The sequence below is a fragment of the Danio aesculapii genome, unplaced genomic scaffold (genome assembly GCF_903798145.1).
Source record: "Danio aesculapii unplaced genomic scaffold, fDanAes4.1, whole genome shotgun sequence".
Lineage (NCBI taxonomy): Eukaryota > Metazoa > Chordata > Actinopteri > Cypriniformes > Danionidae > Danio > Danio aesculapii.
Window position 1 is genome coordinate 1 of NW_026613711.1, and position 51,873 is coordinate 51,873.

General features: G+C 40.4%; 1 protein-coding gene across 1 annotated transcript; it reads left to right on the forward strand.

The window, feature by feature from the left end:
• Positions 1-6,471: 6,471 nt before the first annotated feature.
• LOC130220230 (cholecystokinin receptor-like) lies at positions 6,472-37,409 on the forward strand. Its single transcript, XM_056452605.1, has 4 exons — positions 6,472-6,892; positions 17,760-18,027; positions 34,761-34,888; positions 36,093-37,409. The coding sequence occupies exons 1-4, from the start codon at positions 6,472-6,474 to the stop codon at positions 36,626-36,628; spliced, it is 1,353 nt and encodes a 450-aa protein (XP_056308580.1). The 3' UTR covers positions 36,629-37,409.
• Positions 37,410-51,873: the final 14,464 nt, after the last annotated feature.

Sequence of the window (51,873 nt, forward strand, 5' to 3'; positions counted from 1 at the left end):
TTGTTGCTAAGAAACGCGCGTGCGCACACACGCACACCCACAAACACACACTATCTATATTTCACAAGGATTATGACACAACAACGCGAAGCATACGCTTTACAAAAGTTCAGTTTAAGGAGGAAACACGTCAAACTTAATGTAACATTGGAGGAAGGGCGCTAGTGCGCATGTGTAAGGAATAGACGTGTTTGATTAGGGCTCCTCTTCAAGGTTCTAAAAACGCTAAACGGTTACTAAAGTAACCCTTCGTTCCCCGAGGGGGGGAACGGAAAATGCTATGTGGAAACTTCCACTATGGGGATTTCGTCAGAATCTAATCATCTGAAAGAGTTTAAAAAACGGGCCAATGAAATGCCAATGAGTTGGCAGCGTCAGCGTGCACAGCTGGCGTCAATGACAATCAGTCATACTATAAAGACGCAGCCAGTGCCATGCTCGACATCCTTTTCTAGCTGAAGAGACTTTCACGCTCAACAGCTAGGGACAATCGTTGTGCAAAGGAACATAGCATTTCCGTTCCCCCCCTCGGGGAACGAAGGGTTACTTTAGTAACCGTAGCGTTCCCCTTCGGATGGGGAACTCCAATGCTATGTGGAAACTTCCACTATGGGGAAATCTATGGAAAACGCCACAACGAAAGAACCTTACTGCGTCCCTGGCGAAGGGTGTGCCACGCAGTAGAGCGAGCGCACCTACAACGCCCCGAGACACAGTTCTTCCAACGTGTCCCCTGGCCCTCACTTACCTGTTCAGAACAGTTATGTTTTTCGGGGAGTCGCAATAACCAGTAAAATAAGTTTTGATACGACAGTACGTTGGGAAAGCGTTCAGTCCCGATAGGGAGGACGCTGCGGAGCTCACCTGTTACCCAGAGGGGAGACCTGGTGACAACCTATGGACTAGCCCAGAGATGGGGAGTCCTTGCATAAGTATGGTTAGCGGGGAGGGAAGACACGAGCCTGCCCTAGAAGGGGGGACTATACCGTGGCTGAGTGAACGTATGGGATCGCCAGCGGGGATCACACATAGCAGGCACCTATACCCAGAACGCGGGCTGACCAGCGGGCATGCCGACAACGTAACGGGCCAACACCTGACTCCTCCGCTGAGTCAGGTGCTGGGGGCCTCGGAGGAACTCTGCAGGGTTCGCCAAAGAAATGGGGAACTAAACTGACAAAGCTGAAAAAGCGCACGTATCTCCGGGTTAGGGAGAGTGGCGCAGCAAGCGTGTTTCGACACCTCAACCGAATCGTTTCCTCAATCACCAAGGGTTGCCTAATACCCTTGAGGAAACCGGCTCCACTCGCAGATTGTAAAATTGCAAATGTATTGGGTGTCACCCAACCCGTAGCTCTACAAATGTCTGTCAGAGACGTCTGCCGCGTGCTAACGCACAGGAGGATGCGATGCTCCGTAGTGGAGTGCGCTCTCACCCCCGGGGGACACGGCTCACCCTGGCCCAAAGGCGAGGGAGATGGCATCCACTATCCAGTGGGCCAACCTCTGTTTAGATACGGCACTTCCCATCTGCCGACCACTGTAATGGACAAAGAGCTGGTCAGAGGATCTAAGGCTCTGAGTGTGGTCCCCATATATTCGCAAGCGCGAATCAGGACACAACAATGAAAGGGCTGGGTCTGCCTCCTCCGCGTGCAGCGCTTGCAGGCTCACTACCTGATTGTTAAACGGCGTGGTAGGAACCTTGGGCACATAGCCGGGCCGGGGTCTCAGGACAACGTGAGAGTAGGCCGGCCCGAATTCTAGGCACGAGTCACTGACCGAAAATGCCTCCAGGTACCTAACCCTCTTAACCGATGCCAACACGACCAGCAGAGCTGTCTTCAAGGACAGAAATCTCAAGGATACTGAGTCGAGTGGTTCGAAGGGATCCCCACGTAGGCTCGTAGCACTACCGCGAGATCTCAAGAGGGTATGAGAGGGGGGCGGGGTGGAAACATCCGCCTAGCACCTCTGAGGAACTGGATGATGAGGTTATGCCTCCCCACGGTGCCGCCATCCACGCATCATGATGAGCGGAGATGGCGGCCACGTAAACCCTCAGTGTGGAGCGCGACAGCCTTCGCTCCACCTGTCCTGAAGGAAAGAAAGCACAACACTGATCTGGCAAGATCGGGGGTCTTCTCGGCGAGAAGCGCACCACTCAGTGAATAGACTCCACTCCAGGGCGTAGGCATGCCTCGTAGAGGGTGCACTAGCCTGAGTGATGGTATTAACCACCGCCACCGGTAGGTTACCTAAGTCTTCCTCGTTGCGTCTTATGGACCCCACGTGGAGGTTCCACAGAACTAAGCGAGGGTGCCAGATGGTGCCCTGTCCCTGAGAGAGTAGGTCCTCTCTCAAAGGGACTCGCCAGGGGGGGCGTCGCGAGGAGGGAGAGTTCTGATATCCAGGTCCAGTTGGGCCAGGGGCGCAACTAGCAAGACCTGCCCCTCGTCCTCCCTGACCTTGCACAGAAACTGCGCGAGTAGGCTCACTGGGGGGAGTGCATACTTACGCATGACTCGGGGTGGAGTCGCCATTCTCCCGGGGAAGGAGCTGCCGTGAGAGCCTGTTGGCCGCACGGTTGAGCCCATCCGGGGTGTGAATAGCAAGCAGCGACTTCAGCCGCGTATGACTCCAGAGGAGCAGACGGCGAGCGAGCTGAGACATGCAGCGGGAGCGTATACCCCCATCCAGATGGAACACGCTACCGCGGCCGTGCTGTCCATCCTGACCAGCACGTGTTGCTCCCTCAGCACCGGTAAAAAGCGGCGCAGAGCGAGAAACACTGCCAACAGCTCTAGGCAGTTGATATGCCAATGCAGCTGGGTTCCCCTCCACAGGTCCGCAGCAGCATGCCCGCTACACACGGCCCCCCACCCCATACTGGAGGCATCTGCCGAAACGACAGCCTGCCTGGACGCCTGACCTAGGGGCACACTGGCCCGTAGGAAGAAGGGGTCCTTTCCAGGGGGTGCGGGTGCGGTGACACAGCGCAGTGACAGTCACTCGGTGTGTGCCCGCGTGCCATGCGCGTCTGGGGACCCGATCGTGAAGCCAATGCTGTAGTGGTCTCATATGGAGCAATCCGAGCGGCGTGGCCGCGGCTACGGATGCCATATGCCCCAGGAGCCTCTGAAATAATTTCAGGGGGACCACTTTTTTTTTTTTTCCTGTCAAACTCTCTCAGACAGTTCAGCATTACCTCGGCCGCGCTCTCGTGAGAGGCGCGCCTCCATAGTGATCGAGTCCAGCTCCAACCAGAGAAAGGAGATGCTCTGCACGGAGGCGAGCTTGCTCTTTTCTCGGTTGACCTGAAACCCCAACGGGCGGAGGTGCCGGAGCACCTTGTCTCTGTGCATAATCAATTGCTCCCGAGAGTGGGCTAAAAATCAACCAGTCATCGAAATAATTGAGCGTGCGGATGCTGGCGAGCCGAAGGGGCGCGAGGGCACCCTCTGCGAGCTTGGTGAAAACTCGCGGAGACAGAGAGAGCCCGAAGGGGAGGACCTTGTATTGCCACGCTCGACCTTCAAACGCAAACCACAGAAACTGCCGGTGGCGTGGAAGTGTGGAGATATGAAAATACGCGTCCTTCAGATCTATTGCTGCAAACCAATCCTGAGGACGAACGCATCGCGTGATGCGCATCTGCGTAAGCATTTCGGAGCGCAGCCAGTGAAGGCAGCGGTTCAAAATGTGCAGATATAGGATTGGCCATAGCCCACCGCTTTTTTTTTTTTTTTTTTTTGGGGGGGCACGATGAAGTGCGGGCTGTAAAACCCGCGCTCCATCTCGGCTGGAGGGCCGGCTCGATTGCATCCTTCGCCAGGAGGACAGCAATCTCCTCTCGCAAGACAGGGGCGGACGCAGGACTGACCCTGGTCGCCCGTGAACCTGGGAGGCCGTTTAGCGAACTGAATCGCATAGCCGAGTCTGGTCGTATGGATGAGCCATTGCGATGGGCTGGCCCGCGCTAACCAGGCAGGCAGAGCCCCCGCAAATGGTCCCACCCGCACGATCGCTGACGTGCCAGCGGCGGGGCAGCGTGGAGTGAGTGGGCTCATCCGGGGAGCGCTGGGGTCCCACAGGAGAGCAGGAGAGGAGATGTTCTCGTCTCGCACTCAAACTCCAGGAGAGGGGCTGGGAGTGGAGAGAAAGGAGACCGTTCTCTCGTGCTCCATGAGCCATTGGCGAAATGCACCGATCCTGCGAGCTGGAAGGCATAGCGTCCCAGACTGGCAGTGTTCGGGCTGTCACATCCGGAGGAGGGGAAAGTGCTCTTTCACTGAGGATTTTGATGGCGTTTTTTTTTTTTTTTTACGCCTTTAAATAACGTGCCCCGCCCTCCAGCGGGGAAAGAGCAAATTCCCTCCTCCCCAGATGGCCCGCCTCAGGGACGCTTCGCGGTCCGTTTTACCGAACTTAGCGGCGCCCTGGGCGGGGGACGCTGGTTGCCTGCGCGATGCTCGGCGCAGCCGCGTGGCCGGAGGCGCAGGCGGGGCGGCGAAGCAAAGCTGCGGGCGGGCGTCCTCGGCGAAAAAGCAGCGGATGTGGATGGCTCGGCGGGGGGGAGCGGTCATACAATCCCGCCGATAGAGACCTCGCCCATCGCCTCCGACTGCTCTTTCACCGGCGTGAATTCCTGGGCGAATTCACTGCCAGTGTCGCCGAACAGGCCAGCCTGGGAAATGGGTGAGTTAAGAAAGCGAACTTTGTCAACGTCACGCACATCACCAGGTTTAGCCTGAGGTGGCATTCCTGGATCACGGATGTGATCATCGTCCTTCCCAGGGCACACACAGCCGACTTTTTTTTTTTTTTTTTTTGTAAGAGCATAGTCGGTTGCGGTGCGGAGCGCATGCTCAGTCCTGGGTCAGAACCATCCTCGCGCAGCCGGGCCAGCGCCTGCGCTTGGTAGCGCTGGTAGGTGGCCATAGCGTGCATGGTGAGGGGGAAGGCGCACGCAGCACACTGCGTGAGCCTACTGTGCCCAACCAGGAAGAAGGGGATGGGGAGGCTTAGAAGGTCTCGCCTTCATCCTCCACATCACACCCCTCTAATCGGTCCGGCCGCGGAGCTGGGGGATAAACCATCTCCAGAGCCACGGCCGAAGCAGCCTGGGGAAGCACAGCCGCAAAGTCTGCTTCTGGATTCGACGCCGCGCTCAAAGTCCCGGAGGGAGCGAGCGGGTTCGAATCCTCGTCAGACCTTGACAGCCCAACCTCCAAGGATGGTGAGGATGGAAGCGCACGCAGATCGGGCAGAAAAAAGTGCCCTCAGGACAGCGTGAGTTTACTGTGCACTTCCGGGAAGAAGGGGACGGGAGGCTTTGAAGGTCTTGCCTCCTTATATCCTCCACATACACCCATCTAGTCGGTCCGGCCGCGGGGCTGGGGGATAAACCATCACCAGACCCACGGCCGAAGCAGCCCGAGAAAGCACGGCCATCATGTCTGCTTTTTAGATGCTAACGCCGCGCTCTCCACCCCGGAGGGAGGGAGCGAGCGGGCTCGCATCCTCATCAGACAATGACAGCCCATCCTCCGATGCAGCGATGGACATCTGACCCCCGGTGTCATCAGGTGAGAGAGCGACCATCCAAGGACGGAGCGCTTCTCTTCACCTGAAGCTTGGATGGAGCGCGTGGAGGAGCGAGAGGTCCACGGCCCGGGGGCGGCGGATTTACTCTCACTGAAACCCTCAGATCTGCCTGAGTGCCAACCGCAGTGCGGGGGACAACTGGGGTGGGTGGCTCTTTTGCAAGAGCGAGCCGCGATCTTAACTGCGCAACAGACATGACATCAGTGATGGCATGCACTGCCCGCGAGCACCGCATTAACATGCTGGACCCCCAGACATGAAACGCTGTGCTCGTGCCCATCATCCGGGGATAGGAAACCACCGCATTCAGAAACGCACGGTCGGAGTGACGTCTTGAAAAAGACACGCTGCACGACCGTGTTGCTCTTTTAGGAAAGCTTTTTTCCTATATACAAACCGCTCTTGGAGGACCGGATCCAAAGGACGCCAGGCAAGGGAGAAATACCCAGCTCGACCATCTGCCACTGCGTATACGCGCTCTGGACCGGGAGAAGCTGCTTCTCGATCTCTCTCTGTAGACACAGGTTGGAGATACCCTCAAAGACTCTCTCAGAAGCTTCGTGAAAGGCTCTGAAAGCGAAAGGATGTCGAGCATGGCACTGGCTGCGTCTTTATAGCATGACTGATTGTCATTGACGCCAGCTGTGCACGCTGACGCTGCCAACTCATTGGCATTTCATTGGCCCGTTTTTATACTCTTTCAGATGATTGGATTCTGACGAAATCCCCATAGTGGAAGTTTCCACATAGCATTGGAGTTCCCCATCCGAAGGGGAACTAAGTTTATACCATGTTTTATTTATATTTTATGTTTAAATAGTGTCTATACATTTTGTTCATCACGAACTGCATCTATTAATGACAATGCCAAAGCCTAGTGCCTTCAACAAAGGAAAGAGCGCAGACGACCAGACTTCCAGAGCTAGTGCTAAAGCTAGCAGCTCATCCGACATGGCAGAAACAATTCCTGATGCCGCTCTTTCCATGTGCCGTGAGATGTGTAAAGAAATGTCTGAATCCATTCTGCAAGGTGTAAATGCACGCTTTGATGCCTTCAAATTTAATTTTCAAAAGCTTATGGCAACCCAGGCCAAGCTACAAACCCGGATGGCCAACCAAGAGCTGGCGACCAACGACTTCGAGGTGAGGCTTAAAGAGCTGGAATCTAGGTACTCGGAGCTGTCTAAACAAAACAGCCAGCTCCAGGCTAAAGTCATGGATCTAGAAGCTCGGTCCAGACGTTACAACATCAAGATTGTGGGTGTACGGGAAGGAAAAGAAGAAGGCAAACCTACCGAATTCGTCTCAAAACTATTTCCCAAACTATTCGGGGAAGCGCTTTCCCCTCATACAATCAAAGTGGACCGAGCGCATCGTTCTCTCCAGCCTAGACCAACCGAAAGTGAAAAGCCACGCACAATATTGGCAAGTATTCACCACTTTCAAGAAAAGGAACGGATCTTGAGCCTTGGGAGATCTCTATCATTGGAATACAAAGGAAAAAGGGTCCTGATCTTACCCGACTATACTAACGAGGTCATCTCTCAGCGGAACGCTTTCCGTAAGCCTACGACAAAAAGGACTCAAGTGCTCGCTACGATACCCAGCTAGGCTGCAAATTCATAGTCAAACAGCAGGACCACCTACAGTATTTGTGGATCCGATGAAAGCGGTACGATTCTTTGAGAGTTATAACGAAAACTCTGAAAATTCGCCTCAAACTTGAGCTATGCTCTCCCACTCCGCAGTTCTATTTACAATCTAATTATTACTATTTATTTAGCTTATATCTTTTATATTTCATTAAATTTTTTTCACTTGTAACTTTATTTGTCAATTACATCACTCAGGTTTTAGTATTACCACGTGATTTAAATTGTTCATTTATTTATTTTATTTTTAACCACTATTATTATTGTTTAACATATATTTAATTTTTTAATATAAAAAAATTTACATTATACATTTTTTATAATTACTGTTACAACCGCCCATTTATTTAGAGTAATTTTTTTTTTATTTTAATTTTTACATTTTATTATTATTATTACTATTTGTTAATCGGTCTGTTCTTCATGGTATCAAAACTCTGAGGTGCATACATTTGAGGCCTCGAAGAGGGTTCCTTTTTCTTTCATAGAAAAACGGACTTTTGTGGACTGCCCGGCAGCTCCTTTCTGGATCGATTTGGGAAGAAAGTGTCTAGTTTGGGGAGACATGATAGAGGGTGAGGAAAGTTATGGGTTTATGTCGTTCACGTTGTCTCAGATGTGTTCTATTCTTTATTTTTTTAATTTGACTTTTCCTATATTACACTTGATGGTTCAGATTTTCCTACATATTGTCTTGATCCAAATCATCTGCCAAAGGTATGTGTCCAATTTCACGATTACCACATTTTACAATGATGCATAGGTCTACTGGAAGTGGAATGACTGGGGGGAAGATGCTGACTTTAGCATCTTGGAATGTTAAGGGGGTCAGAAATACTGTAAAAAGGTAAAAAGGTAAAAACTATCGAGCAACGAAAATTGAGATGCAGCTGGATATCACAAGTGTACCAGTCAACCTTTACTTCTCATCCGCCTCATCTTAGTTGACTCCCAGTTAATTTCTCGTGTTTCAGAAACTAAATATCACAGCATACTGATTTCTGATCACAGTCCTACTACAATAGCTGTTGATCTTTCACTTCCAAAGCAGTCCTATTCTTGGCGTTTCAACTCTGCTTTGCTTACAGACAACAAATCCATAGACTATATGACAACAAAATTAAAAGAATTCTTAGAGTTTAATGATAATGGTTTAAGGATAAATGACTCTAAAAAGAATAATATCCTACCCAACACATTATATGAAGCTAACATATCTCTTATTCTAAAGAAAAATAAGGATGAAACTGCTACAGGCCAATTGCCCTACAAAATTTCGATAGAAAAGTTCTTACTGAAACATTAGCCAATCGGCTCAATAAACATATATCTTCCATAATTCATTCTTTATTCCGGGCAGATTTTCTTTTTTCAATGTACGTCGTCTTCTTAATGTATTATACGCTAATTACTCTAAAGTTACTGAACCGGTGATTCTGTCTCTGGATGCACAAAAGGCCTTTGATCAGGTCGAGTGGCCCTATATGTTTGGATTGTTACAGAAGTTTGGCTTTGGCGAGACTTTCATTTACATTTACATTTAGTCATTTAGCAGACGCTTTTATCCAAAGCGACTTACAAATGAGGATAAGGAAGCAATTTACACAACTATAAGAGCAACAGTGAATAAGTGCTATAGGCAAGTTTCAGGTGTGTAAAGTCTAAGAAGCAAAGCATTAGTAATGTTATTTTTTTGAGAGAGAGAGAGAGAGTACAGTTAGTGGTATAGCAAGAGAGGCAGTTAAGATTAGGAAGGAAAGTGGAGACTAAATAGTTGAGTTTTTAGTAGTTTCTTGAAGACGGCAAGTGACTCTGCCGTTCTGATGCAGTTAGGGAGTTCATTCCACCAACTGGGCAGATTGAATGCGAGAGCTCGGGAAAGTGATTTCTTCCCTCTCAGGGATGGAACCATGAGGCGACGTTCATTCACAGAACGCAAGTTTCTGGAGGGCACATAAATCTGCAGAAGTGAGAGCAGATAAGAAGGATCAAAGCCAGAGGTCGCTTTGTAAGCAAACATCAGAGCTTTGAATTTGATGCGAGCAGCAACTGGCAGCCAGTGCAAACGGTTGAGTAGCGGAGTGAGATGTGCTCTTTTGGGTTCATCAAAGACCACTCATGCTGCTGCGTTCTGAAGCAGCTGAAGAGGTTTGATAGAGTTAGTTGGAAGCCCGGCTAGTAGAGAGTTGCAATAATCCAGTTTGGAGAGAACAAGGGCTTGAACAATGAGTTGAGCTGCATGTTCAGATAGGAAGGGTCGGACCTTTCTGATGTTATAGAGTGCGAATCTGCAAGATCGAGCAGTTCTAGAAATGTGGTCAGAGATGTTTAGTTGGTCATCAATCGTTACTCCAAGGCTTTTTACCATTTTGAATGCAGTAATGGTTGCCCCATCCATCTGGATTGAAAAGTTATGGTGTAGAGTCGGGTTGGCAGAAACTTCAAGCATTTTCGTTTTCACAAGGTTGAGCTGAAGATGATGATCTTTCATCCAGTGTGAAATGTCTGACAGGCAGGCTGAGATGCGAGCTGGAACCAAGGGATCATCAGGGTGAAAAGAGAGGTATAGCTGGGTATCATCAGCATAGCAGTGGTAGGTCTGCTTTAGCCAGTCTGAGATCCTCCACGAAAGAGAGCAGGGCAGTCTCAGTTGAGTGGCCTTTCTTAAAGCCAGATTGCTTGTTGTCCATGAGGTTGTTTTGAGTAAGAAAGTCCAGGACTTGATTGAACACTACTTTCTCCAGAATCTTGGCCATGAATGGAAGCAGAAGTAACCTCAGCCGAGATAGAGGACATAAGAGTTTGGTTTGTTATGAGCTGTTCAGGATTTTTAGTTATTCGCCAAATTCTCTCTGCTGCCCGAAGTTTTGAGCGATGCTCACGGAGAACATCAGAGAGCTAGGCTGCAGGAGGACTGGCATGGGCTGGCCTGGATGTAAGAGGACATAGTCTGTCAAGACATGATGCTAGTGTGGAGCAGAGTGTGTCAGTGGCACTGTTCGTATCAAGTGCAGAGAGTTTGCAAGATGGAAGAAGAGAGTCTGAAACAATGGTGGATAGTCTATTGGTTGAGAGAGAGTGTAGGTTTCTGCAAAAGGTAACTAGAGTTGGAGTGTGTGGCGGCTCAGGAGTAATGTGGATGTTGAGAGACAGAAGGAAATGATCTGATGTTTGTAGTGGAGTTACTAGTGTTTGATCAGCGAAGCAATGTCGAGAGTAAATAAGGTCTAGCTGATTACCTGATTTGTGAGTAGCAGAAGTAGGTGCTCTTTTGAGGTCAAAAGAGGTAAGCAGAGTGTGGAAGTCAGCAACTTGAGGTCTTTCAATGTGAATGTTGAAGTCACCAAGCACCAACAAGGGAGTGTCATAATCAGAACAAGATGAGAGAAGAACATCCAGTTCATCTAAGAAGCGACCTAATGTACCCGGTGGGCGGTAGATGACAACCACATTCATGTAGAAGGGGTGGATAATGGTGACTGCAAGGAATTCAAAGGAGCTGATTTTTGGCAGGGACTGTCTCTGACTTTTATATCATGAGTCAAGTTAATTTATGCCAGACCAATATGCTCAATTTGAACAAATACTGACAGATCATCCAAGTTTCTTTTACATCGTTCAGTGCAGCAGGGCTGCCCTCTTTCGGCTGCTCTTTTTGCTATCGCCATAGAGCCCCTTGCTATATCTATAAGACATCATAATGACATCACAGGTCTTGAAGTAGGGGGGAGTGAAGCTCTTATCAGCTTATATGCAGACGATATTTTATTTGAGGAACACTGGAAGATCTGTTTCCGCCCTATTAGATTTAATCACTTCTTTTGGGAAGCTGTCTGGATATACAATCAACCTCTCAAAGAGCATTTTTGTTCCACTTTCCACCAACTTTAGAGCCGGCTTTCTGGAAAACATTCCATTTAAAGTAACTAGGGACCACTTCACAAATTTAGGTCTGACAATTCCTATAGATCAAAAACACTTATTTAAGCTGAATTTTGCAGAGTTTCTTACAAAACTTAAAAAAAGCATAGAGAATTGGAAAATCCTGCCTTTATCGACGATTGGACGTATAAATTCTATAAAAATGGTCACTCTCCCTAGGTTCCTATATATCTATCAAAATCTCCCAATTTTTCTCACTTCTGCATTCTTTAAGGAGTTGGACTCAATAATCTTACCATATGTTTGAAATTACAAAGCACATTGGATATCTAAAGTTCTACAGAATCTACAGATCTACAGAAGCCCAAGTCCATGGGCGGTCTGGGTTTACCAATATTTAGACATTATTATTGGGCTGTTCTGTTGTACTTAAAAAAACCTTAAAATAAAAGTATAAAAAAAACATTGGAGGGAGCATGCAGGCAGAGGAATGCACTGTCTTTGACAGCTCGCAACTTCATGTGGCACTTTCTGAGTACATTTACATGGACACCAATACTCCGATTTTAAAATGATTAAGATAATACTCTTATTAAGAGTCTACCATGTAAGCAGCGATTTTTGATTACCTTAAAGGACCACTGAGTCACAAAATGCGGAGGTTTTTCTTTCCGTTCGCCATGCTGTATCAAATTCCATTAAAACAGAAGTCGAAAGTTAAAAATGAAATACCCGAAATTGCATGAAACTCTGGAGGAAACGCTGGATAGCCTGGTAATGCGACATTTATTGTTTTATACTGAAACTTGCCTTCAAAAAGTAAATCCTTGGTCTTATCCATATTTCTTTGCATGTTGAACACACCGCCACAACAGGAAAAAAAAAAACTGCAACTGCGTTAATTGCGGAATTTTTTTTGACACGTTTAATATTTCAAATTAGTCGCATGCGTTAACGCACTAATTTTGACAGCAATAATATATATATAAATAAATAAATATATATATATATATATATATATATATATATATATATATATATATATATATATATATATATATATATATATATATATATATATATATATGTATATACAGTTAAAGTAAGAATTATTAGTCCCTCTGTTTATTTTTTTTTACCCAATTTCTGTTAAACGAAGAGCAGGTTATAAACATAATAGTTTTAATAACTCATTCTAATAACTGATTTATTTTATCTTTGCCATGATGACAGTACATAATATTTTACTAGATATTTTTCAATACACTTCTATACAGCCTAAAGTGACAATTAAAGGCTTAACTAGGTTAATTAGGTTAACTAGGCAGGTTAGGGTAATTAGGCAAGTCATTGTATAACAGTGCTTTGTTTTATAGACTATCGAAAAAATAAATAGCTTAAAGGGGCTAATAATTTTGACCTTAAAATTGTTTTTAAAAAACTGCTTTTATTCTAGCCGAAATAAGACAAATAAGAATAGTATATATATATATATATATATATATATATATATATATATATATATATATATATATTACAAAGCTCTTTGGAATGCTAGATTTCGATTGGACTTGGGTTTAAACCACTAAAATGTTGTACTGTTGCCCCTGGCAACCATCTCACTCCTACACTAGTTTCTCACTCCAGTCTTTTTCTTCTCACATAATACAAAAAATTCCAATAATAAAATGATAAAATATATCTTAATTTATTTACTCATTTAGCCAGAATCTGTATACAATAATAATACAGTAATATAAAGTACATATTTAAAAAAAAAACTTCTTTTCAGGATTCTTCCTAATAAGTGACTACGACTAGTTAATTGAACACATTCCCCAACATAGTGTTATATATTATATATATTTAAGTGTTTCATAATATAGCCTAAAAAGGCCTTAGAATATTAGTAGAACAGACTGGTCCTAAATCACTTTTTCATCTCTGAATTTACTTGGCACTGAGTTGGACAGCAATAAGTCATTCTCACACTGCAAAAGAGTTGGCCTTGAGTCAGAAGAAGAGCACACAGCTCCACCACTGGCATTCTGTGGCAGTATTACCTTGCTCACTTTATTGCATTAATCTAAAAGTGCTTTGGGCACCTAGTTTTAGTCAGCCAGTGGCAATCAATGCACAAATCCATTATGAGCCATTGATTTCCTACCCTCAGTGGTCATATTTGCTAACGTCTTCCCAAAAGGAAGGAAAATACCTCAGAGGACAAATCTCTCTGTGCAACTGGTAAATATTACAATGTTTAACATTCGTGTACTCCATTTTAGGCCAGATTTAAAAGGCATCATTCTCAGGAGCACAGAACACAGCAAATATAGATAGCCAAATATAAAATATTGGTTCTTAAAAAACTGAAAAGAGCCAAACTTTTGACCATTTAACTGTAAAGAGCTTACGAGACTTGTCTTTTAGAAAAGTTCTTAAAAATGCTATGCTGCACTGAATGGGGGGGAGTAAGGCTCAAACGAGGCAAAGAGGATTTATGAACCACTATGTGAAGTGAATCTAAAGGGGTAGAGCACAGACAATAAACAAGAGGCCAAGAACCCGATGGAGACTCTATGTGTATTTTTCATGTGCCATTAAAAGAAGCACATAGGCACCTAGAATTTTGTGTTTGAACTTGGTTTGGCTGTAGATCTGGATATATCTATAATATCACTGTTAAATATTAATTAGCTGACGAGGTGGATTTATTTAACATACAGTTAAAGGAGGTGTTGGGAAGGATGGGAACGGATATGACATTTATTAAAATTTATTATGTAAATACATTGCATGCAAGATCATTACTGTATTTTTTTTATTCCACACACATATATATATATATATATATATATATATATATATATATATATATATATATATATATATATATATATATATATATATATATATATATATATATATGATATTTAATGAATTTTTATAAAAATGCCAAGTTCTCTTAGTACTCTTGCATTTCATCTCGTCACAACATTGAGGGAGAGTTCAAGAAAATCACTTGGGTAATCTCACTTGGTTAGAAATCCATCTGCCCAAGTGTTTCTGTAAAGTCACTGGATAATCAAAGGCTCTGCAGTATAGCAGCCCTGGTTTCTCATTAGCATTAAACCGCACCATGGCGAAATAATAAATAAATATACTTGTTCAGTGAAAAGCACTTCATCAAAGGAATTATTTATATATATTTTTTGGGGGGAGTAAAACTGAAATATGTTTTTTTTTACTTGGGGAATACATTAAAACGATTTGTAAAAAACGGCAGAACAGAATGTAGCAAACACTGCATAATATACATATTCATGTATGCAAACCCCATTAGCTGCAGCTCGCAATCCAGTAGCTTCCACAGGCCTTGGTGTTTAAATCTGATGAAATTAGAAACGGTAAGGTGCCTGAAGTAAAAATTCTTGGAAAAAAGAGTCTTTGTGTACAGCAAAATTATAAAAACTCAAAAGTCTATAAAATTCATGGTAAATGCATAATAGATGGAAAACGGATTGAGAACTGATGAAGTTTAATATTGTATATGGTACACCGTCCATTGGTGCATTTTTGACGATTGAACAGTGTGTGAGGAAGACTGCAAATGTAATATTTTATTTAGCTTTAAGATTACTATACAGCGTATTTTTATATTATAACTAGTGCTGTCAATTGATAAAAAAAAACAACTAATTAATTACACATTTTTGCAATCGTGATTAATTGTGATTAATCGCAATTAAAAGACTGAAATGAATGTAAACTCAAGACAAAGGAACCATTTAAATTCTAAATATTATTGTTTATCAGAATTTTGTTCAATTTGTAACACAGATTTCTTCCTGTAAACAATATACTCACAATAAACCATCAAGATCCTCAAACTGTTGGCTTGAAAGGTATATTTATTACAGAAATAAAAACACAGGCATGTTAGTGCTATTTGAATTTCAAAACAATCAATGCCAATAACAAACAAAAATGATTTCCTTGTTGGATTCTAAGTGGACTGCAAAAAATTCCAAAATGCAGGCATTGCAAATATGGAAATTGGAAAATAATAATAATTAAGTATTGAATACAAACAATTGTACTCATTGAAAAGCGGTGAGCGACTCCCTTCAGATTCATCAACATGTACGATCGTGTTCATAAAATTTGCTTAAACTAAGTATGGCTATATTTCACAAGGATTATCACACAGCAACGTGCAGCAGATGCTTTACAAAAGTTGCGTGCAAGGGTGGAAACACGTCAAATTTAATGAAACATTTGAGGGCTCATGGAATCAACTTAAAGGCAGAGGAATGCGCTGTGTCTGACAGCTTGCGACATCATCTGGCATTTTCACTGAGTACTTTTACTTGGACACCAACACTCTGATTTTAATATGATTAATATGATAAGATAATACTCTGATTAAAAAAGTATCATGATTAAGAGATAATACTCTGATGTAAACAGTGAATTTAGATTACCTTAAAGGACCACCTGAGTCACGAAATGCAGAGTTTTTTCTTTCCATTTGGTATGTGGTATCAAATTTCATTAAAACAACATTCTTCCATCAGTCTTTACTTCATGTTCTCATCCAATAATTGTCATGGGGGCATGATCAATATGTTGCTGACTAAATGTGAAACTGCCGAACTGCAGTTAAAGTCGAAAAATTAAAAATGAAACACCATGAAAATACATGAAATTCTGGAGGAAACGCTGGATAGCCTGGTGTTGAGTTTTGACGTTAATTGTTTTATGCTGAAACTTTCCTTCTAAAAGTGCTTCCTTGGTCTTATCCATATTTCTTTTTACTTTGAACACACGTCAGTCACAACAGGAAATAAAAAAAACTGCAATTGCGTTAACTGCGGTAAATTTTTTTTACGTGTTAAATATTTCAAATTAATCGCATGCGTTAACGTGCTAATTTTGACAGCACTAATTACAACTAATACTCAGTGTTTTCAGTATATTTGCACATTTGGATTGCACTATAAGATGTAGTTGATATCTGCTATGAGCATTTTTTTTATTTTAAATATCCAATTCTAGAGTTTATTAACGAGGCTATTAATGACATTTTAAATAGTTTGAAACAATATATTGTATAATAAATGTCAATTACACTTTATAATGATGGCCAGTGCTGAAAAGAGTGGCAAAAAATCATACTCAAGTAAAAGTGCCATTAATCCAAAAATGTAGTGCGAGTATCTGTTGTAAATATTACTCAAAGTATGAGTAAAAAGTCGTGAGTAGTGAGTATTACACTGTGGAAGGCTGATGCATTTCCATGCAATTTGTGTGCGTGCGTGTGTGTCTGCGTGTGTGTGTGTGTGTAAAAACATGTTATGCATTTAGTAGCTTAAGGCTATTTGTCGATTTCAGTCATCATACAATTGGCATCCATCATCTTCTCATCAGTGACATGTGGTCTAAACAATATCTCCGTCATTACTTGTAATGATTTAGTGTGTTCTGTAGTTGTTCTGTATGATGCAATTTTTTTTTGTGCGATTTCATTGAACGGGTATCACAGGACTGATTATTCTACTTTAGCCAATCACCAAATAAAGTAGTGACTGCAGGTTGATGGCAAATAGTCATACGGCACTAAATATATATCTTCAAGTTAAAGTAAAGGTACACATTTTTAAAACGACTTACTAAAATACAATTCCTAAAAAAAATCACAGTAATCCAAGTGTTTGTAATTTGTTACTTCACACTACTGATGATGGCACACTGTAGATAATTTATTAAGCATTACCAATTAGTTCATTTCATCATTTGTTAAACAATAACTCTCCATTAATATACACCAGTAAGCATTTTACAAAAACAGCTACAAATGCTGTATTATTGACTTAGAATCACATCTATAATGTGCTTAATGATTGTACTTTCAAACTTTGTTTATGATTATTTTTTTCACTACTAAATCAAGTATTGCATTATTCACGAACCAGTACAGTAAGATTACTTGGCGGTTTTAAAAATCATTCAGAATGAGTAAATCAATTATTAACAAACTGTTCAAATTAACATGCATCTTACACATCAATAGTTACTCTGTATGTTAATAAATGTTTATAAATACTATACAAATACTATAACAATGCTTAGGACAATAACAGAACAAGCTGTTGATTATCCTTTTTGTACTGTAATTTACACAACCAACCAGGAAATATACATATATCTCCATCTATTAAAATGAGAGCATCACTCTTTTAAGCTTTACAATTTCAAAACTTGTCAGAGCAGAAATCAAGGGCAATAATGTAATTCAAAAGTGCAAATAAACATGCACACACAAATCACGAAGTACAGAAACTGTTAATCAACTGACTTGCAGTGTAAAAAAAAATCCCCGTCACCTGCCTAAACTCTATATATTGAATTTAACTGCTACAGTTAAACTACAGTTTTGAGTGTCTCTTTAATGTTAAATAAAGATCTGGTTGTTTAAATAAGTAGAGCATGCAATACTCACTGATGTCTTGTGGATTCTAGAAGCATAGATGAGTGTATAAGTTTAGCCTGTTTGATTTTATGTGTTATTTATATTTATGTAGTAATATACTTGTTCTGCTCTTGTCTACAATATCTTTACAGGTATATCTGTCAGCATCTCCACCTTCAGTCTGGTGGCCATTGCTATTGAAAGATACAGTGCTATTTGCAACCCACTGAAGTCAAGAGCATGGCAGACCCGTTCTCATGCCTATAAGGTCATCGCTGCCACATGGGTCCTCTCTGTAGCTATTATGGTGCCCTATCCTGTGTTCAGTATACTGGTGCCATTCAACAAGATGAACAACATCACAGCTCACATGTGCAGACTTGAATGGCCCATCAGCCAAGTGGAACAGACATGGTGAGTCCTTTGCGAGTTCAATCACTAGTCTCTTGGTAAATGATGCAATAACATGAAGACTTGAAGCTTGGAGTTTTTATTTCAACTTTTGATTTTATGTACATTTGGACTCTGGGAGTATGTGAATATCTGTTTGAGTATATATGTGGAGAAGCTACAAGGCTTCTGTTAATTGGTTGCTTATATATATATATATATATATATATATATATATATATATATATATATATATATATATATATATATATATATATATATATATATACAGCGCTCAGCATATATAAGTACACCCCTCACAAATCTATCTTTTAAATTTATATTTTAATAGGAAGCTATACAATATTATATTTGTGCATATACATTAGATTAGTCAGTACTGAAGCCAAATCTGGAGCTTATCTAACAAATGAACTTACGATAACGGTCCAAAAACTAGTACAGCAAAATTTATGTCATAGAAAATGTCTTCACCTTTGTGGATTACTCCAACAAGCAAACAGTGGACACTCTACAGCAGCGGTTCCCAACAGGGGGTCTCAGCCCCCAAGGGGGACTCAGCGAGCTCTGTACACTTTTTTAGCATTTTATCCCCTGGCTGACCAAAAAATGTTGTAGAATCCAGACAAATTTGAAATTTGAGTGTCACTGATTCGCCTACAGCAGCTAATAGTAATGACCCAAGCATACAGGACCCAGGTGAGGAAGCTCCAAACATTTCAGGTCGCAGCACTAGCAATACTGGAAACATGAAATGCAGGAAATACCAAGATAGTTACCTGAACTATGATTTTATTCCTTTTTCTCAAAGCAAAGAGTCCCTTATTTGTCATCCTTACTGCAAACGTATATGTGGAGGGGGGCCTTACAATATTTTCTTGGGGAAAAGGGGGTCTCAGGCAAAAAAAGGTTGGAAACCACTGCTGTACAGTTTGACAAATATTGCTGCTGTGGAACAACATAATGTTGAACAATGTAATATTGGGGTTATTGTACAGCAAGGATGTATAATCCTGCTCCTAAAGGGCCCTTTTCATAAATAAAACCTGATACATTATATCTGCTAGAATATAACTCTGGTAGGTAGGTATGTTGTGTTTAAGTCCTGGTTAAAATGCACTTATACAGTTAATAGTAATAAAACTGCAAAACAAACAAGACAAGGAAACTGCAGAAAATACAGCAATATATTGTAACAAAAGCATGAATATTCCTAAATATATATAGAAAGGAATTTTTTCCCTAGTGCTTTTTTTTTTTTTTTTTACAATAGTAGCTGGCAGTAATAACATTGCCCCCAACTTATAAATCTGGGGCTCAAAGAAAATTTGGAGCTTTACACTCTTAATTATGTTACTGTAATAAAATGTTGTTTCAGACATGACTTTAGTACACCAATAGCCCTCCAAACGCAGCATTGGACATTTGTTCCCCCTCATTGGGGCTAAACATTTTAGATTATATGATGACTATTTCTCAGAATATAACATTTCAATTACTACCACGACAACAGCTTTTATTGATATTACTTTTAATAAAAATACATTGTATTAATACCTTCATTAATTTTCTTTTTGGCTTAGTCCCTTTATTAATCAGGGGTCGCCACAGTGGAATGAACCGCCAACTTATCCAGCATATATCCATATATCCAGCCGCAACCCAGTAAAATAATTTTCTTTGCTTAAGGTTCTTCAAAACACAAATAGTGCAAAAAAATGGCAAATAAAATGATACAACAGCAAAGAGAACAAAGGACACAACCTAATAACATATACAAGAGTAAAAAATAATGTTGCAGTGTAAAGTGATGGCATGGATTAGCCTGATATTGTAAACAAAATGGGGTATGAGTGAAAAGAAAGTGTCCAAAAAGCTGTTCAAAAGAACCACATCCATGCAATATAGCACAAGAAATCACAGGGTCTAATTATCACTAATCAGCATGAACCAGGGCCTTGAAAAGCATATGCTGGTCTTTAAGCAGGGGACCTGATGTCAGGAATAATTTCTTAATGAGATGAAAATACATCACAATTGCAATTAAATATTGCTCATTAATTGTGGAGCAAAGGTCCAAGCCAAGCTTGGTATTCATCATTTCTCTCTGATAGTCTGTTTGGACATCCAGATGCATTGTTCCATTGGCCAAGAGTTTCACACAGATCGCAGCCTGCTGGTTCAACTCCTGGTCAGAGACTGTTAAGCTCCAGGGGGTTCTGACTTGTGATCTCTCTCTCTCTCTCTCTCTCTCTCTCTCTCTCTCTCTCTCTCTCTCTCTCTCTCTCTCTCTCTCTCTCTCTCTCTCTCTCTCTCTCTCTCTCTCTCTCTCTCTCTCTCTCTCTCTCTCTCTGTTAATATGACTGTGTTAAAAAGCAAAGTATTAATGACCAAGGTAATCTAAAGATGATAATTTGAGTATTTAATAAAAATATTATTTTTTTTACATGCCGCTAAAGAAATGCTTTATTGAAGCTTTACTTTGATGTCCTGCTGAAGAATTTTTTAAAAGCAGTTCACATATTTACTTTGTAAATAACGGCCAATGGGCTTTTAACACTTTATTGACTGGAGAAAGCTAAATGTTCTCTCACTGCTGATCAAAGTTATTCATTTATCACTTTCAGAGGCATGTTGACACTTGAATTAATCAATAATGGGTAGAGTACTTTTAACCTTATTGAATCATTTTTCTTTGAGAAAAAAAATATAGGGTTTCATCCACCCTGTCTTTCATGCCAGCTTATTTGAAAACCTTTGATTCATGTTCACTGAAAAAAAAAGCCTAGAATGTCAAATTATACACTCGTTAGATAAAAAAAAAAATAATAATAATAATAATTATGGCAGCGTGGTGGCACAGTGGGTAATGTTGTCGCCTCACAGCAAGAAGGTTGCTGGTTCGAGCCTTGGCTGGGTCAATTGGCATTTCTGCGTGGAGTTTGCATGTTCTCCCCGTTTTGGCGTGGGTTTCCTCTGGATGCTCAGGTTTTCCCCACAAGCCCAAAGACATGCTCTATAGGTGAATTGGGTAAGCTAAATTGTCCATAGTGTATGTGTGTGAATGAGAGTGTATGGGTGCTTCCCAGTGATGGATTGCAGCTGGAATAAAACATATGCTGAATAAGTTGGCGGTTCATTCCACTATGGTGACCCCTGATTAATAAAGGCAGAAAAGAAATAGAATGAATGAATGAATGAATGAATGAATGAATGAATGAATAATGATTACATGCAGAGTGGATTGTGTTTCTCAAGATTATGTTTTTGCTGGATGATTCACCTGTTCCAGTCTGGTTTCTTGCTTCTATAGGGACACTGTCCTGCCAGCTAATTAGGGTCTTCAGGATTACTAGACCAGCTTCATCTCTGTTATATCATTGCTCTTCACCTGCCACCTTATCTCCATGTTGTAGATTTTATTTACTGCATTGATGGCCTCTATACAGGGAAAACCAATGCATAACTGGAATATCCTTGAGATAACTTGAATGGTGATGATTTATTACTTATATGTTTTGTGTAAAAATTAGTTGCATGTTTTATTCTTCAGTGTACTCCATAGATATGTTTGGGCTGCTAGAGAAGATATTTACAATTATTATTATAATTGTTATGTATATGTATAATGGCTTTAATAATATTTTATGTTATTAAAGGGCACATAGGTTACCCCTTTTTTCATATTTAATATAAGTCTTTTGTGTCCCCAGAATGTGTCTGTAAAGTTTCAGCTCAAAACACCAATCAGATTATTTATTATAGCTGTTTGAAGTGTCTATATTATGGAAAAAGGTTTTGCTGTTTTTTTTGTACTGGCCCTTTAAGGCTAGTCCTCCCCGCCCACCGTTCCCACGTGCCTGTCAGCAATCGCCGCCCTCGGCTGCCTCAGGAAGCAGATCTCACGTAACATGTGTGAGAAATACTACAGTAAGAACTTTAACAATCAGTATTTGATGCATTTTTTTGTGGATTTGCAACAATGAGTCACACACAATGTCATTACAAAGTTCACGCACACACACAGCAAGGACACAAACACATAGCGCAGACACATACACACACACACACACACACACACACACAAACGTAGCGCAGACATACACACACACACATAGCTCAGGCACGCAGACTCACACAGAGAGAGAGAGAGACAGCACGTTAAGCTTTGCACTCGTCTTGCACGCATATGTGTCATGATACTGGTAATATACACTGCTGTATGGATATCTCTTATATTAATGTACAAAATAAACCTGATTTAACGTCCACAAACCGCGATTAAAGCGTCTTCCTTTATAATTGTTCTGACACACGGCTGTGCTGATTAAGTAAATCTGAAGTGAATCGCTGTAATTTCATACACACATGCTCTGTTTTAAAACATTTTAAACTTGTGAAACTCACTCTTGATCACATTTGATGATGATTGATGATCCTAGTGAACTGAACAGACCTTTTATTCCCGGTTGCTTTGCGCTTGTCCTCTCTTGATGGTATGATGATACACGTGACTACCGGACATGTTAATGCGCGCAGCTGTCAATCAATGTTGGTGGGCGGGGGGACCGCACTCCTATGTAAAGTTGCAGTCGATCTGAAAACTGCTCCAATTGGTCCACCGTTTTTATGTTGTTAAATTTGAAAGAAAAGAACTATTTCACCCCAGTATGACAGTTTATACGCTATACCTACACACATTTCTGTCCAAACAGCTTGAAAAGTAGATTTTTCACCATAGGTGCCCTTTAAATCTCAAAATGATTCCTAGATCACACTCTAGGTTTGTGTGGGTTAAGTGTGACCTGCTGATGAGTCACAGTTGTGTAGCACTGTATATATGTAGCACTGTGTATATAGAGCTACCTGAAGTGTACATAGAAGACAGCTCTATAAAAACCGAGGGATCAAGGGTGTACATATAAACTGCCCTAGTCCACTTTAATAAAATATAATAAAATAATACACAACCTACCTGTTGAATGCTACAGGATCAGTTCTAGTACAAAAATCAGAAAGGCCACTGATCTTGAGTCTGTTCCAAAAATATTTAACAGTTTCTTTTTTTCTCACACATTCACTGCAAGCATTTTTTGTGTGTTTAATAGAAGTCTAATAGATGTCTAGTAGACATTTAAACAGACCTCTTAGCTAAAACAAGGCTATATTGGGGATGTCTATGTCAATCTAATAGTGTAAAGAGTCAGGTTAACATCAGAGGTGAGGATCCAAATGCAGCTTTATTCTGGGATGATCGTACAGGCAAAGTCAAAATAGGAACAGAGAGGAGCATGAATTTATTCCAGAGATGAATTGTTAGGACATCCGGCAAAACAACATAAAATATAAACAAAGCAAAAAAAAAAAAAAAGAGTAAGACAAGAGCAAGGAAATACTTTGTAGTGCTCACTTGCAGGATACAAGACTCAGCAAAGATATGTGTGTGTGTGTGTGTGTGTGTGTGTGTGTGTGTGTTCTCAAGCTTCAGCTGTGTATTTGCAATCAAGGGGGATCTGGAACTGGTGTGTGAGGTGCATGATGGATTATGTAGTCCAGTTCAGGGGCAGATGTGACGTGTAGAGTGCCCTCTAGTGTGTAGCGAGTGCCCACCCTCGGTGACTGACAAATAGACAAAAAATAGCTCATATCTAGATTAATCATATGGTATGGTGGAATAAATAACTACACATGTGAAGTCTGTTTAATCTGCCTAATTGATGATTAGTCTAATTTTGGACTATTCTTATATATATTAAGAACAAAATTCCTTATCTCTTATCTCTATCCATGTTTGTTTTCAAAAAAACACACAGGTATTACAAGTCGCACATTGTAAACATGTTTGCTTATTAGTGTGCTTCCTAATATCACACTCCAAAATCTACTTCCTGGTCAGATTAGTATTACGTTTATTGCCTTTGTGCTTGAGCTCATAATGAATTTGAAAGCCACACAGGAAACAAAAGGAGAGAAAAGTGTCTTTGATATTAGATAAGTGCAGCATGGAAAGGGGCTGCAAGCACAAAGCTGTCTGATAGATGAAAAGATCTGAGGAACAGACTAGCAGAGATGCTTTCAGGGAATACTCCCACGCTGTCATTTGAATATTACAAAATGACGTCATACTATGGGACAGAGCTTTTTAATTTAAAGGGCTATGAAACCCCCATGTCTCAGCAGGGTTTTTTTCACACCTCTAGTTTGAAAATAGTAAGGAAAGTGTGCGAGTCCCGCTTTGTTTAGGTGGGAGTGTCCAACAGCGAAAAAGGGAAGGGTTTGCATGAAAATGGGAGTTTTGTTATATGTGGCTGGCAACCCAAACACAGACGCAGGGGAGATGGACAGCGATTCGGAGAGCAGCATTTACAGTGGATCTGAGAGCTGTGTAAAAAAAGTGCAGGATTTCATTCCACCAGATTCTCCTCAGTCACATTATCTGGTTGATGACAGTACAGGTCCACTGCCTTATCATTTGTAACCTTTCAACACAAACACGCATGTGTATGCAGGAGAAAGTGTAGATGCTCCTGACGAGGTGAAAGTCTCACATTGGTAGTTATTATTCCCAACTGTATTTATTGAAATAACCAAATAACTAATAAATACACCATTGTGCCTGCCACAAATACTGCACTGCACTAAAAAAGTGGACTGTTGTAATCTGTTGTGAAAACATTGGTCTGGCACACCACCTTACACCGCACTTCGGGTTCAGAAGGATGTTACTGTTGTACAACCATTTAAAAAGACACCCAACAAAGCATTTGCAGTTCATAATATTGTAGTAATATTACTGTAAATTACTTAGTAACATCAGACATTTCACTAAGTAATGTCTTTAAAAACTGAAAGAGTACTGTTCACGATACCAACTAACTTTGCCATCTGAAGAAACATAAACAACAAACATTGATCGCACACTTACCAAATCCGTAGAGACAGGACAATCAACATGAATTGGAACCGCGTCTTTTTAAAAAGAAAATGAGTGGCAAACCTGAATTTGACCTTTTTCAGATTCGAAAAGCTCTCGGGTAAAAAATGTTCCTTACAAATGTATTTTTGTCACATGTTAGCAGGCCACTGTAATCCACACGCGAGTTGTGCTCTCATCGTGGAGAAATTAAAAAAACCTTTGTTGTGGCACATTTATAAATGCAACACTGATGACTCATGTCTGTGAACACTTCTTCTTCCTCCACTTGTTTTAATTACGGTTGGCAACACAACTTGGCGTCTCTCTGAACACTGTAACAGGTAAAAAGAGTCTTCGGAGCTATATCACGCATATTAATGAAGTTGCACTTCATTCACAATAGAGTGCACTTATTGGTTCGTTCGTAATTCTTTCTCATGAATTAATGCTAAAAACTCAATGACGTCACTTTTTACCCACTGGTACAGACATCCAGTCTCCATGCTGAAATTTACACAATGGCGTTTACACATCGCTGTGACATAGCTTCAATTTTTTTTTTTTCAAACCAGAAGAACAAATTTGCTCAAAACAATGAAAAAACAACCAATTTTCACTTTTTTTGTGAAATATATGTGTCATAATAGTGTTTTTAGCAATGTGGGACATATAAATGACTGTCGACAGCTCAGAAAATGTGTTTTGGTGTTTCGTGACCCTTTAAAGCTTGACATTCATTGTATTGTCTTACTGTATGTCTGAGCTTACCAACAGTCCATGTTATTTAACATATTAAAGAATAAATCTGTCAGGCCAAGTTCACAGTCATTGTATCGCCATTGCTTTCACACTGCATGACTCTCTGGGGTAACCTTCGGTTGCTGCTGTGTTCACATTGAATGATGGATCAGAGGCAGGAAGTTACACCCTGCATGACTTTACTATAGCAACAAATGCTGACAGCTCTGTTTGGACTGGAAACCAAAAGCAAATGAAAAGTGATTAGAACCGAAAAGGTCTTATGAGCCTGCTGATATTCTGGTCTATAGCTCCTCCCATTGCCGTGTATCCTATTCTCTTATTGGCTGTAAGTCACTGCAGAGGGTTTTTCAGTCAGAACCTAGGATTTTGTGATTCTCTTAGGGCAGGGACACACCAAGCTGATGGTTGACCATTGGGTTTCAATCGAGCCATCAGTCAGCATCTGTCACGGTTGCAGGTTTGTGCGCTTTCCGGAGTATCTGTTTTGTCACATGGGTTTGTGTTGTTTGTTTTTCCACGTGTATTTGTTTGGTCACGTGTTATGACGGCACTCAGCTGTTTGATCACCAGCTGAGGTTCATTACTGAGCCTATATCTGGGCTACGTTTCTATGTCTCTATGTCAGTTCGTTGTGTTTGCTTATGTGTATCTGTGTTGTGCTCAGGACTAGAAGAGTGACTGCTGGTATTCGTTTCGTCCCTCTGTTCCTGCCCCAGAGTTCCAGTGTCCTCACCCTCTTTTTGTAGCCCTGTTGGCTTATTTTCACTGTTACCATTAAATATCTCACTTGCATTTGGATCCATCTCTGTACTCTTATTTCACACGTGACAGAACGAACTGACCTTGTCATGGATCCAGCGAGTGCATCCCAGATCTCTGAGATCGTCTCACTCAGTAACGCCAGGATTGACCGGCAGGATGAGGCATTAGCTACCACCGCTCAGGCGATTCAGGCTCTGGTTGGCCAGGTCTCCTTGCTCACCACTCAGGTCCAAAAGCTGGTTACAGGAGCGGCACAAGCTGAGACCGCACCAGCCCCTGTAGTGTTGCCAGCACCAATGACTACTAATCGCCTTGTTGAACCTAGCCTTCCTCCTCCAACCTGCTATTCCGGAGAGCCTCACCTATGCCGGTCCTTTCTCTCCAAGTTTTCCTTGTACATCACGTTGCAACCACCGTTGTTCTCCACGGAGCAGGCTAAGGTTCCCTTTGTCATCACTCTCCTTTCGGGTAAGGCGGCTCAATGGGGAACTACAGCCTGGGAACAGAAACTGCCATGCTGTTCTACCTTCGAGCTGTTCTCCAAAGAGCTTAAGAAGGTGTTTGATCGGGCCGCTTCCGGGAGAGAGGCCGCCCGAATCCTCGCTGAACTCCGTCAGGGAAATCGGAGCGTGGCGGACTACTCTATTGAGTTTCGGACTTTGGCGGCTGAGTGCGGCTGGAACGAGGAGGCGCAGTGGGACATGTTCCTGCATGGACTATCCGAGCGTCTTCAGGACGAGATCTATACTGCAGATCTTCCAAAGACCTTGGACGAGTTAGTGGATCTGGCGGTTCGGGTGGACGCCCGATTGCTTCGCCGAGAGAATCGCAGGCAGCAGGTCAGGTTTTTGGAGCCGGTCTCTGGTCTTCCGGTTTTGGCTGCGGCGCCGGAAGTGGGAAGCGCTGACCCGGAACCGATGCAGGTGGGCAGGTCCCGCTTGTCCGTGCAGGAGAAGCGCCGACGGAGAGAGGAGGGACTCTGCCTTTACTGTGGTGGCACGGGACATCGTGTGGTTTCCTGTCCAGTAAAAGACAACACCCATCAGTAGGTAAGAGGTTACTGATGGGTGAAATTAATCTGGATAAACCCTCTGCGGCGGCTACCTTGTTGCCCGTCACTTTATCATGGGGTTCCGGAAGCCAGAACACCCATGCCCTTGTTGATTCCGGGGCAGAGGGGAATTTCATTGATTCCAGTTTCGCTTTCAGTTTTAAACTTCCGGTTAACACCCTTTCACCACCCATTGCAGTACGCGCCCTCAGTGGACTTTCCCTTCCTACTATCACTCACTCCACTAAACCCATAAAGATGATCACGTCCGGAAATCATGTTGAAAATATATCTTTCTTTTTAACAGACTGTGCTAACACACCAGTGGTTTTAGGTCATCCTTGGCTGATCCTCCATAAGTCTCACATTAACTGGGGTCTTAATACTATATTTTCATGGAGTTTGAACTGTCATGAGTCTTGTCTTTCGTCTGCTCGTTCTGCCGTGTCTTGTTCTGTGTTTCAGGAGGAGCGCATAGACCTGTCAAACGTGCCCAGTGAGTACCTCGACCTGAAGAGAGTGTTCAGTAAGTCTCAGGCTGCTTCTCTGCCTCCTCATCGTCCCTATGACTGTGCTATAGATTTATTGCCAGGTACATCTCCGCCTAAAGGCAAACTATACTCTCTTTCTATTCCTGAGAGGGAGGCCATGGAGAAATACATTTCTGATTCTCTAGCGGCTAAGATCATTCGCCCTTCTTCTTCACCGGCGGGGGCGGGGTTCTTTTTTGTGAAAAAGAAAGATGGGTCTCTTCGTCCTTGCATAGATTATCGAGGGCTGAACAACATCACGGTGAAGAATACATATCCTTTGCCGCTGATGTCTTCAGCGTTCGAGCGTCTGCAGGGGGCATCTTTTTTCACGAAATTAGATCTCCGCAACGCATATCATTTGGTTCGCATTAAGCAGGGTCATGAATGAAAAACTGCATTTAATACCCCCAGGGGTCATTTTGAATATTGTGTTCTCCCTTTTGGGCTTTCCAACGCCCCCGCAGTTTTCCAAGCACTCGTCAATGATGTGTTGCGAGATATGATAGATCAGTTTATTTATGTCTACCTGGATGACATTCTGATTTTTTCCCGTTCTCTCCAGGAACATGTGCAGCACGTCAGGCGAGTGCTTTAGAGGCTGCTAGAGAATGGGCTTTTTGTCAAGGCGGAGAAATGCGTGTTTCATGCACAGTCTGTTCCTTTTTTAGGACACATTGTGTCGGTCGAGGGGGTGTGCATGGATCCAGAGAAGATTCAGGCTGTGGTGAATTGGCCAATTCCGGAGTCTCGTAAGGCCCTGCAGAGATTTCTGGGCTTCGCCAATTTTTACCGGCGTTTTATTCGCAATTTCAGCCAGCTCGTTGCCCCTCTGACGTCCTTAACCTCCTCCAAGACTTCCTTCAGGTGGTCGAGTGCAGCACAGGCTGCATTCACAAAATTAAAGGGCCGCTTTGTTTCAGCCCCCATTCTGGTGACTCCTGATCCCTCCCGGCAGTTTGTGGTGGAGGTTGACGCGTCAGAGGAGGGGGTGGGCGCTATCCTGTCCCAGCGTGCATCCTCGGATGACAGAATTCATCCTTGCGCGTTTTTTCACACCGATTATCTCCCGCAGAACGTAATTACGACATTGGTAATAGGGAGTTGTTGGCTGTCAAACTCGCTTTGGAGGAGTGGCGTCATTGGTTGGAGGGTTCGGGGGTTCCCTTTATCGTTTGGACCGACCATAAGAACCTTGAATACATCAAGTCTGCCAAACGACTTAGCTCCAGGCAGGCTCGGTGGGCATTATTTTTCGGACGATTCGACTTTACCATCTCTTATCGACCGGGTTCTAAGAACATCAAACCCGATGCGTTATCCCGTCTTTTTGATTTTTCCGAGCGCAATACGTCTCTTGAGCCCATCGTTCCTCAGAGGATTTGTATTTCTGCGGTGACATGGGAGATCGAGAGCAGGGTTCGCACAGCCCTGGATGGGGTAACGCCCCCGGCCGGATGCCCACCCAGCCGCTTGTTTGTGCCGGAGGAGATTCGGTCTGACGTCATTCGATGGGGACATTCCTCCAAAGTGGCTTGTCATCCTGGGGTGAGTCGTACTATATTTTTGGTTAAACAGCGATTCTGGTGGCCAGCTATGGCACGGGATATACGTGAGTTTGTTTTGGCCTGTTCCGTTTGTGCTGTTTCTAAGACTTCTAATCGACCTCCCGCTGGACTCCTTCATCCTCTGTCAGTGCCTTCGAGACCCTGGTCGCACATTTCGCTAGATTTTGTCACAGGTCTCCCGCCATCTGGTGGCAATACGGCTGTTTTGACCGTGGTGGACCGGTTCTCGAAGGCTACTCACTTTATCCCTCTTCCCAAATTACCCTCAGCCAGAGAGACAGCGGATGCTGTCATAAATCACGTCTTTCGCATTCATGGCCTCCCGACGGACGTGGTTTCTGACAGGGGGCCTGACAGTTCTGACAGTTTGTCTCTAAATTTTGTAGAGAATTTTGTCGTTTATTGGGGGCGTCTGTAAGTCTTTCTTCTGGTTTCCATCCTCAGAGTAACGGACAGACTGAAAGGGCCAACCAAGATCTCGAGCGTATGTTACGTTGTTTGGTTTCCCAGAATCCCACCTCTTGGAGTCAGCAGCTCCCATGGGTGGAGTATGCACACAACTCATTGCCAGTGTCAGCCACGGGCCTTTCTCGGTTTCAGTGTAGTTTAGGTTACCAGCCAGTTTAGGTTTAGGTTTAGTTTAGGTTTTCCCAGTCTGGAATCCGAAGTCGCGGTCCCCTCCGCTCACGCCTTTGTCCAGAGGTGCCGACGCACTTGGAACAGGGCCAGACAGACCCTCCTCCAAGTGGGTGCGCGCACCAAGGCTAAAGCCGATCGCCACCGGTCTAAGCCTCCCGTTTACGTCGTCGGTCAAAGAGTGTGGCTTTCAACCAAGAATATTCCCTTGTGTTCCGTATGTAATAAACTTGCACCTAAATTTATTGGCCCATTCACTGTCATCAAAATCATTAGTCCGGTGGCAGTCCGCCTCAAACTTCCTCCAGCGTACAGGAGAATACATCCCGTGTTTCATGTTTCCAAATTAAAGCCCGTTTTTCATACGGCCATTAACCCGCCCAGTCCGGTCCCTCCCCCGCCGCGTCTCGTAGATGGGGAGACCGTTTATTCGGTTAAGCGCATTCTGGATTCAAGACGGAGGGGGCGAGGATTTCAGTACTTGGTGGACTGGGAAGGTTACGGTCCAGAGGAGAGAAGTTGGGTTCCGGCTAGGGACATATTGGATCACTCTCTTATCGATGAATTCAATCGCCAGGTAAGCTCTTCTGGGAGCACCAGGAGGTGCTCTTAAGAGGAGGGGTATTGTCACGGTTGCAGGTTTGTGCGCTTTCCGGAGTATCTGTTTTGTCACATGGGTTTGTGTTGTTTGTTTTTCCACGTGTATTTGTTTGGTCACGTGTTATGACGGCACTCAGCTGTTTGATTGATCACCAGCTGAGGTTCATTACTGAGCCTATATCTGGGCTACGTTTCTATGTCTCTATGTCAGTTCGTTGTGTTTGCTTATGTGTATCTGTGTTGTGCTCAGGACTAGAAGAGTGACTGCTGGTATTCGTTTCGTCCCTCTGTTCCTGCCCCAGAATTTCAGTGTCCTCACCCTCTTTTTGTAGCCCTGTTGGCTTATTTTCACTGTTACCATTAAATATCTCACTTGCATTTGGATCCATCTCTGTACTCTTATTTCACACGTGACAGCATCGGTCCAGCTAGCTGGTTTGGTGTGATCCACATTTCGCCTCTTATCGGGCTAATGTCAGATCGAGTTGTCCCTTTCAGCATGTAGAATTGGTATCATTCGTTGGCTAAAGAGAGCAATTTAATTTGTCATCCAGTAACAAATCTGAGCGTAAGAACACAAAGTCAAGTGATGTAACTAAGTAAACAATTAAATAAGGAAGGCAACTACGCCAGGTTTAATTTTTCTACATTTCTCAAATAATTGCAAACAATAGGCCTGTTTCAGTAAGGAGGTTCAACCATCTCGGAGTTTAAACTTGAACTCTGAGTTGATTTACCGAGAGATTAAAAACTCAGAATTAGGTCAATCAACTTTGAGTAGACTAACTCAGAGTTAAGCGCCCACACCGCAACTTCAAAAAGGCATTATCAAAAGAGCGCAGACATTACAAGTGACTATGGCAACATCTTAAAAAAAGACATCACCATTTCTTTCTCCAGCTGAACTTGATGTGCTCATGCAAAGTTATAGCAAATATGACCATATATGTTAAAAAGCAACACCACTGCATCAGTGAAACTGAGACAGTTAGCTTGGGAAAACAGCTGCTCAAGTTAATGCGAAATTTTACATTTAAAGTTTTTAAATATTTAAGTATAATAAAATAAGTAATGTTATGTGTGACGTTTCTAAAAAATTTTTACACACATTCACACTTTTATACACGTTGATCAGTTTTAAAGGGCACCTATGGTGAAAAATCTACTTTTCAAGCTGTTTGGACAGATATGTGTGTAGATATAGTGTATAGACTGTCATATTGGGGTGAAATAAACACACCCAGTCCTTTTTTTTCAATTTAACAACATAAAAACTGTGGACCAATTGGAGCGGTTTTCAGACCGACCGCAACTTGACGTAGGAGTGCGGTCCCCCCACCCACCGAATTGATTGACAGCTGCGCGTATTAACATGTAGTCATGTGTATAATCATATCAAGAAGACCAGACGTGCGCAAAGCAATGGGGAATAAAAGGTCTGTTCAGTTCGCTAGGATCATCAATCATCATCAAATGTGATCAAGAGTAAGTTTCACATGTTTAAAATGTTTTAAAACAGTGCACGTGTGTAATGAATTACAGTGATTTACTTCAGCTTTACTTCATCAGCACAGCCGTGTGTCAGAACAATTATAAAGGAAGACACTTCAATCCCGCTTTGTGGACATTAAAATCAGGTTTATTTTGTTCATTAACATAACAGATATCCATACAGCAGTGGAGATTAACCTGTATCCTGTCACATTTGCGTGCAAAAAGAGTGCAAAGCTAAACACGCTTTGTCTGTCTCTCTCTGTGTGTTTGTGTGTGCGCATATAAAATAGCGCGTATAAAATAGAATCTTGTAAAAGGTATAATGAAAAATCTGATGGGTGTTTTGAGCTGAAACTTTACAGAAACATTCTGGAGACGCAAAACACTTATATAAAATCTGAAAAAAGGGGTAACCTAGGTGCCATTTAATAGATTTAAAAGCGCACTTGTGTCTGCCTTTTTTATTGATCAAGTAATAGAGGTTGATATAACATTTAGAATGTAAGCAGAACTAAACAATAGTTTTTAGATAGAATAATAATCCCATTAATCTAGTTACAGTACATGTCCCTGTCGAAGGTCTGTGATTTGAATCTAATTGTGTATTAAAAAAGGACAAGCCATTCTCGTATGTGACTTTGTTCTTTGTGTGACTGAAATGTAGGCAATAGCAATGTTTCCATCCAAATATATTAATTAAATTTATGTGCAAAACTGGAATAATGCATAAAAGATAAAGCAGCATTTCCATCCCACGATTCAAAGAGAACAAAATTGTCACTTCCTGATTAAACGGGCACCAAATATCAACAGTAAAAACAGAATTTACTGCGGTAGAAAAAGCTGCGTCAATCTTTTCTTTATTTAATAAATGTACTTGCGCCTCAGAAGACAATGCTGACACTGAAAGCGTGGTGGCGTTTGAAGCTATGAGACGCGGAGAACAGATGCTCCTGACCCGCTCCAGACGCTCTGGAGGTCATTAATAATATAATAACGCTAATACTGAAACGGTTAAGGTGTTTTAGAATGAATGACCAAAACAACATTTAAGATGTTTTACAGTGTGCTCAGCCTGCTGGTTTGTCTATTCACACACATTTTCATCACCACATGATCATCTTATAACAAACCTTTTTTTAATGCACATACTGTAATTTGTTCAGTATAAGTGTTTCCATCGTAGTTTAGGCGAATCTTTTCTATTGAATAAAAGTTTATCCTACTCATTTATGCGCATATGTTTTTTATGCGTATTTTCAAAAGCATCATGACGTTTCCATCAAACGTTTTTATCCGCATATCTATAATGAGCATTAAAATAGGTGGGTGGAAACGTAAGGCTAAGGCAAGAAATACCGCTTCGTCTTCAAAAAAAGGGGAGAAGATTGACAGAAACTCAGAGTTTAGAGAATAAAACCTGCTTCTGACCAGGTTAGGTTCACAGAGTAAGTTACCACAGTAACTGACTCTGAGTTAAAGTTACCTCTCTTTCAGAAAAGGCTTGACTTGCTTTCTCGAGTTTAACAAACCTGCCATTTTGAAACGGAAAACCCAGAAGTTCTCTCATTTCAGGGTTAAAATACTCAAGTTTTCACTTAACCTCCTTTCTGAAACGGGCCCAATATGTATCATTAGATTATCAGATATATTTGAACAAGCAAATTCCTCCATGTTGAGTGGCATGTACTGTGATAATGATACTAAACACTGCTTTATTTATGCATTGTCTGTGCACATTTAATCTTCCAGGGTCCCTTTGTGGAATGAGAAAACTGATTTTTGCCCCCTGTGGGAGTGAAAAGACACGTTCATGTGCAGGTTTTTGGTCTATATGTGAGCCAATGCAAGCCAACAACACAGAAGGTTTTTCGTCAGTTGTTTGGCATTGGATTGGTGTTTCCCGCCACTTAGATCACACCCATTATAATTCACATTGCGTGATTTGATTGTCATGTGCACGAACAAGCACTGATTTGCTTCTTGGGGGAATAAATTAGCTCCAACTTCAGAGTAGGGTTGAACCCAGTTCAACACGTGGTCTAAATATATGTTGATTGGCTTGAATTTAGAGAATCCAAGAATTTCAGTTGGTGGTGTAATTTCAACCAGGAAGATGGCAATAAAAGAGAAGCTAGGTTAGGTACTGCCCTTGTGCCTAGTTTCTATAACAGAGCTGTTTTAACTACCCAGTGCAAAAGCACTTTTTGAGACCATTGATGTTGATTAATGATTGACTTGAACTTGCAACACTTTTGGAAAATGGATTCTAGAAAAGTCATTCCTGCCTCCACTCATCTCCCTGGTTCTCATCTGTTCACTTCTTAAGAGTGGTTAAGCGGTTTCATTGTTTTTTTTATACTGTCTCTATTGATTCACTGCATTTTCATTTACAGATATTTTCTTTTCTCTGTCAGGTACGTCTTGTTGCTGTCCATTCTGTTCTTCATCCCAGGAGTGGTGATGATAATTGCCTACGGTCTCATATCCAGAGAACTTTACAGAGGGATTCAATTTGAGCTGGAGCAGAAAAAAGACTCCAGTGGTATGAAATTTTTGTGAACACGTGTGCGTGTGTATGTGTGTAAAGACCCAGAATCTCAAAGTAGTCTGAAGCACACCCGTCCACTTTGATAAACCACCTAAAACATTTAAAAGATTTAATTTTTGTTTAACCACCAGACATTTCCATCAAACGTTTTTTTTTTTTTTATTCAGCACTTGAATCTGACTTCATCCTGTGCATTATATCTATTTGGCTTGAATTTTCAGCAGTTAAACAAGGAAGAGTAAATTGAAGTATTGCTAATCATGTTTACTTGCAACAGCATTTGATTTAATGTTTCTGTATGTCAAAGAGCCCTTAAAAAGTTGTTTCCTGCCATTTGAGAGATTTGAGCAAGGTAGATGCTTTTATTTGGCATCCTCAAATGGCATGCTCAACAGACTTTTCCTCTCTCCATTTTGTGAAAGTGGCTGCTTGACCCATGTCTCCCATGGTGAATACTGAATGCACTAGGGTCATGCTGAGTACTTCCCTGAGCGTTAAGGTTGATTGTGCACTGATGTGCTGAATGTAAGTTCTCTCGGGGAGAAGCTTTAGATAACTGCAGTGAGGTGGAAGAGGGTACTTCTCAGTGCATTGAAGTTAAAGACCTCCACAGGTATCTTTTATTAGAAGTATTGCTGAAAAAGCAACAACTTTTTTTAGTGATGAATTTTTTGGAGAACTACGCATAGGGACATGCTGAACCAAGTCTATGCATAGTTAAATAGACTACTGGTTATACAGGTGTTATTTGTTTAAGTTGTACCACCCTTTTTTTCACAGGCATACAGTGTGACAAAACACTTCCTTTTTAAATGAGATGTCTTCTTTTCCCTAATGTTATGTTCTTCACAACCAACATTATGCCATCTATATTAATCCACATTGAAACAGATTTATCTGAAGTGTCCTCATACATTGCAAAGATGAGATCTCTGCAGCTCTGCTTATTAAATAATGCAAAAAAGAAGTTAAAAAAATATCAAACTGTGTTTTTGGTATTTGAATTTAGCTTAAATGTCAGTTTATGATGCTTGTTTTTTTACAGGTATTGTCATTTTACAGATTTGAAAATGAGAGCTAAGAAAATGTTTGTAAACAGCCAAAAAGTCCAGAAGAGCAGTCAGAGTGATTGTGGACAGATGCAGTATAGGGTAACTGTACATCTTTATTTACTCTGATTTTTTTTTTTCATTTACAGGTGTAAAGAATGGGTTGAATGGTGGATTGTCATCTTGCCATGATGAGAGCGATGGATGTTATATACAGGTCTCAAAGAAACCTCCCGCTATGGAACTTTCAGCTTTGACCACCTCAGGCACAGTCAAGACAGACCGTCCACGAAGCAACACCTCAGAGGCCAAACTCATTGCCAAAAAACGAGTGATCCGAATGCTGATCATTATAGTTGCCATGTTCTTTGTATGTTGGATGCCTCTATACTCTGCCAACACCTGGAAGGCTTTCGACCAAATATCTGCTCAGCGTGCACTTTCTGGAGCTCCCATCTCCTTCATTCAGCTGCTCTCCTATACCTCAGCCTGCGTTAACCCAATCATCTACTGCTTCATGAACACCCGCTTCCGAAAGGCTCTCTTGGCTACCTTCGGGTGTTGCAGGCGGCCGTGCCACAATCACAGGAAGAGGAGGGAAGGTGATGATGAGATCACTGGGGTCACAGGGGCTTCCATATCCAAGTTCAGTTATACAACTGTTAGCACGGTAGGGCCATGTTAGCATTGCGGGTGTTTCCAATTTGATCCAAGAGCCATGTGTTTGTCATGTATTGCTCGTTTAGGAGTTCAGATTACCGGTTCTTCTTTTCATGGTGTCCACATTCTTTGTTCAATGTGTCAGTGTTTATTTGGAAAAGAATACCTCAATTGTTTGTTCTTTCTGCCTAATTCTGTGTGTCAGTGGTCTTTCTTTGGTTGTGTACAAGGGATGTACAAAAATGAAGCTTTATTTTTTGTGCGGTAAATATTAGAGGACTTTTCAAAAGATGATCTTAATAATGCATGGTAAGTGTCAATAGAGAAATACCATAGAAATATTCTTATATCTTTGATGTTATTGAACCAAATACTGCACGTTGCATGATCAAACAAAACAGCCCTCTGGTAGATAGCTGGCTACAAAATGGTACAGTTGGTCTTTTTTGGTCTACATGAATGTTGTGTTTTTTTCTTGTTGGTTCTTTGTTTTGTTTGAGCTCTTTAACAGAATCCTTGTCTTGATGAGCTTCAGTTACATCACCGAGAGTTTATTTCCTCATAATAACAGCATTAGAGGTCTTGTAGGAAACAATGTTTAATGCTCCTCCTTTTTTGATGCACATGTTCTACAAGTTATCTTACACAAAGATCTATCAGGGGAGCAAGGGAGTTCAGTCATCAACAACCTCTTGCAAATCTTCACCCCAGCTGATGTGACGAAATGGTCAACACTGCCATGTTATTGTACAAGAATTTTTAAAATACTCCTAGACACCTTGACACTGGGAAATATTGAAAGAAAAAGAAAGGAATAAAGTGTAAAGAGAACTTGAAGATGAAGATGTGATTTGCCTGACAAAACCACAACCTGAAAAAAGAAAGCAAGTCTGTGTAAAATTGCAGTTGCTCTAATTGATTTTTTACCTTATTCCTGAGGCTGATGAGACACCTGGGATATTCAGCATCTTGTCTGGCCCCAATGAAGCCTCTCTGAATATATGAAAGGAGAGCTAAGCTCTTGTTTGGGCTGAATTTAATTTATTCAGCAGTTCATGCTAAACATGAAAGCCGGATCTGCACAGTGAAACCAAGCATAAGATGTTTGGGTGCTTATGACTAGTTTATCACAGGGCTGCTGACACATGTATAAAATATGGTCATACAAGTATCCACTTGAAGAGTTCAGATGCAAAACCCTCTAAATCCATCAGACCTCATTTTTGTAAATGAGCATTTTCTATCAGGCTCTTATAATAAGGTCAGAAGTTCATTTTATATATAATGAAAAGGTTATTAGCTAGTAAATAATTTTTTTTTTCAAAAATGTCACTTTAGACAATTCGTTGGTTTTTAACAAGGTAGATTTTCTTCTGCGTCAAAGCCAGCAAAATCCACTAGTGCTTTTTTTGCAAATACCACTAAATCCACCTATTGAGACAAGACAGTGCAATTAGCTGAAAAATCACTAAAGATGCCATTAGAAATTATCTTACCAAATATAAAACACATAACACCTAAGTTAAAAACAAATAAATCTGTTAAGTAAGTGGTTCGTTCTGCTGTGTTAACCCCTGATAAACTAGGGACTAAGCAAAAGGAAAATGAATGAATGAAATCTGTCAATTAAGTGCATTAATCAATAACAATAAAATTGACATTAATTGAATCTTAATAATCTGTTGTCGTTTCATAAATTTGGGATTTACATTTAATGGAAGTAGAGCAGTGTAACATTGTAAATATTGTAAAACAAGCTTAGTATAGTAAATCTGACTCATTCAAAGTAGCCTCACTGTGCAAAAAAACGTTATGAATGCATGCTACACTTCAGTTTCTACATTGTGTTTTCTTCTTTTTCTTGTAATGCACAGAGTTGTGAGGTAAGAAATGTTTTCATTTGTCATTCAGTGACAGTTGGACAGGCTTATACAATTCTCTTATATTTTATACAAGTCTCCTCATAAAAGCCGGCGTATCTGCACGCTGCTACATTGAAAACATATGATTCGATTCGCACCTTCAGATTGATTCTCGGGAGATGGCTTTTGCTGTCAAAGGCAAGTGACGTTTAGAGGCTTTTGCCAACAAACGGTTATTTCTGAATGCGCTGATGCTGAGATTTGGATCATTTTTAAGCAAATATATTTGTTCAACATGTACTACGTGCCTAAAGCATTCACTCAATGCCATTAGCTCATTTTTGGCGAAAGTGGCCTTTTGCATCTGAACTCTTTACTTGTTAAAGGGAAGGCTCACCCAAAACTGAAATTTCTGTCATCATTTACTCTTCCTTCACTTGTTCCAAACCTGTTTTCTGAGTTTCTTTCTTCTGTTAAACAAAAAATGTGGATGTCAACGGTAACACATTTTCAGCTTTTAATAATATACACTACCAGTCAAAAGTTTGGGGTTAGTTTTTTTTTCTTTAGAAAATTATTATGTTCATCAAGGCGGCATTTATTTAATTAAAAAAAAGTAAAATTGTTAAATATTTATAAAAAGTTTAAATAACTGTTTTCTTACTGTATGTAGTTTCAAATTAAATTATTTCTCCAGTCATTATTGCTTTTATTACTATTTCATTATTAAAAAACTATTAATAATAATAACAGGCTGCACGGTGGTGGATTGGTTAGCACGTTCGCCTCACAGCAAGAAGGTCGCTGGTTCGAGCCTCAGCTGGGTCAGTTGGCATTTCTGTGTGGAGTTTGCATATCCTCCTCGTATTCGCATGGGTTACCTCTAGGTGCTCCAGTTTCCCCCACAGTCCAAAGACATGTTGTTTATGGGAATTGGTAAGCTAAATTGTCTGTAGTGTATGTGTGTGAATGAGTGTGTATGGATGTTCCCAGTGATGGGTTGCAGCTGCTTGATAAGTTGGCGGTTCATTCTGCTGTGACGACCCCAGATCAAAAAAGGGACTAAGCCGAAAAGAAAACGAATGAATGATTAATAATAACAATAATAATTTTTATTATTATTTTAGAGTGATTTCTGAAGGATCATGTGACTTCATTAATGAAGCTGAAAAATCATCTATAAAATCACTGAAATAAATTATTAAATTAAATTATAAGCTACTTTTGAACAGTTATTTTATAGTGCAATATAACTTTTCACAATTTTACGATTTGTACTTTATTTTTGATTAATAAATGCAGTCTTGGTGAGCAGGATGAGCTTATTTTCAAACATTTAAAAATCCTACTCACCCCAAACTTTTGACTGGTAGTGTATGTATACTTTTTGTGCTCAACAGAAGAAAGAAACTCATAAAGAGTTAAAACCACTTGAGGGCGTGTAAATTAGTCAATTTTTATTTATGGGTGAATTATCCTTTTCAGTTGTGATGTGTGAGTGTGTGTGATGAAATTTTATTTTGAGTCCATAATCTACTAATTTCTGTTGAGAATACAACCCTTCTCATTAGGCCATTTTGGAAGCACTTTTTGTTTAAATTATAATAGTAGTACTATTACATTGATATTATTACAGCACAACGAGTGTATATATTAGCATTACTTAATGTTTTCTTTCCATCTGCTAACGAGTGTTTGGACCCAGAAATGGTGATGCGTACATCAGGTTAACATACCTAAAACATGTTTTTTTTCTAGTTCAATCAGTTAATCAACTTTTGATTTTTTTTTTCATTACTAACGATTTGTATATTTAATCCACACATTAAAAAAACAAATAAATAGTTTGAATAATTCATAAAGTATGAACTATTGCTGATTTATAAAAATCAACTATTTAAAAATGCAATATTCAGTTTACAAACATAAAGCAAATCTCATCAGTTACAATAATAAAATAAATAAAAAATGATGTGTATTTTTGCAGGCCAACATTAAACAGTTGCTGTTTTTTATTTAATGGCTTTGTGCTTAAAAGACTTCTCTTGCAACATATATTGTCATTTTACTCATTTTACTTTCAACATTGGAAGTCAGAACCTATATTCATAGCTTCGTAATGTATGTGCCTCTAGGATATACAGTGAGCAAATACTTCAGTGCATACACACGCCAGCCTCCTTACCTCATTCATTTCTGACTGCTGCTTTCTCATTATTATCACTCCCTTCCTGCAATTTTTTTTTCTTTTCATCGATCAGTTTTCCTTTTCTCCGTTGCCTCTAAAGGACCACCTGGGTATGTGGCAGACCTAAATCAAACAAAAGTCCTTGGGGATAAACAGAAAGTGCTATTTCTCCTGACACACAACCTGTCCTGCTTAGTAACTGGTGTTATTTCTCTGGTGACATCCGGCACAAGCTATGCTGAAAGTTGAGCTGGTTATTCTCACATGTTGTGTTTGGATAGATGACTAATAACATAAGTCTGGTCAAACCACTCCAACAGAGGATATGGATCCTGTTTCCAAGACAACCATTCATACAGTACATGGATGGTTTGATTAGGACCAAATGCCTCATAAAAATAACACAGAAACATATTGGAAATGAAATGTACCTAAATAAAAATAACAGCACAACAAAGGCTTTTGTGGAATATGCTTTGGATAAACAGACAACAAATAAAGGGTAATATATTCATCTTTAATCCTCTGTCGAGCTTAATGTTGAGCATCAGGCTGTTGGAATAAAACCACAACATACTGGCCTGTTCATGTTAAATAAGAAGAGGTTAACAAATTGTTACACTTTCTGACTTTGGTTCAGATGAAGATGTTTATTTTCAGACATATTTTCTACACATGCTTCAACTCTCTTCTGCACTTTCTGTGGCAGATGTAAAGGAACAGTAACAGACTGATAAATATGCAGTGTGTCAAAGTTGTCTGCTCTAGATTGTTCTCTATGAGAATTGTCCTCAGCTAGTTCTCTTCTGAAATATAGTCAGAATATGTTGTATTGTATTGTGAGTAATTTGTGATCTGTATCATTTAGCCAAAAAGATTACTATGTATTGATTAGATTAATCATACAATATGTGTTTATGGTTTATATTTAAACATCAGTGTAAATACAATACATCACTGTACTGACATTTTAGGATTCATCTACATCTATATAATGCATTTTCACACATACACATACTTGAAAGATTTCTCAAGTAATTTCTTGGCCTTTGCCACAACCTACTACTACTACACACATACACAAACGCAATGAAAAGAAAAAATTGTAAACAAAAAAGCAAACACCAATGATCCTGAAGAGTAGTAAGAATTGTGGGGACCTTCACTAAATACACTAGCTTTCACAGCACATTTACAGCACAATAAGTGATACAGAGATGATACAGAGAGGTTGTTATAATGCAGTGTATGGATATGCCACCGATAGCCTTAAATGAGGGTGTGGAAATGTATGACACTGCGTGCTTGTAGGTGTTTTTATGACTGAGTAGTACTTTCGTACAACCAGAGATTGTATTATTAGGCAATTTTTTGTAGCAAATTGTCCTTTCCATTTGCCATTTAATGAATTCAAATTTCATTTATTATATATTTTTACCTCAATTGTGTTTAGAGTACTGTAACTGTTTTGCACCTCATAGTCAATTTTGAAACTATATGCTTTAGTTTTTTTTTTTTGGACAAAAAGTAAAGAATCAATTTTTTTCATTTGGCATTAGCTTACGTCTCTGAAGCAAGCTATAATATATAGGGTTGTTACTCATAAATTACTGTTGTGTCTCAGAGACTACTGTTGTGATAGATGCATTCAAGGGGCAAGCTTCTGGGCAGAGTTTTAAGTAGGTCTACACACTTTGTGCACTAAATTGAAAATTCTGTGGTTCACTTCTGTCTTACACTGAGCTGTGAAAGAACATTTATGAATGTATATTGATTAACAGAGAATCTTCTATATTCCTCAGATAAGCCCTTGCCTTGAACATGATGCTCATTTTGTATTAAATTAAGCCTGATTAAGGAATTCAATTGTCATTGTCGATTTAAGTCTTTTAACAATATCAGAACATTGTCTGATTTATGTAATGTGGTGTCAATCCCTAAAGACCGATATGCCTATGAAATGAAGTATATCAAAATTAGGACATTTGTTTTGACCAGATCCTAAACACAAGCGACAAAACAAAGAGAAGACATGTCCCAGACAATGCATTCATTCTAGTGCAACTTACGCTAATAAATAAATAAATAAATAATACAATTCAGATGTAGTCCCTGATGCTGGGAAATGAATCTTCTACATAAAATACATCATTTTGTACTCTTTGTTGTTATGATGATAGAATTTGTGTGGGCACTCAACAAAACTCAGCATTCTGATTCGCCATTGAAACATGTTCTTGGTTATTTTTCTTATGTGCAGATGTAGAAAATTACACATCTATAGCATCGCTAATGCGCCAAAAATGTGCCACTGTGAAATGCATGCTCAATTCTGATCAACTAGTTTTTTTTGATTATTAGATTTGAAAACAACAGACTATACTATAATCTGGTTAATGAAAGCATTGTAGGCCATGGACATTTTAATTGTATTTACAAAAGAAAATAGATTAGGGTCTATAATATATACAATATAATATAACATAACATTTTTAGTGATAAAACCAAAATGAATACAAAATGTACATTTCTAAGAACATAGAAATGAATTTTAAAATAGTTTTTCAAGGAAATGATCCTCCTTATGGTTGAAACTTTACAGTAACATCGGTGGCCCGATTTTGTTTCATTTTCTTCTGTTTGACATTTTTTATATTTTTGTATACCTACTTTGACCATCTCAGCAGACTGTATAAAAGTTCTATCAACCTATATGTTCTGTCATCCAAGAGAAAAATGTTCTCAGTATATGTTTACTATATTTAGAATATCATGTGAAGGCTTGTTTTGCAATGTGTAAATGTCTTTGTCGTGATCTGGGTTTGTAGTTTGAGGCCAAGGCTAAAATAAAGCTTTCTTAATGCTACCATGGTAATCTGTCTTCTGTTATCATGTCTTTGAAGCTCCCACCTTTTCTTCCTCCATCACAGAATGTTTATTCAGCTACTTAGTTTGCAGGTGTTGTCACACAGAATCTATCTTTCAGGGAAAGCCAGTGTTGTGACAGCATGGCAACTCAAAATTCCTTTTGTCCACACAACTTTTAGCATCAGGATAAGACTCTATGTGTTTGTTGTGGTTATAGACAGGAGATTAGAGAATTAGGGTTAGCTGAAGTCGACTGAAAGTGACACAAATTAATGGCAATGTTATTGCTGTCTGAAACAATAAATAGCCGTAATTAAATCCAGAGTAAACTGACATTTAAAAATCCAAATAACCTCTTTGATCACTCCTTCACAACATTGATCTCAAAACTCAAATCAATGCGTCCATTCCCAGTAGTGCATAAACGGGTATTATTTCATTGTTTAACATTTGTGTAACATAATAACCATGATGGCGACCCAGTGGCGCAGTAGTGCTGTCGCCTCACAGCAAGAAGGTTGCTGGTTCGAGCCTCGGCTGGGTAAGTTGGTGTTTCTGTGTGGAGTTTGCATGTTCTCCCAGTGTTCGCGTGGGTTTCCTCCGGGTGCCAGTTTCCCCCATAGTCCAAAGACCTGCAGTGCAGGTGAATTGGGTAGGCTAAATTGTCTGTAATGTATGAGTGTGAATGAGTTTGTATTTGCTGTGTAAAACAAGTGCTGGATAAGTTGGAGGTTCATTCTGCTGTGGCGACCCTGGATTAATAATGGGACTAAGCTGAAAAGAAAATGAATGAATGAATATCTATGACATACAAAATGATTTGAATTTAGCAGATTGTTTTAGCCTTATACATTACATTAAAACATATTTTTAATGAACTGCCACACAAAAAGAAGAAAAAATACAAACAATATTGTTATTGTTTAAACAAACACTCCAATATAAAGAAAGATCAAAATCACTGTTTTAAAATGACTTTTACAACAAAATAGATGTAATTATATGTTTAATAATTAAAAATACAGCATTACCACTGACACTGAAATTCATGGAAATGCAAAAATGGCCTCTTTAGGTTGTAAAAGGGCATTCAGTACATCTGGCTGCGAGTCAGGCCTATACATAATTTTCGAACAGTTCTTTTTGTCTCGTTCTCTTATGGCAGTCATAATTGGGGTCAGTGTCCTCTTTTTGCTTCTTTCACAACCTTCTCTGTTAAATTGCCTTATTATCTTTCAGGTTTACAGTTCAGATTTGACTGTCAAGAAAAAAGAATTCCTTGGGATTATTAATTAGCTGCATGTGTGAGCAGACAGGCAATGAGCTGGAAGGAACATGACCATTTTAATCACAACTAGTTAAAAAAAAGACATTTCACATCTCACAATGAGATATAACTAATCAAAAAACAAGCAATTACCGCAGCAGACGAGCAGAGCTGTCAGGGGATGCTAAGCAATTCTCTCTGCCTGAACTCTTAGTCCTCAAACACCCAATACTTATTTCCGTTTCAACTTTTTAAAAAAAAGTTCTCATTGAAGAAATTCCTGTGGGAAAAAAGAGAGAAAATTGCTTTAAGGGTGGCAAAGATTGCTGGTTCATAAGGGGAGATGGTTTGTTTTTATGAGGGTCAGTCTAAGTCAACAAGTCTCTCCTGGTCACAGACACTGTCATTGTAGCTGTTATGAGATTCTGTCTCAACGCTGCCCATTTCTGTGGCTAGACTGTGTAAAGATTGATCCTGGAGAGACACTGGGTCAAAGTAATGTATTGGAGGGTGAGAATCTGTGTGTGTGTATGTGTGTGTGTGCACGCATTGTATTTCATTTATAAGCCATACCTGCCCATCTCCAAAACGTCAGTTATATCACGGATGAGCGTATATGTGTGTGAACTTATGTGCTGGACACCTGAACCTTATCCTATCACAAGACAGATTACAGTGCCAGGAGACATTAAGCTTGAGATCTCTCATTGGGTCTCTCCAATCTAACAATGATTTAAAGAGCAATTCTAACAATTTTAAAAGATACTGCATGCCAAACAATAATGAAAATAAATTCATAATAATGTAAAGTTAGCTGTAAATGTTTTCGGGGCTTGAATTCACAGGATTATTGAAAATAAAACCTTTAGATACTAACAAGCTCTTTCCACCACAGAGTGCCCACACAACTGTGAGCTTCTGTGCTGAACATACAAACACAAATCAGCAACAAATTAGTTAACAAAACAACTTTTAAATCATACAATAAATATTTTCTTTTTGTCATTCTCAGTCATTTTTGTCACTAGCTATACGTTTCTATCCTCCTTTTTATGCACATTTTGGATATGCAGATAAAATAACGGTTGATGGAAATGGCAAGAAGCACATAAATTTAGAAAAAAAAAGTATGCGCATAACTGAGTAGGATAAACTTTTTATTCAATAAGAAAAGATGAGCATAAACTATGATGGAAACAATTTTACCGAACAAATTCCAGTATGCGCATTAAAAAAGTCATGTAATTTGTTAAGAGATCATGTGATGATAAAAATGTGTGTGAACCAACAAACAGCAGGCTGAGCACACTGTAGAAACATCTGAAATGTTGTTTTGGTCATTCTAAAACACCTTAACTGTTTCAGTATTAGTGTTATATTATTATTAATTACCTCCAGAATCAAGAGTGTCTGTGCTCTGTGTCTCACAACTTCAAACACCACCGCACGTTCACTGCGTGTCAGGATTGCTTTCTGAGGCACAAGTCATTTATTAAATGAAGAAAAGATTCACGCAGCTTCTCCTACCACAGAAAATTCCAGTGTTACTGTTGATATTTGGCGCCAGTTAATCAAGAAGTGACGATTTTGTTTGTTTTGACTCATTGGATGGAAACGTTGCTTTATTCATCTTTTATACGATAATCCAGTTTTACGGATAAAGTTATTCGCATTTTTTAGATGGAAACAAAGCTACTACTTATAATTGAGCAAATGGGTTTCAATTAACCAGCCAGAGCATTTTTAGAGAGCCGTCATTTAATTCTATACTCGCTGGATTTAAGATCTGCCTTGTTCAAAATCAATACAACTTTTACACGCCCTGATTGATGCAAAAAAAAAATAAACGTGGCAGAGTGCATCGATTAATAAGTTAAATTGTTCTCTGATATCTACATAGTAGCTATGTGGCTCGGGTAAGTTCAAGAGAGGTTTATTTTAGCTGGAAGGACTGAGTGAGATATCTTTACAAAGTATACTTGACAAAGGGGGCAGACAGAGATGTATTTAGTGCTATATGTGTAAGGCCACACCAGTAGAGGGAGCCCTCGCCCAACTACTGACTCGACTCAGCTCCGTTCCCCCTGCAGTCACTTTCTGTTTGTGCTGTATTTCAACAAGAGCTCAGGCCATGCTTCTTGGCGAAGTATTGCCAGTTTACCTGCCTTACCAAGCATTGTTCCAAGAGACTTTCACGACTGCTTGCCTATGTATGACCTTGCCTGCTTTGATCAAGTACGTTATCTGTCTTTGACCTCTTGCTCTCTTTTGCTTATTGTTGCCTTGAACTTTTGCCTATCTTCTCACCACGTCTTCTGGATTTTTCCCTGTGTATCTTGATCTGTTTTAGACTGATTATTGTTGCACTGATCCTCTGACTGAATTACTACAACGTCTCCTGGAATTGCCCCTGTGTTTGTTGTTTGGTTTGGACTGCTTACATGTTGCAGACTCTCCGCTTGTTTACCCGTTGATGTCTCTGTCTAATCCCATTAATAAACTTCTGCATATGGATTCTAACACAGCTCAGACTCCTCGTTACAATATGAAAACACAAGCAGGAATTAATATCAACCCCTGCAACTAGAGGAGTTTTATACTGTGTATTGGCCACCTTTTACTAAAAAAAAAATCATAGTAATATGTAGTAGTTTTTAAACTGCAAATGGCACACTATAAACTATGCACTTACGCACTATGTATTTATGCGCTTACACACTCAACAGCATAGTATATGTATGTAGTGTCGTCCCAAATGGAACACTAATGTTTTTTTAGTAAGTGGAAATTCAAACCGTTTCCCAGATGACGTTTGACGGTAGCCAAATTAGTGAAATAAATGATTGTCACCATCGGGAGGCGCTATAACCACCCTCGTAGGAGCATTTTGCTTTCAGTTCAATTCACCTTTGTTTGTATAGCGCTTTTACAATGTAGATTGTGTCAAAGCAGCTTCACATAGAAGATCATGGTAAATTGAAACAGTTTAGTTCAGTTTTCAGTGTTTAAGTTCAGTTTAGCTCAGTTCAATATGTGGTTTAATATTCACTACTGAGAGTCCAAACACTGAAAAGTAATCCATCGATGCGCAGCTCAACAGATCCCGAACCATGCAAGCCAGAGGCGACAGCGGCAAAGAAAAATCTTCACCAATTGGCGAAAGTGAAGAATTCAAATACCTCGAGAGAAACCAGGCTCAGTTGGGCATGACCATTTCTCCTCTGGCCAAACATCTTTTGCAGAGCTGCAGTCTAGGCACCGGAGGCTGGAAGCTGGACCTCAGCGAAGACTCATATGTCCCTGGAGCGTCACAGGAATCAGTCCCATGCTGTCCACTCCTCCATGACCACCACAGCATCTGGTCAGGATACGGCCTGGTCCAGGATATGGAAACCTTGGGATCATCTCGTCGCTGGTCTTGGATCGAATCAGTGGCACTGCATAGTCTGAGGGCCTTGGGATGCTCTACTAAAAACATAGGTTTTAATCTAGTTTTGAATTGGGAGAGTGTGTCTGAGCCTCAGACATTATCAGGAAGGCTATTCCAGAGTTAGGAGCCATAAATGAGAAGGTTCGACCGCCTTTACTCGATTTTGCTATTCTAGGTACTACCAGAAGCCTGAGTTTTGAGACCTTAAAGAGCGGGTTGGATTGTAGCAAGAAAGAAGGTTGATAGCAAGAAAGAAGGTTGGTTTGATAAACAGGAGCTAGATTATTTAAAGCTTTATAGGTAAGAAGCAATATTTTAAATTCAATAGGAACTTAACAGGCAGCCAGTGTAAAGAGGATAAAATTGGGTGATATGATCAAATTTTCTAGACCTGGTAAGAACTCTGGCAGCTGCATTTTGTACTAGCTGAAGTTTGTTAATAGAGGATGCTGGACAGCCAGAGCATTACAGAAATCCAGCCTAGAAATCATAAAAGCATGGACTAGTTTTTCTGCATCTGAGATGGATAGCATACTTTGTAACTTATTTCTCAGATGAAAGAAGGCAGTTTTGTGACATTGGATATATGTGTTCAAAAGTTAAATTGCTGTCTAATATGACACCCAGATGTTTTATAGTAGAGCTAATGCTAACTTTGTATTCCTCTAGTTGTAGGTTGAGTTGTGAGATCTGCTGTGTACAGGATTTAGGCCCAATAAGTAATAATTCTGTTTTATCTTAGTTTAAGAGAAGAAAATTGTTGGTCATTCAGTCTTTAACATCTTTAATACACTCAGTTAGCTTCGACAGTTCAGACATCTCTTTAACAATAAAAAATTAATAATTTAATCCATCACCCGATAGCTCCACCCTTCTGCTATTCGAGCAAAGCAGCGGCTGTTAAGTCTGTGAAGTCTGGGAGTTCATCATTCCACACTTCATTTTAACGGTTGAATAAGTGTCATCCTCCGAGTAATTAAAGTGCACTTATTATTTTTAGAGTTTTCAGTGTGAACGCATTACTTACACTATTTATACTACAAATGGTATAGAATAGTGCATAAGTATGAAAATAAGAGTCCCATTTGCATGGTAAGTTAAATATAAGCTTGGATAACCTTAAAATTAAGGGGACAAAAGATCATTGTTGTAATCTCTCTCTGAAACATTGTGCACAATGAAGCGTTGGGTGTTTATGTTAATGATCCTGTGAGCATCGTAACAGCTATTACATTTTACCTGGATTTTACACATAGTATTTACATGAGAATGAGGAAGCAATGTGTTTGAAACTCATAATATGTAATTTTCATGTACGGAACAATTATTATTCAGCTATACCTTGGCATATACAGATTTTCATTATATGGCACTTTTAAAGTAGATCAAATGCTAAAAAAGTTCTGAATTCAAACATACAAATTAGGTTGAACATTACGAAATTTATTTGTTTAAATTCAGCCCACATATATTGTTTTTAAAATAAAAATTGGGTAATCCAATGAATCAGTTTTTTTAAATGTACTGCATCAAATCGCAGTATGCCACGCCACATCTTTACAACATGAAAACAATATTTCTATGGATTTGCATGCAGTGCTTGGTGCTCAGCTGTTGTCCCCTTACAGCACTTAAATTTGAACTTAAAGTCTTTTCATCTTGTTTTTTGGTTGAGTAACTAACCTAATTTTAGTGTATTTTACTAACTGTATTCAAACTATACAAATTTGACATTCACAATAATGCCTTTTTACACTGACATTACTGTTTATCTTTAAATCAAGTGTATCAGTCATACTGGCCTTGAAAATGAAAAGATGTCATTGTGTCATTGGTTGCATTATTATTAAGTGTCAATACTGAATAAGCTAAATTACACACTTTCACAATAGCGTGAGAATCCTTGAAAACCTTTTTGACTAGCTTCCTCTCAAATGAAAGGTTTATTCACAAAGTATTCTCACTACATAAACATCTAGTTTCAGTTCAGCAGAATATACAGCGGCAAATTTGTACAGGGAGGAACTTTTGAGTTGAGATTCAACAGCGCAATCTCATTACACTTCTGATGAAGTGATTCAAATATTTTTTATAATGTTCCCTTAAAAGGTGGAAGGAAGGAAGAAAGAAAAAAATAGAAGCTGTATTTCTCCTTACTGATAAAGCACAGAGGCTATATTTCATATGGATGGACACTCCGCTTCAGTAATGAGATGGTGTTGGAGGACTCACTGTCAGCCAAATAGACCCTTTACCCACACACACTCACACACCCACATCCATACACACACACTGCTTTGTGTGTGTCTACTGCATACTAACAGCTTGGAAAGCCCTGGAGAGCCAGACCCCAGAACAAGCTATTCATCTTCACTGCCTTCACATTTCTCTCTGTCCTTCTTTCTTCCTCTTCTTCCTTTCATCTGGCATTGCAACACTCTTGTTCCTTCATTTCATTTCTTTTGTTCTCTATGTCTTTGTAAATCACCCTTTGGTCCAGCAATTTACTTTAATGTGGCCGAACATAATGATCCTATATGCTGCTCTCAGGCCCACTTTTACATACTAGTTCATGTTACATGACCGTAAAAACAATGTTTTTCAAATGGACTGAGACGGGAAATGGGAGGCAGTAATTGTCCATGGATCACACATTAGTGACCGACCCCTGACCCCAGGTGCATTTAAGCTAGATCTAAGGGCACACATCTAACAGGTGGACATTTTTTGTTTGGCCATCATTGTTTTTTTGGTGCCTTCGTAAGAGTAATGCAAAAGTGTATAGCTACAAAAGTATCATTACTTTTGATAGAAGAGGGCATTGTATAGAGTTTGTATAAATCATATATATTTTTGTAAGTGTAGTTTATTTTTAAACAAATTGGAGCACATGCTTATGGCCACTGCATGACTCACCATCGGATTGTAACTCATTATAAAACCAGAGTTCCTTGCCTCAGTCATCTTCGGCTTGAAGACCAGCTCACACAACTGCTGTAACTACATCCAAATAGAAATCATCGAAGATAACACCCTTAATTACACGGCTCCTCTGGCATCCCTAAGTCGACATCCAACGCACTACCACTCGGCAGAAAACATCAATATAGTCCACGGTTTTTAACACGGGCTCCCGCGGCCTTCCCATAACGCTGCCGCTGCTCCAAACGCAGGGGAAGAGCCTCCATTTGACCACGGCAAAACCTTCAGGCGCACCCCGGATTCAGCAGTCGCTGGCCCAGACCGATCGAGTGCCCAGCACACCGTCCTCCATGGTGTATTTCCACTATGCATTTGATACACGGCGTCTACACTACTGCTTTGTGGCATGTCTAACTTCGCAATATACAGCCTGTTATTCCCTCGCAATGCTGCTATTACCAGCCCAAACCTGTGTATTTTACATAAAAGTCACACGTGTATCGTTCTCGCTTTTTTTAGTCTTCTTTACAGCAGTGTTACAAGCAGACAATAGAATTCCAATCACTACACTGCATGTAGGTTTTCCCATAGCTGACAGCACTTTACCAAAGTGTCAAATCAGTCATATAAGGACACACATTTAAGCCATTAACCATTTGATTTAGAGAAAGAAAAAAAGAAGAAAGAAAGAAAGAAAGAAAGATAGAAGAAATAAAGACGAAGAAAGAAGAAA

Coding starts and splice junctions, on each gene's coding strand:
- LOC130220230 (XM_056452605.1), top strand. CDS start 6,472: ATGCCAAAGCCTAGTGCCTTCAACAAAGGAAAGAGCGCAGACGACCAG. Junction 6,893..17,759: donor ACGGGAAGGAAAAGAAGAAG/GCAAACCTACCG, acceptor TCTACAATATCT/TTACAGGTATATCTGTCAGC. Junction 34,889..36,092: donor GCAGAAAAAAGACTCCAGTG/GTATGAAATTTT, acceptor TTTCATTTACAG/GTGTAAAGAATGGGTTGAAT.